Genomic DNA, 72,089 nt, shown 5'->3' on the forward strand with positions numbered 1-72,089 from the left:
ATTTTCTCCCATTCCATTGATTTACTTTTTATTTTGTTGTTGATCTTGTTTTTTTTTTCCCATGTGCAGAAGATTTTTAGTTTGATGTGATTCCACTTGCTTATTTTTTATTTTGTTGCTTGCACTTAAGGTTTTATTCCCAAGAGATCATGGCCAAGATTCATGTCAAGGAGCTTTCTTCTTTTTTTCCTAGGAGTTTTTTTGTTTACGTTCTTACAATTGTGTAACATAGAAGTCCAGTTTTATTCTTTAAATGTGAATATCCAATTTTCCCAACACCATTTATTGAAGGGATAGTCTATTCTCTATTGAGTGTTCTTGGCTTGCTTGTTGAATATTAGTTGACAGTATATACTTGGCTTCATTTCTGCGCTCTCAATTTTTTTCTTTTCTTTTCTTTTTTATTTATTTGATAGAGATCACAAGTAGGCAGAGAGGCAGCCGGGGGTGGGGGAAGCAGGCTTCCTGCCAAGCAGAGAGCCCTATGCAGGGCTCAATCCCAGGATCCTGAGATCATGACCTGAGCTAAAGGCAGAGGCTTTAACCCACTGATCCACCCAGGCACCCCTCTCTTTTCTAGTGATCTCTGTATCTGTTTTTATGCCAGTACCATGTAGTTTTGATTACTCTAGCTTTGTGATACAGCTTGAAATCAAGAAATGTGACACCTCCCAGTTTGTTCTTCTTTCTTAGGATTGCTTTGGTTATTCAGTGTCTTTTATGGTTCTATATAAATTTGAGGATTTTTCCCCATTTCTGTTAAAAATTGCCATTCAATTCTTGATAGTTTACATTGAATCTATAGATAGCTTTGGGTAGTATGAACATTTTAATAATATTAATTCTTTCCATCTATGAAACAAGATACTTTCCAATTATTTCTGTCTTCAATTTCCTAAATCAGTGTTTTGTGGTTTTCAGTGTAGTGACCTTTCACCTCCTTGGTTAAATTTATTCCTAAGTATTTTTTTGTTTTTGGTGCTAGTGTACGTGAGATTACTTCTTTTTTGTTTGTTTCAGATTTTTATTTAAATTCTTTTTTTAAAAAAATGTTATTTATTTTTTTGACAGAGAGAGAGACACAGCAAAAGAGGTTAATAGAAGCCAGGGGAGTGGGAAAGGGAGAAGCAGCCTTCCTGCTGAGCAGGGAGCCCAATGCGGGACTTGATCCCAGGACACTGCGATCATGACCTGAGCCAAAGGCAGACACTTAACGACTGAGCCACCCAGCTTCTCCTTATATAAATTCTAATGAGTGAAAATAAAGTGTAATATTGGTTTCAGAAGTAGAATTTAGTGATTCTTCACTTACTTGTAACACTGAGTGCTCAACACAAGTGGCCTCCTTAATATCCATCATTGATTTAGTCCAACTCTTGATCACCTCCATCATCTCACAGTCGTACACTATAGTTAAGAGTCTCTTACGGTTTGCTTCCCTATCCCTTTTTGCCCCCTTCCTCAATGTTCATCTGTTTTGTTTCCTAAATTCTACATATGAGTGAAATCCTATGGTATTTGTCTTTCTCTGACTGACTTCGTTCACTTAAAAAAATACACTGTAGCTCCATCCACATTGTTGCAAATGGCAAGATTTCATTTTTTTTTTTTTTTTGATGGCTGGATAATAGTATCACCTCTTCTTTTTTTAAAAAAAATTTATTTATTTGAGAGCCTGGAAGGTGGGGCAGAGGGAGAGAATCTTTAAGCAGACTCCCTGCTGAGCAAAGAGTCCCACGCAGGCCTTGATCTTAAGAGCCATGAGATCATGACCTGAGCCAAAACCACGAGTTGGACGCTTAACTAACTGAGCCACCTTGGCGCCCCTATACTACCTCTTCTTTATCCATTTATCAGTCAAGAGACACTTGGGCTCTTTTCATAATTTGACTATTGTTAATAATGCTGCTATAAATATTGGGGTGCATGTGCCCCTTTGAACCTAGTAGTGCAGTTGCTGGGTTGTAAGGTGGTTCTATTTTTAACTTTTTGAGGAACCTCCATACTGTTTTCTGCAGTGGTTGCACAAGTTTGCTTTTCCTTCAACAGTATGAGAAGTTTCCCATTTCTGCACATCTTTGCCAACATCTGTTGTTTCCTGTGTTGTTGTTTTTAGCCATTCTGACAGGTGTGACGTTATATCTCATCATGGTTTTGATTTGCATTTCCCTGATAATGAATGATGTTGAGCAACTTTTCATGTGTCTGATCACCATCTGGATGTCATCTTTGGAAAAATGTCTATTCATGTCTTCTGTCCATTTCTTAACTGGGTCATTTTTTTTTTTTAGTGTTGAGTTTGATAAGTTCACAGACTTTGGATAATAACCCCTTATCAGATATATAGTTTGCAAATATCTTCTCACATTCCATAGGCTGACTTTTAGCTCTGTTGATTGGTTCCTTCACTGTGTGGAAGTTTTTACCTTGATGAAGTATCAATAGTTCATTTATATTTTGTTGCAAATGAGATTGTTTTCTTTATGTCTTTTGCAGATAATTCACTGTTGTCAAGTAGAAATGCTACTGATTTTCGTGTATTAATTTTGTGTCCCACCACTACCGAGTTTACTGATTAGAACTAACAATTCTGGGTAAAATCTTAAGGATTATCTCATATAAAATCATGTCATCTTCAAATAGAGATAATTTCACTTTTTCCTTTCAATTATGGTTATTTATTTATTTATTTATTAGATTTCTTTTCAGCATAACAGTATTCATTGTTTTTCCACCACACCCAGTACTCCATGCAATCCGTGCCTTCTCTAATACCCACCAGCTGGTTCCCCCAACTTCCCACCCCCCGCCCTTTCAAAACCCTCAGATTGTTTTCCAGAGTCCATAGTCTCTCATGGTTCACCTCACCTTCCAATTTCCCTCACCTCCCTTCTCCTCTCCATCTCCCCTTGTCCTCCATGCTATTTGTTATGCTCCACAAATAAGTGAAACCATAGGATACTTGACTCTCTTTGCTTGACTTATTTCACTCAGCATAATGTCTTCCAGCCCCGTTCATGTTGTTACAAAAGTTGGGTATTCATCCTTTCTGATGGAGGCATAATACTCATAGTGTATATGGACCACATCTTCCTTATCCATTCATCCGTTGAAGGGCATCTTGGTTCTTTCCACAGTTTGGCAACCATGGCCATTGCTGCTATAAACATTGGGGTACAGATGGCTCTTCTTTTCACTACATATGAATCTTTGGGGGTAAATATCCAGTAGTGCAATTGCAGAGTCATAGGGAAGCACTATTTTTACTTTCTTGAGGAATCTCCACACTGTTCTCCAAAGTGGCTACACCAACTTGCATTCCCACCAACAGTGTAAGAGGGTTTTCCTTTCTCCACATCCTCTCCAACACATGTTGTTTCCTGTCTTGCTAATTTTGGTCATTCTTTGGTGTAAGGTGGTATCTCAATGTGGTTTTAATTTGAATCTCCCTGATGGCTAGTGATGATGAACATTTTTTCATGTGTCTGATAGCCATTTGTATGTATTCATTAGAGAAGTGTCTGTTCATGTCTTCTGCCCATTTTTTGATATGATTATCAGTTTTGTGTATGTTGAGTTTGAGAAGTTCTTTATAGATCCTGGATATCAACCTTTTGTCTGTATTGTCATATGCAAATATCTTCTGCCATTCTGTGGGCTGCCTCTTTGTTTTGTTGACTGTTTCCTTTGCTGTGCAGAAACGTTTGATCTTGATGACGTCCCAAAAGTTCATTTTTGCTTTTGTTTCCTTTGCCTTTGGAGACATATCTTGAAAGAAGTTGCTCTGTCTGATATCGAAGAGGTTACTGCCTATGTTCTCCTCTAGGATTCTGATGGATTCCTGTCTCACATTGAGGTCTTTTATCCATTTTGAGTTTAGTTTTGTGTATGGTATAAGAGAATGGTCGAGTTTCATTCTTCTACATATAGCTGTCCAATTTTCCCAGCACCATTTATTGAAGAGACTGTCTTTATTCCACTGTATATTTTTTCCTGCTTTGTTGAAGATTATTTGACCATAGAGTTGAGGGTCCATATCTGGGCTCTCTACTCTGTTCCACTGCTCTATGTGTCTGTTTTTATGCCAGTACCATGTTGTCTTGGTGATCGCAGCTTTGTAGTAAAGCTTGAAATCAGGTAACGTGATGCCCCCAGTTTTATTTTTGTTTTTCAACATTTCCTTACAATTAGGGGTCTCTTCTGATTCCATACAAATTTTAGGGTTATTTGCTCCAGCTCTTTGGAAAATATCGGTGGAGTTTTGATCGGAATGGCATTAGAAGTACATATTGCTCTAGGCAGTATAGATATTTCTAACAATGTTTATTCTTCTGATCCAAGAGCATGGAATGGTCTTCCATCTTTTTGTGCCTTCTTTGATTTCTTTCATGAGTGTTCTGTAATTCCTTGTGTACAGATCCTTTACCTCTTTGGTTAGGTTTATTCCCAGGTATATTATGGTTCTTGGTGCTATAGTAAATGGAATCGATTCTCTAATTTCCCTTTCTGTATTTTCATTGTTAGTGTATAAGGAAGCCACTGATTTCTGTACATCGACTTTGTATCCTGCCATGTTACTGAATTGCTGTATGAGTTCTAGTAGTTTGGGGGTGGAGTCTTTTGGGTTTTCCCTATAAAGAATCATGTCATCTGCGAGGAGAGAGAGTTTGACTTCATTGCCAGTTCGGATACCTTTTATTTTTCTTTGTTGTCTGAATGCTGTTTCTAGGACTTCTTATACTATGTTGAACAAGAATGGTGAGAGTGGGCATCCTTGTCATGTTCCTGATCTCAGCGGGAAGGCTGAGAGCTTTTTCTCATTGAGGATGATATTTGCTATGCGTCCTTCATAGATAGATTTGATGAAGTTCAGGAATGTTCCCTCTATCCCTATACTTTGAAGCATTTAAATCAGGAACGAATGCTGGATTTTGTCCAATGCTTTTTCTGCATCAATGGAGAGGACCATGTGGTTCTTCTCTCTTCTCTTATTGATTTGTTCTATCACATTGATTGATTTGTGAATGTTGAACCATCCTTGTAACCCCAGAATGAATCCCACCTGGTCATGGTGGATAATCATTTTAATGTGCTGTTGGATCCTGTTTTCTAGGATCTTGTTAAGAATCTTAGCTTCCATATTAATCAGTGGTATTGGTCCGAAATTCTCCTTTTTGGTGGGGTCTTTGCCTGGTTTGGGGATCAGGGTAATGCTGTCTTCATAGAAAGAGTCTGGAAGTTTTCCTTCTACTTCAATTTTTTGAAACAGCTTCAGGAGAATAGGTGTTATTTCTTCTTTGAATGTTTGGTAGAATTCCCCAGAAAATTCGTCAGGTCCTGGGCTCTTGTTTTTTGGAGGTTTTTGATCACTGCTTCAATCTCGTTACTAGATATTGGTCTATTCAGGTTGTCAATTTCTTCCTGGTTCAATTTTGGGAGTTTATAGTTTTCTAGGAATGCATCCATTTCATCTAGGTTGCTTAGCTTATTGGCATCCAGCTGTTGATAATAACTTCTGATGATTGTTTCTATTTCCTTGGTTTTAGTTGTGATCTCTCCCTTTTCATTCATAATTTTATTAATTTGAGCTTTCTCTCTTTTCTTTTGGATTAGTGTGGCTAATGGTTTATTGATCTTATTGATTCTTTCAAAAAACCAGTTTCTAGTTTCATTGATACATTCTACTGTATCTCTGGTTTCTACCCCATTGATCTCTGCTCTAATCTTGATGATTTCCCTTCTTATGTGTGGAGTTGGTTTGATTTGTCGTTGATTCTCCTGTTCTTTAAGGTGTAGAGACAGCTGGTGTATTCTAGATTTTTCAATTTTTTTGAGGGAGGCTTGGATGGCTATATATTCCCCCCTTAGGACCACCTTTGCTGTATCCCATAGGTTTTGGACCAAAGTGTCTTCATTCTCATTGGTTTCCATGAATTGTTTCAGTTCTTCTTTGATCTCCTGGCTGATTCAGGCATTCTTCAGCAAGGTGGTCTTTAGCTTCCAGGTGTTTGAGTTCCATTCAAACTTTTCCTTGTGATTGAGCTCCAGTTTCAAAGCATTGTGATCTGAGAATATGCAGGGAATCATCTCAGTCTTTTGGTATGGGTTGAGTCCTGATTTGTGACCCAGTATTTGGTCTATTCTGGAGAAGGTTACATGTGCACTTGAGAAGAATGAGTATTCTGATCTATGAAGTCCATCTGGTCCAACGTGTCATTCAATGCTCTTGTTTCTTTCTTTCTTTTTTTTTTTTTTAAAGGTTGGTTCTTTTTTTTTTTTTTTTTAAAGATTTTATTTATTTATCGGGGTGGGGGGAGAGAGCCAGCACAGGCAGACAGAATGGCAGGCAGAGGCAGAGGGAGAAGCAGGCTCCCTGCCAAGCAAGGAGCCCGATGTGGGACTCGATCCCAGGACGCTGGGCTCATGACCTGAGCCGAAGACAGCCGCTTAACCAACTGAGCCACACAGGCGTCCCAATGCTCTTGTTTCTTTATTGATTTTCTGCTTCAGTAATCTATTACTGAGAGTGGTGTGTTAAGATCTCCTACTATTAATGTATTCATATCAATATGACTCTTTGTTTTGATTAGTAGTTTTCTTATGTAATTGGCTGCTCCCATATTGGGGGCATAGATATTTACAATTGTTAGATTATCTTGGTGGATAATCCTTTTAAGAATTATGTAATGTTGTTGGGAGAAGGGGGGTGGGGTTATGGACATTGGGGAGTGTATCTGCTTTGCTGAGTGCTGTGAAGTGTGTAAACCTGGCGATTCACAGACCTGTACCCCTGGGGATAAAAATATATGTTTATAAAAAAAAATTAAAAAAAATCCAATTATGTCCATAACCCTACCCACCTCTCCCAATCCCCCTTCCCCCCAGCAACGCTCAGGTTGTTTTGTGAGATTAAGAGTCACTTATGGTTTGTCTCCCTCCTGATCCCATCTTGTTTCATTTATTCTTCTCCTACCCCCTTAACCCCCCATGTTGCATCTCCACTTCCTCATATCAGGGAGATCATATGACAGTTGTCTTTCTTCGATTGACTTATTTCTCTAAGCATGATACGCTCTAGTTCCATCCACGTCATCACAAATGGCAAGGTTTTATTTCTTTTTATGGCTGCATAGTATTCCATTGTGTATATATACCACATCTTCTTTATCCATTCATCTGTGGATGGACATCTAGGTTCTTTCCATAGTTTGGTTATTGTAGACATTGCTGCTATAAACATTCAGGTGCACATGCCCCTTAGGATCACTACGTTTGTATCTTTATGGTAAATACCCAGTAGCGCAAATGCTGGGTCATAGGGTAGTTCTATTTTCAGCATTTTGAGGAACCTCCATGCTGTTTTCCAGAGTGGTTACACCAGCTTGCATTCCCACCAACAGTGTAGAAGGTTCCCCTTCTCCGCATCCTCGCCAGCATCTGTCATTTCCTGACTTGTTAATTTTAGCCATTCTGACTGGTGTGAGGTGATTCTCATTGTGGTTTTGATTCGTATTTCCCTGATGCCGAGTGATGTGGAGCACTTTTTCATGTGTCTGTTGGCCATCTGGATGTCTTCTTTGCAGAAATGTCTGTTCATGTCTTCTGCTCATTTCTTGATTGGATTATTTGTTCTTTGAGTGTTGAGTTTGCTAAGTTCTTTATAGATTTTGGACACTAGCCCTTTATCTGATATGTCGTTTGCAAATATCTTCTCCCATTCTGTCGGTTTTCTTTTGGTTTTGTTAACTGTTTCCTTCACTGCGCAAAAGCTTTTGATCTTGATGAAATCCCAATAGTTCATTTTTGTCCTTGCTTACCTTGCCTTTGGCGATGTTTCTAGGAAGATGTTGCTGCGGCTGAGGTTGAAGAGGTTGCTGCCTGTGTTCTCCTCAAGGTTTTTGATGCATTCCTTTCTCACATTGAGGTCCTTTATCCATTTTGAGTCTATTTTCGTGTGTGGTGTAAGGAAATGGTCCAATTTCATTTTTCTGCATGGGGCTGTCCAATTTTCCCAACACCATTTATTGAAGAGGCTGTCTTTTTTTTCCATTGGACATTCTTTCCTGCTTTGTCAAGGATTAGGTGACCATAGAGTTGAGGGTCTATTTCTGGGCTCTCTATTCTGTTCCATTGATCTATGTGTCTGTTATTGTGCCAGTACCATGCTGTCTTGATGATGACAGCTTTGTAATAGAGCTTGAAGTCCAGAATTGTGATGCCACCAACTTTGGCTTTCTTTCTCAATATTCCTTTGGCTATTTGAGGTCTTTTCTGGTTCCATATAAATTTTAGGATTATTTGTTCCATTTCTTTGAAAAAAAAAAAAAAGGATGGTATTTTGATAGGAATTGCATTAAAAGTGTAGATTGATCTAGGTAGCTTAGACATTTTCACAATATTTGTTCTTTCAATCCAGGAGCATGCAACATTTCTCCATTTCTTTGTTACTTCCTCAATTTCTTCCAGGAGTACTTTGTAGTTTTCTGAGTATAGATTCTTAGCCTCTTTGGTTAGGTTTATTCCTAGGTATCTTACAGTTTTGGGTGCAATTGTAAATGGGATTGACTCCTTAATTTCTCTTTCTTCTGCCTTGTTGTTGGTGTAGAGAAATGCAACTGATTTCTGTGCGTTGATTTTATATCCTGGCACTTTACTGAATTCCTGAACAAGTTCTAGCAGTTTTGGAGTGGAGTCTTTTGGGTTTTCCACATATAGTATCATGTCATCTGCAAAGAGTGATAGTTTGACTTCTTCTTTGCTGATTTGGATGCCTTTAATTTCCTTTTGTTGTCTGATTGCTGAGACTAGGGCTTCTAGTACTATGTTGAATAGCAGTGGTGATAATGGACATCCCTGCCGTGTTCCTGACCTTAGCGGAAAAGCTTTCAGTTTTTCTCCATTGAGAATGATATTTGCGGTGGGTTTTTCATAGATGGCTTTGATGATATTGAGGTATGTGCCCTCTATCCCTACACTTTGAAGAGTTTTGATCAGGAAGGGATGCTTTACTTTGTTAAATACTTTTTCAGCATCTATTGAGAGTATCATATGGTTCTTGTTCTTTCTTTTATTCATGTGCTGTATCACATCGATTGATTTGCGGATGTTGAACCAACCTTGCAGCCCTGGAATAAATCCCACTTGGTCGTGGTGAATAATCCTTTTAATGTACTGTTGAATCCTATTGACTAGTATTTTGGTGAGAATTTTCACATCTGTGTTCATCAAGGATATTGATCTGTAGTTCTCTTTTTTGATGGGATCCTTGTTTGGTTTTGGGATCAAGGTGATGCTGTCCTCATAAAATGAGTTTGGAAATTTTCCTTCCATTTCTATTTTTTGGAACAGTTTCAGGAGAATAGGAATTAATTATTCTTTAAATGTTTGGTAGAATTCCCCTAGGAAGCCGTCTGGCCCTGGACTTCTGTTTGTTTGGAGATTTTTGATGACTGTTTCAATCTCCTTCCTGGTTATGGGTCTGTTTAGGTTTTCTATTTATTTTTGGTTCAGTTTTGGTAGTTTCTATGTCTCTAGGAATGCATCCATTTCTTCCAGATTGTCAAATTTTTTGGTGTAGAGTTGCTCATAGTATGTTCTTATAATTGTTTGTATTTCTTTGGTGTTAGTTGTGATATCTCCTCTTTCATTCATGATTTTATTTATTTAGGTCCTTTCTTTTTTCTTTTTGATAAGTCTAGCCAGGGGGTTATCAATCTTATTAATTCTTTCAAAGAACCAGCTCCTAGTTTCATTGATTGGCTCTTTTGTTTTTTGCTTTCTATTTCATTGATTTCTGCTCTGATCTTTATGATTTCTCTTCTTCTGCTGGGTTTACAGTTTCTTGCTTGTTGTTTCTCCAGCTCCTTTAGGTGTAGGGTTAGGTTATGTACCTGAGACCTTTCTTGTTTTGAGAAAGGCTTGTACCACTATATATTTTCCCCTCAGGACTGCCTTTGCTGTGTCCCACAGAATTTGAACCATTGTGTTTTCATTATCATTTGTTTCCATGAATTTTTTCAATTCTTCTTTAATTTCCCAGTTGACCCATTCATTCTTTAGAAGGATGCTGTTTAGTCTCCATGTATTTGGGTTCTTTCCAGACTTCCTCTTGTGGTTGAGTTCCAGCTTCAGAGCATTGTGGTCTGAAAATATGCAGGGGATGATCCCAATCTTTTGATACTGGTTGAGTCCTGATTTAGGGCCAAGGATGTGATCTATTCTTGAGAATGTTCCATGTGCACTAGAGAAGAATGTGTATTCTGTTGCTTTGGGATGAAATGTTCTGAATATATCTGTGATGTCCATCTGGTCCAGTGTGTCATATAAGGTTTTTATTTCCCTGTTGATCTTTTTGCTTGGATGATCTGTCCATTTCAGTGAGGGGAGTGTTAAAGTCCCCTGCTATTGTTGTATTATTGTTGATGTGTTTCTTTCATTTTGTTATGAATTGGTTTATATAGTTGGCTGCTCCCACGTTAGGGGAATAGATATTTAATATTGTTAGATCTTCTTGTTGGACAGATCCTTTGAGTATAATATAGTGTCCTTCCTCATCTCTTATTATAGTCTTTGGCCTAAAATCTAATTGATCTGATATAAGGATTGCCACTCCTGCTTTCTTCTGATGTCCATTAGCATGGTAAATTGTTCTCCACCCACTCACTTTAAATCTGGAGGTGTTTTTGGGTCTAAAATGAGTTTCTTGTAGGCAACATATAGATGGGTTTTGCTTTTTAATCCATGCTGATACCCTGTGTCTTTTGACAGGGGCATTTAGCCCATTAGCATTTAGGGTAACTATTGAGAGATATGAATTTAGTGCCATTGTATTGCATGTAAGGTGACTGTTACTGTATATTGTCTCTGTTCCTTTCTGATCTACTCCTTTTAGGCTCTCTCTTTGCTTAGAGCACCCCTTTCAAGATTTCCTGTAGAGCTGGTTCGGTGTTTGCAAATTATTTCAGTTTTTGTTTGTCCTGGAAGCTTTTAATCTCTCCTATTTTCAATGATAGCCTAGCTGGATATAGTATTCTTGGCTGCATGTTCTTCTCGTTTAGTGCTCTGAATATATCATGCCAGCTCTTTCTGGCCTGCCAGGTCTCTGTGGATAAGTCAGCTGCCAATCTAATACTTTTACCATTGTATGTTACAGACTTCTTTTCCCAGGCTGCTTTCAGGATTTTCTCTTCGTCACTGAGACTTGTAAATTTTATTATTAGGTGACGGGGTGTGGACCTATTCTTGTTGATTTTGAGGGGGGTTCTCTGCACCTCCTGGGTTTTGATGCTTGTTCCCTTTGCCATATTAGGGAACTTCTCTCCAATAATTTTCCCCAATATACCTTCTGCTCCCCTCTCTCTTTCTTCTTCTTCTGGAATCCCAATTATTCTAATGTTGTTTCGTCTTATGGTGTCACTAATCTCTCAAATTCTCCCCTCGTGGTCCAGTAGCTGTTTGTCCCTCTTTTGCTCAGCTTCTTTATTCTCTGTCATTTGGTCTTCTATATTGCTAATTATTTCTTCTGCCTCATTTATCCTAGCAGTGAGAGCCTCCATTTTTGATTGCACCTCATTAATAGCTTTTTTGATTTCAACTTGGTTAGATTTTAGTTCTTTTTTTTTCTCCAGAAAGGGCTTTTGTATCTCCTGAGAGGGTTTTTCTAATATCTTCCATGCCTTTTTCGAGCCCTGCTAGAACCTTGAGAATTGTCATTCTGAACTCTAGATCTGACATATTACCAATGTCTGTATTGATTAGGTCCCTAGCCTTCAGTACTGCCTCCTGTTCCTTTTTTTTTTGTGGTGAATTTTTCTGCCTTGTCATTTTGTCCAGATAAGAGTATATGAAGGAGCAAGTAAAATGCTAAAAGGGTGGCAAATATCCTAGGAAAATACATTTTAACCAAATCAGAAGAGTTCCCAAATCGTGGGGGCGAGAAAGGGAATAAAAAGAGGTTCAGAAAGAGAAAAAGAAAGAAAGAATTAAAAAAAGTAAACGAATAGAGAAAAAATATAAAAAAGAAAAGTATATATATATAGATAGATAGATATAGATATTAGATAAACTAGTGAAAAATGTTAAAAACGAAAAGGGTTAAAGTTTAAAACATTTAGCAGAAGAAGAAAGAAAAAAATTTAAAAAAATTAAATTAACTGCAAGACTAAAGAATCATTGGGGGAAAGCCATCACTTCCATGCTTTGCTTTCTCCTCCTCTTGACTTCTGCTGCTCTCCTTGTCATTGAACCTGCACTCCTTGGTAGGTGAACTTGGTCCTGGCTGGATTTCTTGTTGATCTTCTGGGGGAGTGGCCTGTTGTAGTGATTCTCAAGTGTCTTTGCCCCAGGCGGAATTGCACCGCTCTTACTAGGGGCTGGGCTGAGTAATCCGCTCAGGTTTGCTTTCGGGAGCTTTTGTTCCCTGAACACTTTCCGTAGAGTCCCGGAGGATGGAAATGAAAATGGCGGCATCCCAGTCTTCAGCCCCGATGAGTGGAGAGCTCAGGGGCCTCACTCCTCAGTGCGCCCTCAGAGAATAGTGCCCAATTGCTCCTGTCCCCGTGGCCTCTGGCCGTGCTCCGAGCTCACTGAGCCTGCAACTGTTTCAAGGTAACCCCAAGCTGAGAACTCACTCCTCAGCTCTGTCTCTATAGCCGGCTTCCCTGTTCTAATACCTGCAAGCTCTGCGACACTCAGACACTCCCGATCCTTCTGTGACTATGCGGGACCTGGGTTCACGCTGAGCCCGCGTGGGTTTCACCCTGGTTTAGCCTCTGGAGCAATGTCCCTCAGTGGAACAGACCATTAAAAGTCCTGATTTTGTGCTCTGTTGCTCCACCGCTTGCCGGGAGCCGGCCCCTCTTCCTGTCATTTTGGATTCACTTCTCCTCCAGTCCTACCTTTCAGAAAGTGGTTGATTTTCTGTTTCTAGAATTGCTGTTCTTTTCAATCTCCTGTTGGATTTGTAGGTGTTTGCAATGTTTAGATAAGCTATCTAGCTGATCTCCTGCTGCCTGATGTAGTCTCAGCCTGCTACTTTTCCACCATCTTGACTCCTCCAACCCTGTGTCGTTTTATGGGCGCATTTAGGCCATTCATATTGAAAGTGATTATTGATATACGTTTTTATTGACATCGTGTTACCTTTTAAGTCTTTCCTTCTGTAGATTGTCTCTATATTTCGGTTCAATACTATTCTTAGGATTTTTGCTCTTTTATAGAAACACCTTAATATTTCCTGCAGTCACAGCTTGGTAGTCGCATATTCTTTTAGGCCTTGCTGGTCTTGGAAACTTTTTATCTCTCCATCTATTTTGAATGTCAGTCTTGCTGGGTAAAGCATTCTTGGCTGCATGCTCTTCTCATTTAGTGCCCTGAATATATCTTGCCAGCCCTTTCTGGCTTGCCAGGTTTCTGTGGACAGGTCTGACGTTATTCCGATGGGCTTTCCTTTGTAAGTAAGGAGCCTCTTTGTCCTAGCGGCTTTCAAGAGATTGTATGTACAGTTATGATTTCTCAATTTGACTATCAGGTGCTTTGATGTAGTTTTAGAATCTTTAATCTTGGGGGGAGACCGTTCTTCCTCTAGTACATGAACGCTGGTTCCATTCGCATGATTGGGAAAATTTTCATGGAGAACTTGTTCCACTATATCCTCTAGACTTCTTTCTTTCTCCTTTCCTTCAGGGATTCCGATAATTCTGATGTTGGAACAGTTCATGGCATCATTTATTTCCCTGATTCTGTTTTCTTGGCTTCTAAGCTGTTTGTTCCAGGCTTCCTCCTGATCCTTTCTCTCTATCTGTTTGTCCTCCAGATCACTAATTCTATCTTCTGTCTCAGTTACCCTAGCTTTGAGAGAATTTAGATTAGACTGGAACTCATTGAGAGCATTGTGAACCTCATCCCTGGTGGCTTTCAGTTCTGCACTAACATTGTGAACATCATCCCTGGTGGCTTTCAGTTCTGCCCTAATCAATTCTGTTTGGTCATCCATGGCTTTCTCCAACCTAGCTATTGTCTGGATAATTGTTAGCCTGAATTCCCTTTCTGACATATTGTCTATGTCAATAGCCATTAGCTCTGTTGCAGAAGGCCCATCTTCTGTATTTTTCTTCTGTTGGGCATTCCTCCTCCTAGTCATTTTGGTGAGAGATGGCTGAATGGATATTGCTGGATGTATCTACCGTGGTGCAGTCAAGGTGCACCCTGGAACGCTTCTGAGCAATCAGGATTCCCCACCCAAATGAGAGAAAAAAGAAAATAAAAAGAAAAAAAGAGATGGAGAGAGAGACAGGAAAAAAAAGGGAAGATAAAAGAGAAGGCTCAGTCCAAATGGGTCCCAAGGTAAGATTTATGAAGTATACAAACAAAAAGACTGATAAAAGTATATGACAGGAGATATATATATATATATATATATATATATATGCAAAAAAAAAGAAGAACCTCATCAAAAAGAACCCCAAGTATAAGATTTGTATACTATCAGGACAAACACAAATACACAGAAACACTGGCTGAAGAAAAAGATGAGAGAGTGGTTATAAATTCTCAGTGTGGGAGAGGAAGGTTATTTTGATTTTTCCTGGATGTATCTTGATATCTTTTTTAAAGGACTCAACTTTCCTAAGATAAAGGGGGATTAAAAATTGGTTTACCTATAGGGGTAGCATTGATTGGGGAAAGGGGACTACCTTGAAGTTTAACTCTATATGAATATTTAAAAAATAAAGATAAAAAGGAATAAACTAAACTAAAAACTAAAATTAAAAAAAAATAAAAAATAGAAAAGCAAAAGAAAAACACGGACATATGTATCAAAATGTTCAAGTTAAAAGGTTATTATGGAATTTGATATACTGGATATCTCACTGTGATGGTAAGTAGGTTAAAAAAAATTATCTGTATATAAAAAAATGAACCAGAATAGTGGAAACGAATCAAAAACAAAAGTTGTATCTATGAAGTAGTGGTGGCTGTTCCCTTTTCATCTTTTTTGTTTTTTCCTTTTTTTTTTCCTGGTTGGTTTTCTGGGGGAGGGGCCTGCAGCGTGGGTTTTCAGACAAAGTTCCCTGAGTTAAGTCCTTCCGCCCCCCCCCCTCAAGGGGGTGGGCTCTGAAGAAACCGGTTTTTCAGGTTTTTGTTTTCTGGAAGTTTTTATGTTTGTTCGTTTTTTTTCTCTTGCCTTGACAGCTTATGATGGTTTTTGGAGGTTTAGAGGAAAGCAAACTGCACCCTGACCTCCTCTCAGAGAGAAGCCTCAGTCTGTTCCCCTCTGCGTCTCCAGAGTACATTAAGATTCCCCTGGCTGCTGGCAGAGCAGGTTCTGAGTCGCTGTCCCTGGGGACACAGGAACTCCCATTTATATCCAAAACCACGACAGTGGCGACTGTCTGGGCAGCTCCAGACCACCAGAGAGGTTCCAAGCAGCTATCGCATGCTGAGATTTTCCTGCTGGCCTGGGCTGGGAGTGCCTGGTCTTTCCAGGTCCAAGAGCAACAAGCTGGCTCCTGCGTGCATCTCTCTCAGGGAAGGGTGTGGGGTGTGTGCATCTCAGGCTCTGATAGCATGGCCCAGCGTTCTGCCAGCTGGCGTGGGTCCCAGCCCCTCATGGGAGCCAAACCCCAGGCATTTTCAGGTGCGCTGGTGGCTCAGGGACCAAGACCTGGTTTCTCTGCCACACTGTCTCTGGCTCAGCGCCAGGGGAGGCTGCCTTGGGTCCGGGGACTTAAGTCCCTGTCCCTAACCACCCCGATTCCCACAATTTCCCCCCACGATCCTTTGATCTTTTTGAGTGCTTTCAACCAGACTCCAAGTTAATGCTGGTCCCCAGATGCAGGGCACTCTCATATTGGGGTATTACTTTCCAATGGGTTGCCTCTGGTGGCTTCCTCCCCCTTTTGTTTATCTTCCGATATCAGTCCGATGTTCCCACTCCACTTTACCTGCCCACTGGCGTCTTCTTTCCCTGTAGAGATCCAGACGTGTATAATTCTGATCTCAGGCTGATTTCATGGGTGATTGGAGTTCTTTAGTAGGTAATCAGCTCACTTTAGGGTACAGGTTGAAACAGTGTCTCCTCCTACTTCCCCGCCATCTTGTCTACCTGATCATTTATTTCTTTTTAATATCTAATTTCTTTGGTAAGGACTTCTGGTACTATATTGAAAAGAAGATGTCAAAGTGGGCAACTTTGTCTTATTCCTGACCTTTGCGAAAAAGCTTTTAACTTCTTACCATTGAAAATGATGTTACTGGTGGGCTTGTCATATATGGCCTTTTTTCCTTCTATAACTAATCTGTTAAGAGGTTTTTATCATGAACAGTTGTTGGAATTTGTCAAAGGCTTTTTCTGCATCTATTGAATGATCATGCAATTTTTTCTTTCATTCTATAAATATGATGTATCACACTTACTGATTTGCATGTATTGAACCATCCTTGTATCCCAGGGATAAATCCCATTTGGTGAATTATCCTTCAGTGTGCTGCTGGAATTAGTTTGCAAGTATTTTATTGATATTTTTTTGCATCTATATTGATTAAGGATATTGGCCCATAGATTTTTTTAGTAGTGTCCTTTTCTAGTTTTGATATAAAGGTAATGCTGGCCTCATAAAATGAATTTGGCAGTGTTCTTTCCTCTTCAATTTTTTTGGAAGAGTTTGAGAAGGGTTGACATGAATTTTTCTATAAATGTTGGTAAGATTCACCAGTGATACCATCTGGTCCTGAAGTTTTGTTCATTGGGAGTTTTTTTGTTTGTTTGTTTTTGTTTCTATGATCATCCAATCTTCTTACAAGTAATTGGTCTATTCAGATTTTTAAAAAATTTCTTCCTGTTTCCATCTTAGTAGGTTGTATTGTTTCCAAGAATTTTTCCATTTATTCTGGTTTGTATGGTTCTTTCTTTTTTTCCCCTTGATTGAGGGGTTAGCTCCTGCTATTGTGGAACCTGACAAGCCCCAAATATTCAGGATAGGCTGGTAGGTTGGAGACCTAGGGAAGAGCTGTAATTCAATTTTGTAGGTGGTTTACTGGCAGAATTCTCTCCTCCTTCAGGGAGGTCAGTCTTTTCTCTATTCAGGTCTTCAACTGCCTGGATGTGACCCATCCACATAATGAAAAGTAATCCGTTATGCTCTAAGCCTATTGATTTAAATATTAATCGAATCCCAAACAATCCATGTAGAAATATCCATAATAATGTTTGACCAAGTATCTGGGTACCACAGTCTCCGTAAATTGACACATAAAATTAACCGTCACAACTGGGATCCTGTTACAACTGCAAAATTTCAGACCCTGCCACAGACAACTGTCCTCCTTAACACACAGAAATCATGCCATCCTACCATTACATTACTATCTTTCTTTGATGCAAGTTAAGGTGCTAAGAACAACCAGACACCATTTCTCTCTGCTTTATTTGATTTCAGCAGGGATGTGAGACAGTGTCCAACCTTGTATGATCAAGGGCCAAGCCCTTGGTTATGTTCACTGAAGGGGTGATGTGTTCACATCCAATGGCTGATTTTCTCCAGCACAATGGTTACAGGGTGGTAGAATCATAAGGAGCAGTGCTTGAAGAGAAATTCTCTGGTCATTAAAGAAATGCTACCATTAAAGACTTATGATCAGGCAAATAGGGTAAATAGAATCCATATGTAGAAAGATAAGCAGAATAGACACATGGAAAAAATATCCATCATCATTAGCTATCAGGGAAACTCAAATCAAAACCACATCGAGATTTCACCTTACACCAGTTAGAATGGCCAAAATTAACAACACAGGAAACAACAAGTGTTGGAGAGGATGTAGAGAAAGGAGAACCTGCTTACAGTGTTGGTGGGAATGCAAGTTGGTGCAGGCACTTTGGAAAACAGTGTGGAGATTCCTCAAAAAATTAAAAATAGAGAAACATTATGACCCTGCAATTGCACTACTGGGTATTTACCCCAAAGATACAGATGTAGTGAAAAGAATGGCCATCTGTACCCCGATGTTCATAGCAGCAGTGGCCACAGTCACCAAACTGTGGAAAGAGCAAAGATTCCCTTCAGCAGACAAATGGATAAAAAGGTATGGTCCATATATACAATGGGAATATTATGCCTCCATCAGAAAGGATGAATATCCAACTTTTGTATCAACATGGATGGGACTGGAGAATATTATGCTGAGAGAAATAAGTCAAGCAGAGAAAGTCAATTATCATATGGTTTCACTTACTTGTGGAGCATAAGGAATAACATGGAGGATATTAGGAGAAGGAAATGAAAAGTAAATTGGGGTAAATCAGAGGGGGAGATGAACCATGAGAGACTGTGGACTCTGAGAAACAAACAGAGGGTTTTGGAGGGGAGTGGGTGAGGGGATGAGTGAGCCTGGTGGTGGGTATTAAGGAGGACACGTATTCCATGGAGAACTAGGTGTGGTGCATAAACAAGAAATCTTGGAACACTGAAAAAAATTAAATTAAAATGTTAAAAAAAAGAAAGATAAGCATCAGTTATACACTAGAGCTGGGAGTAGAGTATCTGGGCAGGAATCCTAGGGATAAGTGTATCAGTTCAGAGCAAGCTCTGGGACAAAGTGTTGGGAGCAGGTGACACACTAGAGTCAGAGGGATTTTTAGTAAAGGCACAGAAGTTAGTGGGAGATAGGAAGAGTCATCAATTGCATCATCATGCAATTGCATCAAGGTCACTCTTCCTAGAGTTCCTGCAGCTGCCTCTGGGGTTCCTTCCCCACAGAGGTTCCTGGCCTGAGGGTGTGTGGGAAGAGGTCCACCACCCATCCCCAGTAGTAGCCTTTGTGAGAAGGGCATCTCATTGGAGGTGTCCATAAACTTGATGCCTTTGTACCATGGGACCAATGGAATTGGGAGAATTGGCCAAAGAATGAGTGACTGGAAGACCATGGCATCTGAGCTACCTAGGGAAGGAGGCAAAGTATGTGGAAACCTAATCATGTAGAGAAAAGCAGTAAAGGTGCCATGTAATGGGTTCTGTAGTCCTAGCCCATGAGGGAACTCAGCTCAGAGAGCTTAATTTGAGCCAGACACAGCAGTTGCTTGCTAACATGTGAGACTGCCTCTATTCCTCACAATGCAGACTCTTCTCTGCGTAAGGGGGCAGAGATTTGTCTTTGACCCCTGAGGTACTGCTTGGAATAGCATGGAATTATTCCTTATGTAATGCAATTATTCTCTTAGTTAATATATCTAAGAAATTCACAAACCTCTATATTCCTTCTGTAAATGTACATAAAGAGTTGAAAAGGAGCTAGTGGTAGGAAATGACACGTGAGACCTGCCAATAGAGGCATAATTTGTACACTGGTGATACCTCACCTATGCCATCATTTATAGGATGGTAATGTGAAACTTGGTACTGCTATTACTTTAATTTCAAGAATTATGACTGCTTGTGGTCTAAAGTCCAAATGTTACAGAAGTGTGGAAAATAAATTGCACAAGTGTCCTTTTCAACTCCTACCTGTGATTCTGAACTGCCAATTGCTGATCATTGAGAAATTACCCACAGAGCCAACCATAATGTGAGGTTCCATGCTACTGTTGTTTGGATGTGCAACTAAATGTCTGATCCCCCTTAAGCACACGGACATGGAGCACCTTTGTCGCCTCTCTAACAAATGCACTGGGCAAACAGGCTGACTTTCTCTCACTCTCAGGAGCTAAAGTAAGAACTCTCCCACAGTGCACCTTCAGAGAAGGGGAAGGGGCAGTACAGTGGATAGATGAGAAGGCAAATGCAAGCGTGGTGAGAGGTGTGAAAAGGCTCATTTCCCATTCACCAGTGTACAAGTCATAAAGTTGTTGATGGTATGCCTTTGAATGCACCCAAGTGATTAGGAATAAGAAGTAAATACATGTGAGTCCTCATCTTCCTTCCACTGAACTCACTAGCTGGTAGGCAGCCCTTGCAAAGCCCCTATTGTTCCAGGCCACATGCCTGCTTCTGCAGGCCTCCAGGTAGAGCATCTGAGTCACACTGTTTCCAAAGGCCAATCCCTGGAATTGTGTGTGTACCTTCTCACCAGAATTTACCGACATATTACCTGTGGAGTCAAGCCTGTGTACCTGCTGTGCCAGGGTGAACAATGTCAGGAAGAGGACAGGGCCTTTCAGTCCTGGACTCACTGGCTCATGGTTGGGGCAGGAAAAGAGTGATCTAGGACACACAACACACAATGTGCAACATAACTCTTTATTATGAAAATAAACAGCGATCATGTGTGAGGAAAGTACATGGAACAACTGATCCTTCAGGTGCTTATGTTACCTGGCCTGTAAGGTAATTTTGATTTCGTGGTCAGCCAGGCCTCCATCCCCAGTCATGGGTATAGCCTTAGGCTGCAGAAAAGAGAAACAGTGATGACGTGGACATCTAAGGCTTCTTTTAGGTGGTTTGCTTGAAAGCCTCCTCTGGGATCTTGCCCTCATTCTGGAGGGAAAGAGTTGGGACATCAGAAGAGCCAGATCCGGAGTTTCATTCCCAGGCCACCCAGCCTCCATTTTCTTGGCCTTACTGAAGGCCTAGAAATGCCCATCGGTAGCCCGCTTAATGATTCCCAGACCTCACCTTGAGCATAGTGAAGACCTGACCAGCTCTGGCATAGTTCCACTCATTGTCCTGAAGGCACCTGGAGTGGAAGAACAGGTGATCTCCATTAGTACCACAGTACAGACATGCTGACCGTGAGATGCTAAATCAGTGCCAGTTCTTTGCTGGGATGCATGTACCGGAATGATCACTATGTGCAATGATGAAGAAAGACCTAGTGAAAATGTCTATCACTGGCATTCATGCCCACTAGAATTCAAAACAGAAAAATAGACCTTTCCAAAAGAACAAGGGAACTTAATATATATTGATAAAAAAAGATATTCAAGAAAACAAATGGGAAATTTAAAAGTACAAGTTTCCAGTCATTTTTATTGAGATATAATGCACATACCATTTTATTATTTTTGTATGCACATACCATTTTAAAGGGTACAATTCAGTGTTTCCTTAGTATAGCTACAAGATTACACAATCATCACCATTATCTAATTTCCAAATAATTGTATCTAAAAAAAAACCTCATTAAACATTTATTGATCAAAGCCATACCAGTGCTGTGTAAAGTAGTAAGTCATTGTGGTTTTAATCCACATTTCCTTAATGACTAATTGTTGAGAAGTTTTTCATGGGCTCCTTGGCCCCTTGTGTATCTTCTTTGGAGAATTGTCTATTCAGACCATTCTACCACTTTTTAAATTGGGTCGTTTGTCCTTTTATTGTTGACCTGCAAGCATTCTTCATACATTCTTGTCAGATATGTGATTTGCAAATATTTTCTCCCATTCCTTTGGTGGGATTTATAGTCTTTTGATAGTGCTCACTGGTGCACAACACCTTTTAATTTTGATGAAGCCCTGTTTATCTATTTTTTCCTTGGTTGCTTGTGCTTTTGGTGTCATATATAAGAAACACTTGCCTAATTAATGAAGGCTTACATGTATGTTTTCTTCCAATTTTTTAATGGTATTAGCTCTTACCTTTAGAATTTTGATCCACTTACAGTCTGTTTGTACATGATGTGAATCCAGGGTCAAAATTCCTTGTTTTGCATGTGGATATCCAGTTGTCCCAGCACCATTTGCTGAAAAGACTATTTTTTTTCTCATCACATTTTTTCAGCACTCTCACTGACAATCAATTGACCGTAAATGTGAGAGTTTATTTGTGCACTCTCAATTCTACTCCGTTGATTCATGCACTGTCCATATGCCAGCACTGCATAGTTCTGATTACTGTACCTTTTTAGCGAGTTTTGAAATTAGGAAGTGTGAGTCCTTTAACTTTGTTCTTATCTCTCAAGATTGTTTTGGTGCAACTTATATGTGAAATTTAGGATAACCCTGTCAATTTTTACAAAGAAGGATTTTGACGGGGATTGTGTTGAATCTGTAGATTGCTCTAGGTATTACTGCCATCTTAACAATATTAAGCTATTTAGAAATATTCCAACCAAAGGAAAGGGATTATCTTTCCCATTTTTAAAATTTTTTAACAAAGTTTTATGGATTTCAGAGTGTAAGATTTGTGCTTCTTTTGTTACATTTGTTTCCAAATATTTTACTACTCTGATGCTATTGTAAATGGGTTTATTTTCTTAATTTCATTTTTGGACTGCTCATTGCAAGTACATAGAAATAAAAACGAGTTTTGTATATTGGTCTTTTATCCTACAGCTGAATTTATTAGTTTTATTAGCTTTTTGGTGGATTCTTTCAGATTTTCTATATATAAAACAATGTCATTGAGCATTATAATATTTTTTAATCCTTCACATATATAATAGTATGACACCTTCTCCATGTACTCACTCTCTTTCTTTTTGGAAGCAAACTATCCAAAATGTTATTTTTCCAAATTTCCTGTGAGTTTCTTTGATTCACACTCCTCCACCCAAGTCGCTGTCCCAACTTGCCCTTTCCCATGTACACCCACCACTCACTTCTGAGACCACTCGAGTTTCATTCCAGACTGAGTGGAGAAAGCATGAACCATTTCCTGCTGCTCCTGGGAGACGGTGGGCATGGAGCTGGAAGTTGGTGTAGGATCTCGGTAGGAGAACGCATTCCAAGTCTCACTGGGGGTAGCATCTCTCACAAACAGCTCATCATTCACGATGCATAGACTGGAGAGAAAATGGGCCCTCAGACAAGTAGATGAATGTACAACTCCACATCCAGATCAATGATCCTGTTTCCACTGCCACTCAGCAACTAGATTCCTTCCTTACCCCTACTGTATGCCTGCCATCCTCCCCAGATTCCGTGGCTTGTGCCTCCACCCCTTCACAGAACCCACCTTTTCAGGGACTATCTACCAACCTCACTAGATGTGTACTTAACCTGCAACCCAGGGATGATTTTACACGCACATTTATCCCTTACAATAGCCTAAGGGAAGGGGCAGCTAATCCCCATTTTCCAATGAAGACGATGTGTCACAGAGAGGTCATGTGATGCCAGTGAGTGCTGGGGTCAAGAAGGAAACCCAGTGCTCTAACCCCAGAACCCATACTCTTAACCACCACACTAGACTGCTTCTTGGATCTACTTGTTGGCTTTCCACAATAGTGAGAAAACCAAGATGTCTTCACCACCACGCTCCCACAACCCTGAGCCCAGGCTGGGATGAACATTCCCACCTTCAACGTAGTGCTCACCTGGAATTGCTGGCAGGGATGGTGATGAAAGTCCTGGTGAAGGCGCGAACAGAACCCTGAGACTTTCCCTCCACTTCAACAACAAACAACAATACCCTCTTAGAGTCACACATACGTCACATGCCCACACGGTGTTCCCCAGTCAGGGTCTGTCCTGATATTCATGCTGAAGGGAACTATTGTTAACTGGGAGTTGGGGTGTCTGGTATGGGGATGCCAACAGTACTGACAGTCTATGCCCAGTGACAGGGCCTCTACTAGGTGGCAGGTGCTGTGACAACCATTCCACAAGTTCAATTGATTCATTTTTCACTCTGAGAGGTGGGCATTATTAGCTCCATTTTGCAAATGAGGAAACTTAGAGGTTAAGTAAACACCTCAAGTAGTTCTTGGAATAAGGATTTGGGATGACAGCCATGAAACTCCATAGACTGTGTCCTTAATGCCCAAGTTGTGTAGGGCAGACCAGCATAGATCCAGTTCAGACCAGGATGGTTTGGGGACAGAGTGGAGGCAGAACACAGTGGGAATAGGAAGAGAAGGAAAGGGATCAGGGAAGCTGGGGCAGTTCTGAGAGGGATTCCGGCCTGCGGGGAGGGAGCAGTGGGGCATCTGGGGAGGGACTCTATGCACACTCACCTTCCTTGAACACCCCATGGACAGTGAAACAGAGCATCCTTTCCTGAAAGGGAAGAGTCCAGGTGCTAAGTCACCTAAACTTCCTACCCACCCATGGCTTTCTGGGGCTGCCCTTGGGAGGAAGAATGTGCTCACCGTCTGGAACCACATGTCCACCAAGAAGGAGCTGAGATCGTGCTGTGTTTTGGGCAGCACACAGAGGGAGCCCACGATGTCATATTTTGTGTGATTTAGTGGCTGAACACACAGGGCTAGGGGGAGAGGAGAAGCAAGCGAAGTTCATGGGTCACCAAACCCTGGGCCATAATAGTTAATCCCTGCACACCCTGTTTCCCTGCCCAATCTTCCTCATCACACACGCACAGGGGTCCTTGGGCTTCTTCATATTCCTGCTTTCCTTGAAGTACTCCCACAAACTGCTTCTAACAGAGAAAGAACAGAAAGTGGTAGTGTGCCCAGTGTGGGTGATTCCAGGAGCTGCCCTGTGTCTTCTGGGGAGCCACAGAGCCCAGGAATAGAGACTGGGCTTTGCTACTTACGGGCCTGGGTCCTTGGGGTTTAATGGAATGACCAGGGAGAAGCAGGCCTCATCATGGTAGGCACCGAGGAGACCCTGACGGTCTCCAAAATCATAGATGAAATAGTACCTGTGGGAGAGTAATGAGGACAGTCTATCTCTGTGGTCTGGATCCCAAATGAGATTTCCAGACCCAGTCAGCAGTTCTGAGCTTGGGTGGCCTCACCCATCCTAGCCATCCCCTTCTCCAGATTCCCAGGAGTACTTACTGCTGCAGGAACTGCAGGACTAGACTCTTCAGGGCATCAGATCCTTTGTAGCTTTCCTGGAATCAAAATACATTTGAGACTATGTGGCTGATAAAACCTCCCTTGTAATAGCCCAAATGTTGTTTGATCAATTTTCCCTCACCTTGCAGGGCTTTAACAAGCAGGGTGTGTCAGTATCAGTGATAACTGGTGGTGATAACTCCTGGCCATCCTGGAGAAGGGAAGAAGAAGTCAGCAGTGGAGACCAGGGAGGTGGCCCTGGATGATCAGGGGGAAAGATGAGCCCAAGAGAGGGTGAGGGTCAGAGGTTAGGTATGAAAGCGTACTGGAAATTACATGGACAAGATTAGAGTGTGTGTCTTCAACATGACATCTGGAAAGTATTTACTATTATATGCAACTTTTTTCTGGTGTGTGTGTGTGTGTGCGCACGCGTGCGCATGCACATATTTTTCCAGAGAGCATATTCATGTCATTTTCAGGAGTCCTGGTACCCTAAAATGGAAAAGGGTCTGACACAAACATGTAATCTAGAGAAGACCCAAAGAGCTTGAGAGCAGGTGTGGTAGTGATCAATGTTAGTAAGAGACAATGATGAGTGTAGTCACTTACCAGGCGTAACAACTTAGGAAAACAGTCCTTGATGGCACTGTCCAAAATCCAAAATAGAAAGAAGTGACTGATAGGTCAGGGTTCCGAAGCCTCCCTCCTATCCTTTCCCTCCCTTCCCTCCCTCTCCTTTCCACTGGGTAGCTTCCACCTAGACTGCTCTGACTCCCTTCTTCAGTGCCACCAGAAGCAACATTTGGAGCTCCAGGGATGACTTCCCCTCCCTGTATCCCTTACTTCCTCCAAATCCTCACTGAAGACTCCCGAGAGAAGAGCGAAAGGAATGGGAGCCCAGAGCTCTGCTACATCACTAGGGGTCTAGCATCCTGAAAGACCCTGATATCCCCCAGGGATGTCCCAGGATGTTGGGGCAGGGAGGGGTTTGAGGCAAGGCCCAGGAGGCAGGGAGGGAGGAGGGGATGAAGACAGAAGAGCGAATGAATGTAGGAGGGCAGAGGTAGGAGATACATAATGGAATCAGTGACTAAGGAGTAAGAGAAAGCAAAGCAAAGGGAGGGGAAAGAAGCTCTACCATGGTGGCAGGGATCAGGAAGAAGAGAGAAGAATGGGGAAATGGCTCCCTGGTTGCAGTCCTATCCTTCATCTTCCCTGGCAAGCCCTGGCACCCAAGGTAGGAATGGAAAACATGCAGGTGTTGGGTTGGGGGCCCACTGCATGCTGGATGAAACTTTGTCACCTATGTGAGCCCAGTCTGAGCTGGGGAACGAGACAACCACAGGGGCAGGAGATTTTCCCCAGAGGGAGTATAGGGTCAACCCCCAGGTCAGCGTGGGGCTGAGGGTCTGTCGTCCCCTCTCATGATCAGTGCCTTCCCTCCTGATGGACCCTGTGCACGTGCACCTGTCTTAGTTGATTCCTAGCCTGAGGAATCATATCTGTGCGGGACTACCCAGGGCTTCTCTGAAGGATCAGTTGCGGAGATGTGATGTGCGGAGGGAAAGGAGGGGGCAGTGCCTCTGAGAGGCTTTCCTTCTGTCTCCTCAAGCACCTCTGCCCTCTGCCTTCCATTCCTGCCTCAGAAAGGCCTCTGCTCACTGGTAGTCACCCATCTCTGGCCCATTGACTCAGGAACCCTGGTTTCTCCCAAGCAGGGCCTTACTACTGGCATTGGGTCAGAGGAACGGATATCGTGATGGTAGGACTCCAGGACCTTGGCCTCAGCATGGGGCAGGAAAGCCACCATGGTAGCCTGAAATTAGAGTGGGCAACCCTTTTGGAGTAAGAGAAGGAGGTCCCCTTTCAGAACAAGGGAGAGAAACTCAATCTCAGTAGGGAGTAGGAAAACCTGTCTCAGCACTGAGGCCCTGAACTGGAGGACCCTTCTCAGTTCAAAGCACTAACATCTGGCTCAAGTCTGGTCCCTCCTGGTCCTGGTGAGGAGGAGGAGACTTGCTTCCAGGAGCACACTCTTGGAGGGCATTCTAAAGAACACTGAAAGCATAAGGAGGGCACTTGATGTAATGAGCACTGGGTGTTATATGTAACTGATGAATCACTAAATTCTTCCCCTGAAAATAATAATGCATTAAATGTTAGCTAAATTGAATTTAAATAAGAAAAATTTAAAAAGATGTTTTTTTTTTAAAAAAAAAAAAAAGAAAAGAAAAATAATTCTGACTGCAGTGAGGTGGAAACAGACTCCAGACCAGGAGAGCAGGTGAGCAGGTCAGAGGAAGGAAACTCCTTACAGCTGAAGGACACAGAGAGAGGAGTAGATGGGACCTATGGTCCTTCTAGAGGACTAGGGTTGTAGCTTCCTGCATACATGCATTCTCAGGGACAGTTCAGGTTCCCAGGACTGAGGGTTCCCAGGAAGTGTGAGAGGTGTTCACACTGACCTTATGTAGGTGGACTCGTCTGGAAAGGTGTCACACAAGGGGTTTCCTTCTAGCCAAAGCTCTTCAAGCTCCAGTCCTTTAATCTTGTTTAACTCCCACAGCAAGTTCAGCTGAGAAATATGGGGAAGAAACTGGAAAAGATTCCCAGGGAAAGAGACACAAGGGCCCTGCACCCGATCTCCCACCTTTCCACCCAGGTACCTTCTGTTGCCTCCTGTCATTACTCTGATGAGCACTACCACCCACTGTCAACCCCCAACTTTGATTTGGCTCCCTCTTCCCACCTCATTTTTGGAGAGGTTCAGGTTCTTGACTGTGGGGGCCATCTCTATAATGTCAGACAGACCATCTAGCCCATACAGTTTGTTGTTGCTCAAGTTCAAGGACAATAGCTGTTGATGAAGAAGAGTTAGAGTGACAACTACTACCAGGGACTCAGAGACAACTCTGTCCTCCACCCCATGTGTCCCACCCCTACCATTAATAACAGCACTGGGCCCAAGGTCTCACCTCAGGGTAATTCTCTTCAATGATCTGCAGGGTGGCTGCCATGCAGTTTCTTCGGTTCAGGATTATATCTATATCATGGCCTACCAAGTCTTCAGGAAGTCGAGAGGAGGCAATCAGAAGGCTGAGAGTGGGGTCTAGGGCCAGCACCAACCCCTTCTCACATCACCATCCCTCAGTCTCCATCCCAGAAAGATCCCTGTGCCGTCACCTGCCCTAGAATTTTTGCTGTTGTGTACCTGGGTCAAAGCGGAGACACTGGAGGTCAAGAGCTTGCTGGGAGACGTCATAGCGTTTGTTCATGGTCAGCTGCAGAGAGAGACACAGAGAGCCACTGGGAGGCTCCAGTGGGGATAGGGAAATCAGGGGCTGAAGGAAGAAGAGGTGGGTGTGGGTGTGGGCATGCAATGGGCCTTGAGTCTGCATTACCTTTAGCTGCTCCATTTCTTCTGGCTCCAACTTATACCTCACAGAGTAGGGTACAGAGGAGGGATTGACAAAGATAGATATCTGCAGGAAGGAGAGGTGGGGCAAAGACCAAGAACTTTAATTCCAACCAGCCCTGCCCTTTCTTCCTGCCCCAGGACTAGGGAGAGGTAGTGCCCTCAACACATACCTTTCGGTTCTCCTCATCATAAATCTTGCAGCTGACATCCTTCAGTGCAGAGGCAGTGCCAACATCCTGGACAAAGAACCGAGCCTGGTTTTTCACGTAGTGAAACTGCAGGAGAGGGAGGCAACATTAATTTTGGAGGATAGAGTCTTCTGGCTCAGTTGGCTTCCCCCACTCACACTTCCCTATGCCCACTCATCTGGCTTCACCATCCTCTCTTACATCGACTGGAGTGAAGGGGACACTGCAATGGCTCTGGATTGAATTCATTAGCCATGTCTTGTCATACTTTTTCCCATAGGGAATCTAAAGGTGAAAAGAAGAGATGGGAGTGAGGAGAGACAACATAGAATTAAAGCTGGAAACAGACCCAACAGTGTTCTTATCTGACCTTCTTTTGAGCTACATAGAACTTCAAAAGAAGGGACCACTGGCATTCTTTCTTATTTTCGTGCCAAATATGGATTTTCTAGACCCTCTGATGAAGAAAAATCTCCATTGAAAAGCTCTCCTCCAAATAATTGACGTAAGGTTGTGTAATGTGGTCTTCCTTTTTTTTTTATAAGGTTCCAGGATAGTCTATCTAATGCAGACCTTGCCAAGACACTCACATTGATCTTGAACCATTTCCCTGGGTTTCCATTTTGTGCGTTCACCCCCATTTCTCTCTTCAGAGTTTTTCTGTCTCTCCACACAGTAATATGGATATGGCCTTCATTTTGCCATTTCACTCTCCTCTTGTTGTGCCGGGTGCTATAGGGAGTGCTGTGGAGGAGAAGTGGAAAGACAAAGGTAGGGCCATAAATGCTAAGAAAGTCTTCTTCTATACACCCTCACCTCTCTGTCACCAGGAATACAATTAGGATCTCTTAACCATTATTCCACTTTTGGCATCCTTCAGTTTTCCAGTGAGAGAAGAAAAAGAAGACCAGGGAGAGTGAAAGAGTCACCTAGTCCCAGGGGCTGCTACATGCAAACCAGTCTGCCTGATCACTTACTGTCTTATTTTGGGGTCCTCTTGGACATTTCTCATCAACACATTTCCATCATTCTCCTGGAGGTATGAAAGATGAGGCTCATATCCACCACATTCATAATGAGGGTTCCTCTTGAAAAAGTCACCGTGGAATGAACTCCAAATTTTCTTTCTTCCTTGAGGTGAGCTATCACCATCATTGTATTCTCAAAAGGGGAAAAAATACAAGATTGAAGACATGTCAGTGGTCCCCTTACCATGTATACATCTTAGGCTAACACCATGGTAGGACAAGCAAAGTGTCAATCTTCCCTAAGGGTCCAATCCCCCAAACCCCAGAAAAGAAACTCCTCTGCTTGTCCAGATAGGAGAGCCTTATTTGACAGATGGGACTATCAGGGGAGGATCCTGGGAGAGGAGGAGGAGGAGGTTATGTATTGAACCTTTTAAAGAATGAAGCAGGATTTATAAAAAAACAGAGGTCTATGCATCCATGGGTTAGACTGGAAACCAGCCATACACTAGGAAGACATCTGAATTGTGCCTTCTTTCAGGCTTGTCTAAGTACCACACCAATACCAGGGAAGCATTCTTTCTCATGCTCCCCAAATTTAGTCAGCCACCAAACTGATCCCACTAACACTCAGAAAGCTGTACTTCCTTTGCTGGCGTAGTTCAAGCTTTAATGTCAGGTGGGACTGATGTAACAGCCTCCTAAGCTGTTCCACTCCCTCCAGCCTTGTTGTCAACAATACTCAGTTTGAGATACCCAGAGTGAGTTTTCTTTTTTCCCAGCCTGAAATGCCTTTCAGGTGAGGGGACAACCCTTCCTAACCTCGGCTCCTCTATAACAAGGATCTGAATTACAAACTGGGATGATATGTCAACTATCATTTCCAAGTGTGCACTGATTCTTCTTTTTTCATTATATTATTGATTTCTAACATGGGTCCATTATGATTAGAGAACACGCCCTGTGTGATTTCAATTCTCTTAAAATTTGTTGAGGTTTGTTTGATGGTCCAGGAGATGCTCTAGCTTGATGAATATTAGATAGACATTGGGGGGGACGTGCCTTGCTGTCATCGGTTGGATTACTATATTTATGTTGCATAGATCCTGCTTATTGTGTTATTCAGATCTCCTATATTCTTGCTGGTTTTGTCTCTAGTAATTTTATCCCTTGTTAAATGGGAGGGGGCTGTTGAAGGCCCCAACTATAATTATGGATGTGGTTATTTCTTCTTTCAGCTCTCTTAGTTTTTTTGTTTCATGTACTTTGAGTCTCTGTTGTTTGGCCCATACACATTTAGGATCATTATGACTCCCCAATGTACTGATCGCTTTATTATTATGTAGTGCCTCTTTCTTTCTCTTATCAATTTCCTTTAATCTGACTTCTACTTTCTTGGATATTGTAACCACAAGTACACTTAGTGTCTTGGTGCTATTTCATCCTGTATTCACTCCTAGGAGTTGTATTGATATTCGCCATTCCCCCTGCAAATACTCCCTGCCAACATATATAATTTACATATGGAAAGATTTGGAAAATTTTCTGGTATCTACAGAAATAAGAGGCCATTTCTCTCTCCCACAGTGGATTCACTAAGGGTATTTTATTTTTACCACATTCAACTGAAACAGTGAAACAGCAGATAATAATGCTAGTGGTTTGGGTAGGCAGTGAGGGGAGAATTAAGGTACCTAGACTGGTAGAAAACAGCTTCCTTTTGGATTCTAATATTTAAGGCTCTCTCAGTTTGTGTGTTGTACATTTTGTACCTTAATTACTCCATGCTGTCTTAGGGCACACTTATGAGTAAAAGTCTGTTCACTGGTGATTGCTCCATGATATACTGATTACAGCCATGTTTCAGATTAATTCCTCTGGGGAGTCACTGCTTTCAGTGTGTGGCCTTGCTGTCATGACAGCCCTGCTACTCACAACCTTTGGGATGTTCCCTGTGTGGCGCCAGAAGTGGAATTAAACATGGGCAGAGCATATGATGCTGAAATGCCAATGGCTCAGTGTCAAAACTTGGAAGTGGCCTGGAGTGCTCTCTCTCTCTCTCACTCCACATCCAACTGTTCAGGAAATTCTCTTGCCTACTCTTTCCAGTACATCCATAATCTAGCCATTTCTCACCACCACTATTATTACCACCCTGGTCAAGACCCCAAAATCTATCTCCTGGATTATAATGTCTTCCAACTGGTCCTTCTATTTTCATCCTTGCTCCTTTACCGTCTGTTTTCAGCCCAAGAGTAGAACATAAATCATTTTACTCTTCTGCTCAAAACAATGGTTTGAAGCCCATCGACATGATAAAAAGCCATGAGTTCATAATGATACTAAACAACAATAACAACAACAAAGAGAAACCTTATTAGTGACCTTTAGAGAATCCCAGGAAAACAACATGTTTTCATAAAAATCCACCGATGAAAGGGAACGATCAAATATTAGAAAGAAGAATAATGGTCCATAGTCAACATACAGTCTACAGAGCATCAGAATCATCTTTGAGAACTGACATTACTTCAGAAATAATGTTGTCAAGGGGGAAGTGTTAAAAATGAGCTATCAAACAGCTATAGCAATCCCCAGACTGACCAGCTAAGTCTAAACAGGACCAGAGGCCTCCCTAAAGAAGGTGATTTGACAGAAGCAATCACAATCACAGCCTTGTTTTGGGAATCTCATAGGAGAGTGGGCAAGTGATTAAAAATTCAGAGAGATCACACACACACATACTTTCGTGCACGTGCATATCCACTTACTGAAGGTTTGCATCTCAGCACAATCCCTGTCTCACTGTCGTTGTGCCAAAATCAAAGATAACAACAGGAGCATCAGAAATCAGTTGGTGCCCTTCACCCAGGCTGCCTGGGTTTCCCCTCAGTCTCTACTACAGTATTAATTGATCCTCACACAAAGAAACGGTTGTGAGTATCCTTTATGACATGATGTGTGTTCACATGGTACTTCTTGTGTTGATTTGGAATTCTGCCTACATCACTGCTATGCCATTGAGCACATGACAATGGCGTCCCTGCTGTGGTAAGGAAAGAACAGGGTGGAGAAGTAAACCAACACTTGCCTAGTAGGAACCAATACTTGATCAGAGTTGAGCAGACTCAATAGAGTTTTTTTGAACCTCCTCACAGAAGTCTAAAAATGATTGTATCCACAGTCCCTTTCTAGATCATGAATATTAGGCTCCCAGGATTTCTCAACCAAGTCAGTGGTGGAGCAGAAATTGTGTCCTCATCGATTGGTCTGCCTCCACATCGTAAGTGTTCCTCCAGCTACTGGGCTGCGTCTCCTTTATTAGTGGACTTTTAGATCTCAAGGACCAATTTCTGTGAGCAGACAAAGGATGATGTTTTGTGAGCAGGAGTTAGTCACTCCTGCTTGGGCGGATCCAGGGGCCTTGGACCAAGTGGAGATATAGGTCTTGAACTAGATGGATAAATCTGTTTGGATCGCAGAGTTTGCCAATTAAGAGTCACTTTGAGGTGGCATTGTCTGGCATATAAAAGGGCTTAATCAGTATTTGTTAAATGAATGTAGGCAATGTAGATTTGTGATAAACAAAACCACTTTTGAGAATCCATACATCTCAACCACTTCCACCCACATCTACTTATTCTAGAAAAAAAATGGACTGCAGAACTATTTCATAAACTGCTTGTAAAACTACCATGTGTTGAATTTGTCTTTTGTAAAATTAGTATTTTTCACTAGTGTACAGTTATATCTAGAGCTGATTACTCCCCTCTTGATTAATGCTGAAACTACTGCTTTTCTGATCTGAGGAAAGGAGGATTTTGCAAACTGGTGGCAGAAATGAACAGAGGCTTTCCTTAAATCTAGCAGATATAGCTGGTGCTGGTATGTATACGAAGAATGTTCTGGACCTACATGCATGTCTGTGGGTGCTCAGCTTTGTGACAGCCAGTACTGTACTTGTCTCAGAGGAAAGCAAGAGTATGTGCATGAGCATGTGTGTGTGCATGGGCATGTGTTAATATTATCTGTTTTACATTTGTATAATTAGAGTACATTTGTATACATTTATATAGTTAGATTACAGATACATGTATTTCAAATCATGTTGGAAAGTTCATTGCCACACAAAACAGGACCTAATGTACATTTTCTTTTCATTTATTAAATACTATATATATCCAATTTTTGCTTCTTGTTTTTAATATGCCCTTTAATTTTTTACATCTTTGCATTTTAATATTTGAATTGATTTTCAAATTTAAAGTATTAGGATTCTCTATACAAGGTATTTCTAATGAGGGAAACCAAATTACCCAGTGGAGCATGGCTTGGGATTTAGGACAGTTCCAAGTCTGTACTCTACAGCTTCCCAGAAGAAGCACATCATATTTTAAATTATAAGAGATAATTTCCTAAGAATATTTACACCAATATATTGTGCAAGAGAGTCTAATTTCCTACAGTATGCTTAACCATTTTTACACTTTGACCAAGACATTTCACCTCAAAATGTCCTATGCTGAAATATATACTTATAATTATATGGCTGTGCTTTATAGGCTCTTTGACACAGAAAAACAATGGGATCTGGGAGTGGCTGATACTGATAGAAGAGAGGTAGAAATGATTGTCCCTTGAATCAAGGATAGGAAAGAAGGGGCATGGTACCTGACATACAGAACAAAAAGGCCAAGGGATGGACGTGCCACAGAAAGATGAGGGTGATCACTGGGAAGAGAATGAAACACTTAATGGGAAAGGTCTAGGAGGAACTGAATTCATCCTGGCAATATGCACCTCTCTGGAAGTCTTTCTTTCTTTCCATGTATAACTTGTCTGTCTTTGTTACTTCATCTTCAAGCTGAACACCAAAGAAAGAGTTCCTATGGTCTAAGAAGGGAGAGATCATACAGGGGAAGAGCATGCAGTGATGAGTTTCTTGGACGAAGGGCTAGAGTTCAGATCGTGTTGGTCCCAGAGACCATAGCCAATATTGTTCATTGGACTTTGGGTACCATCCCCGTGTTCATTTCAGCCCTAAAACAGAGTCATACATCATTTGTTATGGGCACAGGACTAGAGGGCAGATCAATGAGGGTTTGAATCCTAGTGCTAAATTCTATGTTCCAGGGAAAGTAACTTTGACTTCATGGTGACTCACCTTATTTTTTTTCCCTTAAATTGAAAATAGTAACAGTTTTGCCTCATAATTGTGAAAATAAAGTTAATATATGGAAATACATGGAAAACACCTGGTGAAATGCCTGTGACCAAATAAACACTGTAAGTAAGTTAGCTATTATTAGGCCAGTACTTAGTACAACATCTGGTGTTTAGTAAAGGATGGATGGGTGTTATTCATTCATTGTTAGTCCTCTGGGAAATTAGAAGGAAAACAGATTAATGTATGGGAGAAGATCATGGTGTCAACTATTAATGTATTTATAAAGTAGCGGCAGAAAAAGCAGGACAGGCTTGGTGGGAAATGATCTGACATTGATCTAATTAAGAGAACCAAAATAAAATGCTTACACTCTGATACAGGCATACAGACCGGTTTGAAAGGGGGCTTACATTCTGAGTTCCAGTATTTTTGCTAAAAATGTATTATTATTTAAAAAATGGTGAGACACCTGGGTAGCTCAGTTGGTTAAGTGTTTGACTTTTGATTTTGGCTCAGGTCATGATCTCAGAGCTGTGAGATCAAGCTCAATGTCAGGCTCCATGCTGCTTAAGATTGTCTCTCTCCCTCTCCCTCTGCCCTTCCCTCCCACTCATGCTCTTTTTCTAAAAAAAAAACGATTCAAGTTCAAGTGGCAGGCTCAAAAAGCAAGACAGAATACTCCTGATACCTTATGCTACTACGTGAAAGAAAAGAGAGTCAGGATACAAAACTGTATATTACAGAGTGATGTCAGCAACAAGATTGACTAGGAAGCTACAAGGCTTCCTTCTCCCACAGAGACACTGAGTTAACAACAATATATGAGCAAGAATATCTCTGTAAGGACTCTGGAGGTGAACAGAAAAAAATACAGCATTAAAGCCCTTATAAAACCAGGGATTTTAGCTAAAGAGGTAGTGAAATTCATGTTGTTTTGTGGGATTGTTCATGTCCCTTTGCCTTTGTGACATACCACAGAACAACTGGGAGGAAGCCGCCTATATTCCTTCTCCTCCCTTGGGATGGAAATAAGAGTGGACCATGTATCCAACATTCTGGCTTGTTAGGGGGCTGATTCGGGATGAATTTCTGTCTTGTGTAAATTAGAAAACTTACTGGGCTTGCATCAAAGTTTAGAAAGTGCTGAAAACAGAAGCAAGCAGTAAATGAGAGCTTCAGTTTCACAGGCAGATGCCAGGGAGAGCAAGAGACCAGAAAGGTATGAAACGTCCTAGAACTTCCAGCAAGGTTGACCTTAGTGAAGGTCATCCCCTGAATGAAACCTGTACACAACAACTGGCAGAGCTGGTTGCTTTTTCAAATCCCCAACTCTCAGCAAAAAATTACAAGGCCTATAAAGAAACAGTGAAATATGATCCAATTAAAAGAATAAAATAAAACTAAATAAATAATATAAATAATAAATAAATATTAAATATTAATAAGTATATATTAATATAAACATCCATACTCACATAAATATATTTATATATCACAATATTAATAAATATTTAATAAATATTAATAAGTAAATATAAATACATTAATAAAATAAATAAATAGTATAAATAAAATAATAAATAAAATAAAACTCCAGAAATTGACTGTAAAATAAAAAGATCTATGAGCAGTCTGACAAAGAATTTTTTTAAAAAAATTTATTTATTTATTTGCAAAAGAATGAGAGAAAGCATGAAAGGGGAGAAGGTCAGAGGGAGAAGCGGACACATTGCAGAGCTGGGAGCCACGATCCCAGGATTCCAGGATCATGACCTGAGCCAAAGGCAGTGGCTTAACCAACTGAACCACTCAGGTGTCCCCAGTCTGACAAAGAATTTAAAATAAATATCCTAAAGATGCTCAAAAAGCTAAAAGTGAAAACTGACAGATAACTGGATGAAACAAGAAAACAATGTCTGAACAAAATGAGTACACCAAGATGATAGAAACGACAAAAAAAAAAAAAAAGTAAAAATTTTGGAGCTGCAAAATACAAGAACTGAAAATATATAAGGTAGAATTGGTAAGGCAGGAGATATAATTAGTGAACACGAAGACAGGTCATCTGAAATCACTGAGTCAGAGGAGCAAAAAGATAAACGAATAAAGAAAAGTAAGGAGACCTATGGGACTTATGAGGCATTATAAAAAAGAACAATATATGCAGTAGGGGAATCCCAGAAGAAAAGAGAAAGGGGCAGAGAGCTTTTTTTGCAAAAATAATGGTTCCATATTTCCTACATCTGAGGAAAGACATGAACATGATGATTTAAGATGCTGAAGAAACTCCAATTAGGATGACTTCAAAGAGAATCCCACTAAACTACATTATCAAATTGCTCAAAGTCAAAGACAATGAGAGAATCTTGTAAGCATCAAGAGAAAAGAAATTTATCATGTACAAGGGAACTTTTTATAAGATTACCAGTTGATTTGCCAGCCAAAACATTGCAGGCTAGAAGGGAGTGAGATAATATATTCTAAGTACTGAAGTAAAAAAAAAAAATAACTGTCAACCAAGAATACTGTATCTGGCAAATTGCCTTTAACAAATGAAGGAGAAATTAAAACTTTTCCAGATAAACAAAAGCTGAGGGAGTTCATTATCACTAGAATTCTTCTATACGAAATATTAAAGGGAGTCCAAGTTAAAATAAAAGGATAGTAGACAGACACACTATGCTGTGTGAAAATATTAGATTCTGAAATAAAGGTAAATACATGGGCCAATAGAGTAACCTGTACTATTGTAATTTTGGTGCATTAAATGACAATGAGAATTTAAATGACAAATATTTTTAAAAACTTATAAATCTATGTTAAGGAATATACAATATATAAAGATGTAATGTGCAACTTCAATAGCAAAATGTAGGGCAGATGGAGGTGTAAAGCAGTTAAGTTTTTGCATGCAATTTAAGTTAAACTCTTATCAATTTAAAAAAATGCTATAATTTTAAGATGTTTTATGTAACTACAATGATAACCACAAATAAAAAAATCTATAGAATATATGAGAAGGGAATCAAACCATATCACGACAAAACATCAGTTAAATACAGGGGGAGACAGTGAGATAGGAAAGTAGGGGAAAAGAGCTACAAGACATACAGAAAATAATGAACAACAGGGCAATAGTAAGTCCTTCCCCATCAGTTATTGCTTTAAATGTAAATGGATTCATCTCCTCAGTCAAAAGACACAGATTGGCCAAATACTACACTTGATCTTAGCCAAAAGGCCGAGAAGCGATGGCCAAATAGATTTTAAAAAACTTGATCCAAATATATGCTGTCTACAAGAGATTCACTTTAAATCTAAGGACATAGAGAAGCTGGAACTGAAAGCATGGAAAAAGATATTCTATGCAAATAATAACCAAAAGAGAGCAGCAGTGGCTATACTAATACCAGACAAAATATACCTTAAGTAAAAAACTTCCAGAAAAGACAAAGAAGGACATTATATAATAGTAAAAGGATCAATTCACCAAGATGATATGACAATTATGTATGTATGTATGGACTAAACTACAGAGTTCCTAAATATATGAAGCAATCTTTGATAAAATTGAAGGGGGAAATAGATAGCAACACAATAATAGTAAGAGATATAATGCCTAACTTTCAATAATAGATAGAACAACCAGACAAAAAGAATATCAATAAGGGAATAGAGGACCTGAGCAACGGTATAGATTAATTGGGCCAAACAAATATATATGAAACACTCCCCCAAGAACAGCATATATTCTTCTCAAGTGCACTGGGACATTATCCAGATTAGACTGCATGCAAGGCCACAAAGTAAGTCTTTTTTTTTTTTTTTAAAGATTTTATTTATTTATTTGAGAGAGAGAGCATGAGAGGAGAGAGGTCAGCAGGAGAAGCACACTCCCCGCTGAGCAGGGAGCCCGATGCAGGACTCCAGGATCATGACCTAAGCCGAAGGCAGTCACTTAACCAACTGAGCCACCCAGGAGCCCAGAGCCTAAGTCTTAACAAACTCAAGAAGAGTGAAATAATATGAAGTATCTTTTCCAATCACAATAGAATGAAACTAGAAATCAGCAGTATAAGGAAAACTGGAAAATCTATGAATGTACTGAAATTAAACAGCACACTCATAAACAACCAATGGGTCAAAGAAGTAGTCACAAAGGAAATTATAAACTACTCTGAGACAAATTAAAATGAAAATACAACATACCAAAACATATGGGATGCAGCACAAGCAACACTAACAAGGAAGTTTATAGTTTCAAATGTGTACATTGAAAAGATGAAAGATCCCAAATCAACAATGTACTTTTTTACCTCAAGAAATTAGAAAAAGGACAAGCAAAACCCAAAACTAGCAGAAGGAAGAAAGTAATTAAATAAGAGCAAAGATAAATGGCATAGAGAAAGGAAAAACAATAGAAAAAAATCAACAAAACTTTAGAGTCGGTCTTTTGAAAAGGTAAACAAAATTGACAACCCTCTAGTTAGATTCACTAAGAAAAAAATAAAAAGATCCAAATAACAAAAGTCAGAAATTAAAAAGGGACATTACAACTGATACCACTGAAATGAAAAGTATTGTAGGAGTATATTATAAACAATTGTATGCCAACAAATTGGAAAACCTAGAAGAAATAAATTCCTAGAAAAACAGCAACTACCAGGACTGAATCACATCTGAAATAGAAAATCTGAACAGGTCAATTGTGAGTAAGGAGAGTGAATCAATTACCAAAAACCTCCCAACAAAGTAAAGCCCAGGACCAGATGCCTTTCACTGGCAAATTCTATCAAATATTTAAAGAAGAATGAATGCCAAATGAAACCCGTCCAAAAAATTGAAGAAGGAACACTTCCAAACTAATTCTATGACATCAGCATTTCCCTTATACCAAAGCCAGACAGACACTACAAGAAAACTATAGGCCAATATCCTTGGTAAATGCTCTTTCAAAACCCTCTAGAAATATGAGCAAACCAAATGCAACACCACATTAAAAGGTTTACACACCATGACCAAGTGAAAGTTATCCTTAGGATGCAAGGATAGTTCAACATGTGATAATCAATCATTGTAATACACTACATTAACAGAATGAAAGGCAAAAACAAACTCATCATCAAAATTATGTAGGAAAAAATTTACATAATGTAAGACACTTCCATAATTAAAAAAAACACGTGACAAATTAGGGATAGAAGGAAACATCACTAATCAGCAGAGGGATGCAAATAAAAACCACCATGAGATACCACCTACCTATTAGGATGGTACAAAAAACCAAACAGAGTAAGTGTTTGTGAGTATGTGAAGAAACTGGAAGCCTCATGCACCTTTGGTGGAAAGGCAAAACAATAAAGCCTTTATAGAAAATAGTATGAAGAATCCTCAAAAAAAATTAAAAGTAGAACTACCATATGACCCAGAAATCACAATTCTGGTTATATATTCACAGGAATTGAAAGTGGAGTCTCAAAGAGATATTTGAACATACATGTTCATAACATTATTCATAAACAGCCAAGAGGTAGATGGTAAAATGTTCACTGATGGATGAATGGATAAACAAATATTGGTATATGTATACTACAGAATATAATTCAACCTTAAAATGGAAGAATATCCTGTCACATGCTACAAGATGGATGAACCTTGAAAACATTATGCTTAATGAAATAAGCTGGTCACAATAAGAGAAATACTGTATGATTCCACTCTTATGGTGTATCTTAGGTAGTCAAACTCATAGAAACAGATAGTAGAATGGTAGTTATTAGGGTCTGGTGGAAAAGGGCGAGAGAAGCTGCTGTTTCAGATAGTTTCAGTTTTGCAAGATGAAAAAGTTCTGGAGATTGGTTTCACAAATACGTGAGTATACTTAACAGTACTGAACTATATACTTAGAAATGGTTATGATGATAAATTTTATGTTCTGTGCTTTTTGCCACAATTTAAAAAAATGTACATTATAATACATTACTGAGAAGTAAATATTAGTGCAAGTTTATGCTTTGTAGTATAGAGGTGTCTCAAAAAGTTGAAGACAGAGCTACCCTATGATCCAGCAATTGCACTACTAGGTATTTACCCCAAAGATTCAAATGTAGTGATCCGAAGGGGCACATGCACCCGAATTTTTATAGCAGCAATGTTCACAACAGCCAAACTATGAAAAGAGCCTGGATGTCCATCAACAGATGACTGGATAAAGAAGATGTCTGTATATACTATGCAGCCATCAAAAACCCTGAAATCTTGTCATTTGCAACGACATGGATGAACTAGAAGGTATTATGCTAAGTGAAATAAGTCAATCAGAGAAAGACAATTATCATAAAATCTCACTGATATGAGGAGTTTGAACAAGGCAGAGGACCATAGGGGAAGGGAGGGAAAAATGAAACAAGACAAAACTTGAGAGGGAGACAAACCATAAGAGACTCTTAATTTCAGAGAACAAACTGAGGGTTACTGGAGGGGAGGAGAGTGAGAAGGATGGGGTGACTGGGTGATGAACACTGGGGAGGGTATGTGCTATGGTGAGTACTGTGAAATGTGTAAGACTGGTGATTCACAGACCTGTACCCCTAAAACAAATAATACACTATATGTTACTAAAAAAATAAATAAAGTTTATGTTTTGATTTACAAATACAAACATGAAGTCAAGGTAAAAGAACATAAGAATGTCAACTGTGTTTAAAAATGGTTGGCTGATGTGATTTGGTGAGTGCTGTGAAGTGTGTAAACCTGGTGATTCACAGACCTGGGGATAAAAATATATGTATATAAAAAATATATGTTTATAAAAAATAAAAAAAAAATGGTTGGCTGAAATGCAGATATTTATACTTTCATATCCACAATTCACTTGTATACAAGGCTGGGTTGAGGTTTTGTCAGGTGTTTGAGGGGGAAGCACTACTCTTATTGACTCATTATGCAGCACAATAGAAACAATTTATTATTGATAATCAGATCCCCCCATCTTTTCTCTGATTAATAAGCTACAACAATTTGGAAAGTTCACCCAATTTATCCTGATCTCAAATTACTTACATGTAAAAATCTGGGATTAAAGCTAACTACCACCTTAATCAAGGTATAAAGTATACACCACACCACCTTGATCAAGATATATTGCATAAACCACATGGGTATATACATACCAAATTAGTCTTTTTTTCTCTCATGTAAACCTGTATCTACATTCTGTCACTACATATTCATTTTGTCTGCTCTAGAATCTCATTTTTTTAAATGGAATCATATATCCTGTATGCCTTTGTGTCTGGCTTCTTTAAGTCAGCACAATGTTTTTGAGATCCACCCATGTTTTTGTCTTTTTTTTTATTGCTGAGTAATATCCTATCATATGTATCTGTATACCTTCGATATTATTTTAATGAGACTTCAGGAATAAGTGAAAGTAGATCTTTATGTTAAATCAGCCATATTTCTTGATCAGTTTTCTATTCTTTTATAATATATATATTTCTTCCTTTATCATACTTCTATCTCTCTAGAAAATATTATCTTAAGGTCCTATTCTACTTTTTCTATTTTTTTATATTCCTTCATTACAAATCATTTGATTTGTTGAGTTCTTTCTGTCTCTTCCATCCTTACCCTGGGTCATGATTGTCTCCTGCAAAGAAAGCTTCACTGCCAGGTCAGTACTGTGCTCATGGGTATTTAGCTTTCATCTACACCTTGTTTGTTACTATTGGCATATTATATGTATTTATTAATGTAATATTATTATTCCAAAACCACAAGTATAAAATTTTGAATGAAATATTGTTAAATATTTGCACTGTCATTATTTAAATCATTCAGGTAGTTCTAGACATTGTTCACATACTAGAGCCATTTGGGGAGACTGAAAAAAGAGGAAGGAGTTAAGATGACAGAGTAGTAGAGGGACCTTAAGCTTGCCTCATGCCTCGAATTAAGTGGAGGGAGCCTTAACGACAGAGAGGAGAGAGAAAGCAGCAGGTAAATTACACAAGAAAAATTCTTCCCTAAAACCACTGCATGGGAAAAGGAAGGGGGACTGAATACCACAAGTTACTATAAGCATCAGAATGCAAAGTCTGAAATTTAGAAGTCCATGCCATCACCAGGGTCATGCCTGGTGGGCTTAGCGGTGCTCCTGTGGGGAAGGAGGGCAGAGATCCGAGAGTGGGCAGTGTGGTCTGAAGTCGCATGGGGAGAAACAATTCACCTTCTTAGCGTGCATGTGGGAATGGTGGCATAGCCTCTCTGGGCACAAAAGAATTGGCAGTGGCAATGTGCTGCCCTGTTCCCCAGCATAAGAACAAAGACACCAGCAGAGGGCAGCAGACCTTGGTGTCGACGTTTTGCTGCACTTTACTATAATGTCTGAATCACATTGCAGTTGTGCCACCCACAAACGAGAAAAGTGTGGTTAGACCCTCCGCCAGAGGACCAGTGTAGGTCCAGACCATGTGGGTTCCTAAAATTTGGAGTTTTGAAACCCAGCTACAGGTCTGGGATAAAACACAGGCCTACTGTGCAACCTGGCAGGCAGATAGCTCAGACACAGACAGAGGGAAGGCATGGATATGACAGAAACCAGGGGCACAAGATGGGTGATTGTTTTTCTGTGAACAGTGAGAGGTGTAAACTCCCTGCTTCAGGGACAAGAGTGGGATGAGGCCATTCCCTATCCCTGCCATCAGCCCTGAAAGAGTTCATTGAGCAACATAGTGCCGCCAGTGGAGGCTGAAGCTGCTTACAGCAATCCCCATCCCGCAGCACCCTGCAGGAGCATCTTTCCTCAGCAGTTCTCCTGGAATCAGTGCAGCAGGCCCCACCGCTAGAAGACCAGAACAACCCCTCATAGGCACCAAATTTACTGATCATAGAGTGCTGCAAAGCTTCAGCTCTGAGGGAAATAGGATCTAGCCGTTGCTGCTTCTTCTTCTTTTTAACCTAGCTTCTTTTAACAAGCAGACCAAAAGACACCTAGTTAAAACTTGCCATACAGTGGACAAGGTCAAAACAACCCCTACTGCAAGCAAAAAGAAATTCTGCAGAGGACTGACCTGAGGTAGGAGTAGCCAAAACACAGAGGCAGAGTGCATATAGGACTTTTTTTGTGGGGGGACTTTTTGGGGACCTCTTCTTAATATAGCCATTACTCTCAGGAGCAGGAATATATCAGGCTTTTCTAACAAACATTCAAAAAAGAACAGTGACCTAGACAAAATAACAGGACAGAGGAATTCACCCCGAAAGAAAGAACAGGAAGAAGTTAAAGTCCAGGGATTTAATCAATACAGATATAAGATGTTTGAACCAAAATTTAAAAACAACAATTATAAGGATATTATCTGGGCTTGAAATAAACATAGAAAACATTAGGGGATCACTTACTGCAGAGATAAAAGAACCAAAAACTATTCAGGCTGAAATTAAAAATGCTATAACTGAGATGCGAAGCTGACTAAATGCCATGACAATGACGATGGATGAAGCAGTGGAATAAATCAGTAATACAGAAGATAAAATTCTAGAAAATAATGAAGCTGAAAAGAAGAGGGAAAGAGAGGTATTGGATCACAAATGTAGATGTAGGGAACTCAGCAACTCCTTAAAGGTTAATAATATTTATATCATAGGAATCCCAGAAGGAGAGAGGAAAAAAAGGAGCAAATTACACCTGAAAACTCCTAATCTAAGTAGGGCCATAGACATTGAAATCCGAGAAACAGAGGGAACTCCCATTAAATTCAACAAAAGCTGGCCATCACTAAGACATATCATAGTCAAACTCACAAAATACACAAAAAAGGAAAGAATCCTGAAAGCAGCAAGAGAAAAAAGTCCTTAACCTAGAAGGGAAGATAGATGAAGTTGCAGCAGAGGTGTCCACAGAAACCTTGGCAGGCCAGAAGTGAGTGGCATGATATATCCAACATGCTGAGTGGAAAAAACATGCAACCAAGTATACTTTATCTGGCAAGGCTGTCATTCAGAATAGAAGGAGACATAAAGACTTTCTCAGATAAACAAAAACTGAAGGAACTCATGACTACTAAACTGGCCCTGCAAAAAATATTAAAGGGGTCTCGCTGAGTGGGGACAAAAAGACCAAAAGCAACAAAGACCAGAAAGGAACAGAGAACATCACCAGAAACATTAACTTTATAGGTAATACAATGGTGCTAATTTAATATCTTTCAATAATCATTCTGAATGTAAATGTACTAAATGGTTCAATCAAAAGACATAGGGTTTCAGAATGGATATACATAAAAAAAGACCCATCTATATGCTGCCTATAAGAGGCTCATTTTAGACCTAAAGACATCTGCAGATTGTAAGTGAGGGGATGGAGAACTACCTTTATGCTTACAGACATTAAAATAAAGCTCGGGTAGCCATACTTATACCATAAAATCTATATTTTAAACAAAAGACTGTAAATAGAGTTGAAGAAAGGCTTTGTATCATAATTAAAGGGTCATCCATCAAGCAGATCTAACAAGTGTAAATATTTATGCTCCAAACTCAGGAGCAGCCAAATATATGAATCAGTTAACAACAGACATAAAGAATCTCATTGATAATAATACAATACTTTAACACCCGACTTAAAGCAATGGACAGATCATCTAAGAAGAAAATCAACAAGGAAACAATGGTTTTGAATGACACACTGGACTGGATTGAGTTAACAGATGTATTGAGAACGTTTCATCCTAAAGCAGCAGAATACTCATTATTTTCGAGTCTAAATGAAACATTCTCCAGAACAGATCACACACCATGCATATTTTCAGACCACAATGCTATGAAACTTGAAATCAACCTCAAGAAAAGAATTTAGAAAGACTATAAATACATGGAGGTTAAAGAACATCTTAATAAAGAATAAATGGGCTAACCAGGAAATTAAAGAAGAAATAAAAAATATACATGGACGCAAATGAAAATGAAAACACAATAGTCCAAAACCTTTGTGATGCAGCAAAGGCAGTCTTAAGAGGGAAGTATATTGAAATACAAGCCATCATCAAGAAGCAAAAAAAGCCTCAGATATACAACCTAAACTTACACCAAAAGAAGCTAGAAAAGGAAGAGCAAACGAAGACTAAAGGCAGCAGAAAGGAAGTAATAGAGTGGAGCAGAAATAAATGATATAAACAAAACAAAAAACCCACAGTAGAGCACATCAACAAAACTAAGAGCTGGTTCTTTGAAATATTTGACAAAATAAATAAACTCCTAGCCAGACTTAACAAAAAGAAAAAAAGAAAACACCCAAATAAATAAAATCATGAGAGAAGGAGGGAGATCACAACCAACACCACAGAAATGCAAATAATTATAAGAGAATATTATAAAAAATGATATGCCAACATAATGTGCAGTGAAGAAGTGGACAAATTCCTAGAAACATACAAACCACCAAAACTGAAACAGGAAGAAATAGAAAATTTGAACAGGAACCATAACCAGCAAAGAAACTGAAAAACTTTCCATGGTCATAGACTGAAAAAACAAATATTGTTAAAAATTCTATACTACCCAAAGAAATCTACACATAACGAACAACATTTTTCAAAAAGCTAGAACAAACAACCTTAACATTTGTATGGAACAACAAAAGACCCCAAATAGCCAAAGGAATGTTGAAAAAGAAAACCAAAGCTGGTGGCCTCATAATTCTGGACTTTAACCTGTATTACAAAGCTGTATCCATCCAGCATAATCTCCTTCAGTCCCATCCATGTTGATACAAAAGTTGGGTATTCATTCTTTCCTTTCTGATGGAGGCACAATATTCCATTGTATATATGGACCATATCTTCTTTATCCATTTGTCTGTTGAAGGGCATCTTGGCTCTTTCCACAGTTTGGTGACTGTGGCCATTGCTTCTATGAACATTGGGGTACAAATTTCACTACATCTGTATCTTTGGGGTAAATACCCAGTAGTGCAATTGCAGGGTCACAGGGTAGTTCTATGTTTAATTTCTTTTTTTTTTAAGATTTTATTTATCTGACAGAGAGAGATCACAGGCAGTCAGAAAGGCAGGCAGAGGGAGATGGGGAAGCAGGTTCCCTGCTGAGCAGAGAGCCTGATGCGGGGCTCAATCCTAGGACCCTGAGGTCATAACCTTAGCCAAAGGCAGCAGCTTAACTCACTGAGCCACCCAGGTACTCCTGTGTTTAATTTCTTAAGGAAGTCAGTTATCATATGGTAATACTTGTGGAGCATAAGGAATAACATGGAGGATATTGGGAGAAGGGAGTTGGGGGAAATCAGAGAGGGAGACAAACCATGAGAGACTGTGTACTCTGAGAAACAAACTGAGGGTTTTGGAGGAGAGAGGAGTGGGGGTTGAGTGAGCCTGGTGGTGGGTATAAAGGAGGGCACGTACTGCATGGAGCACTGGGTGTGATGCATAAACAATGAATCTTGGAACACTGAAAAAAAAAGTTTAAAACAGAAACAAAAACAAAAACAAAAACAAAAAAGCAAAGCTGCAAACATCAAGATGGTATGATGTTGGCACAAAACCAGACACAGAGATCAATGGAAATGAATAGAAAACCCAGAAATGGACCTATAACTATATGATCAACTAGTGTTTGACAAAGTAGAAAAGAATATCCAACGGAAAAAGACAGTTTCTTCAAATAATGATGGGAAAACTGGACAGCAGCTTGCAGAAGCATGAAACTGGAACACTTTCTTATACTATACACAAAAACAAATTTCAAACAGATGAAAGGCCTAAATGTGAGACAGGAATCCATCAAAATCCTAGAGGAACACACAAACAGCGATCTCTTTTAACTCGGCCATAGCAACTTGTTACTAGACATGACTCTACTAGTTGACTCTAGAACTAGAAGCAAGAGAAACAACAAAAAATGAACTAATGGGACTTCATCATGATAAAAATTTTCTACACAATGAAGGAAACAATAAAACTAAAAGGCAACCTAAGGAATGGTAAAAGATATTTATGACACATCTGACAAAGGATTAGTATCTAAAATCTATAAAGAACTTCTTAAACTCAATGCCCAAAAAAGAAATAATCCAGTTTAGAAACAGGCAGACGACATAGATAGACATTTTTCCAAAGATGACATCCATATGGCCATCAGACATGAAAATACGCTCAATATCACTCATCATCAAGGAACTACAAATTAAAACCATGATGTGATACTACCTCACACCTGTCAGAATAGTTAAAATTAATAGCACAGGAAACAACAGATATTGGTGAGTATGTGGAGAAAGGGGAACCCTCTTACACTGTTGGTGGGAATACAAACAGAGCTGCAGCCACTGTGGAAAACAGTATGGAGGTTTCTCAGAAAGTTAAAATAGAACTACCCTAAGATACAGCAATTGCACCACTAGGTATTTACCCAACGGATACAAAAGTACTGATCTGAATAAGCACATGAACCCCTATGTTTATAGCAACATTATCTACAATAGTCAAACTATGGAGAGCCCAAATGTCCATCAACTGATGAATGGATAAGGAAGAAGTGGTATATACATACAGTGAAGTATTTCTTAGCCATCAAAAAAAAGAAATCTTGCCATTTCCAATGATGTGGATAGAGCTAGAGTACATTATGCTAAGTGAAATAAGTCAGAGAAAGAAAAATGTGATATATTACTCCCACGTGGAATTTAAGATATAAAACAGATGATCATAGGGGAAAAATCGAAGGGAAAACAAATCATAAGAGAGTTATATGTAAGTCATGAATCATAAATTATACTCCTGAAACCAGTATTACACTATATGTTAACTAACTAGAATTTAAATAAAATTTTGAGAAAAAGAAATTTTAAAAAGTGAAAAAATGCTGGCACCAAGGTAAACCTACAACAATTAAAGCAGAATTGGAATCAGACTAGACAACTACATTTTTTAAACTCTCCACATGACTGCAGTGTGCAACCAAGACTGAAAATTACTATGTTAAACTGTCAGTTTTTGGTTATGTTTGCCAGAAGAAGATCCTAGGAATGATTTCCATCTCATTTGCTGACCTTCCACTTACGGCTATTTTGGAGACCTAGTGATTCCATTAGCATAGAGCAGGGAATTGGCAAACTATGGCCCAGGGACCAAACCTTTTCTGTGGCCTGTTTTTGTGGGCCCTGCAAGCTAAGAACGGCTTTTACATATTTGAATGGTTGAAAAATCAATTCCCACACCTGAGCCATAATACCACAAGCAAATGGACTACTGAGGAAAAAAATCCTAGAATGAAGTCACAATTGACTACAGTAAATCTTCCTGTGCTTAGCCAAAGGGACTTCCAGCCATTTACCAGTTACTGTGCACTTGTTTTAAGGACAACTGCTCTAAGCCAGAGTTCAACAATTATTTCTGGAAAGGGTCAAATCATAAATAGAGACTTTGCAGGCTTTTCAGTTTTTGATGGAGCTGTTCAAATCTATTTTTTCAGCCAAAGGTTGCCATGCATATAGCATGGGCTCTGTTCCAGTAAAACTTTTTATATATGGCTACATTTATTCTTCTCCTACCCACTTAAGCCCCCATGTTGCATCACCACTTCCTCATATCAGGGCTACAGACATGAGAATTTCAAATAATTTTCATGTGTCATAAAATAATACTGTTTTGAATTGAAGAAATAGAAAATAATATAAAGAGTTCTCTTTCTTTTCTTTTCTTTTTTTAAATAAATATTTTATTTATTTATTTGACAGAGAGAGATCACAAGTAGGCAGAGGCAGGTAGAGAGAGAAGGGGAAGCAGGCTCCCACTGAGCAGAGAGCCTGATGTGGGGCTCGATCCCAGGACCCTGGGATCATGACCCGAGCCGAAGGTAGAGACTTTAACCCACTGAGCCACCCAGGCACCCCAAGAGTTCTCTTTCTTAATTTAAAAAGGATTCCTGACAAATAATGCATGAAAAGGCAAAATTACTGTTCAGTCTTAATTAGTTATAGAAATGCAAAAAATTGGAAATATTAGCAAACCAAATCCAGCAATGGGTAAAACAGATAACACAACATAACAAAGTTGTGTTTATCCCAAACTTGCAGTGTGACTTAACATTAAGAGATCCATAATATAATCCATCACATTAATAAGATAAAGCAGGAAAAGGATAATCAACACAAAGATTTCAGAAAAAGGGGTACAAATAAAATTTAGTAACCAATCAAGATTAAACAACAGCTCTCAGCTGACCAAGAATAGAGAGCTATTTCTTTAAATTGATAACATATATTTTTTAAAAAAGACTACAACAAACACCATATATAATTGTGAAACATTGAAAGCATTCCATATTAAATCAGGTAATCAGTTCTTTTTTTAAAAAAATTATTTATTTAAGAGAGAGAGAACACGAATGGGGGACAGGGGAAGAAGGAGAAAATATCAAGCAGACTTTGCACTGAGCACAAAGCCCAACGTAGGGCTCAGTCTCACAACCCTTAGATCATGATCTGAGCGAAAATCAAGAGTCTGATGCTCAACCAACTGAGCCACCCAGTCACCCTCATATGATCAGTTCTCTTCAACATCTGAGTCTCTTAGGCAGTGAGTTAACCAAAATAAATAAATGCATACATATATACATAAATTCATAACTGTAAAAGTGAAGAAACAAAACTCTTCTTAAAAAATTCCAGAGAATCTACAGAAAATTATAAGACTAGAGATTGACCAGTTTACTGGATGTAATACTATATATACAAAAGAATTGTAACAAATAGAAAATAATATATCATTGTGAATATGTCATTTACAATAGCAAAAAGATTTGGTTCTGTGAAATATTCTGTGAACTGCCTCTCTTGGTAACTCTCACTTATAAACTTCATGATGTTCTGTTAAAGCAGCCTGAAAGGACTAAGACACTACCTCTCTCTTTGATATTCAAATTGCATATTAGCATAGTTATCTTAAAAATATGACAATATAAAAATCCTTTTACCTTCATTTCTATATGTCTCATATTTATCTGATGGAAGAACATATTTTTGTTGTTGCTGCCTTTTGGACATAGTATTTTGTGTATCAAATCTGGAAGTGCTGAAATGAGAGAAAAGGTAAAGTGGATATGAGAAATAAAAATATTACACATGACAATATTCTTTAAGTGCCTATCAAATGATATTTCAAAACCTCACAAATGTAAACACAGTCCTTTATTTGCTGAATTTTACTCATCTGCTACCACCTGTGTGATTTTTATATATCACCCGTAATTTTACTTAATATGTTTTTCTTAAATAAATTTACTATTTTTTCCACATGAAGAACAGGAGGAAGGAAAAGAGTTTTCAAGGATTCTACGAAGCAATGGTTAGAAAATCAGGAGAAAAATCAGAAGCTAATAGTGTCTGGTTGGATTAGTTTAAGCTACTTAAAGATCCCTAGTACAAAAATATATGCACCCAATGTGCACTTTGAAAACCTGTTGGACTACAAAGTAAATCTAATTAAAACATTCTAAAACTTGAGATAATGGCTACTGTGACACTTAAAAATATTTTTGAATACACTTGAACTTTCACACTTTCATTGAAAAAATATCTGATTTTTTTAAATTAAAGATTTTTATTTATTTATTTGACAGAGAGAGATCACAAGTAGGCAGAGAGGCAGGCAGAGAGAAAGGGATACAGGATCCCCGCTGAGCAGAGAGCCCGATGCGGGGCTCGATCCCAGGACCTCGAGATCATGACCTGAGGCAGAGGCTTAACCCACTTAGCCACCCAGGCGCCCCCAAAATATCTGATTCTTTGAAAGTCTCTTCTTCCCTCTCTCCACAGAATCAAATAAGAAAGAAATTAAAATCATATTTGGAGTCATTTATACAAATTGGCATCTAGAAGGTCTCTGGTATCTTTGATAACAGACAATGGCAGGGGAGTCCAAAACAGACAAGCTAATACGGCAGGGTGATAATCAAGAGCAGGGTTTAGGGGCACCTTGGAGGCTCAATTAGGTGGCAGCCTTCGACTGAGACATGATCCCAGGGTCCTCGGATTGAGCCCCACATGGGGCTCCCTCCCAGGGAGCCTGCTTCTCCCTCTGCCTCTGCCTGCCCGCCGCTCCCCCTGCTCGTGTGCTCTTTCTCTGTGTCAAATATATAAAATCTTAAAAAAAAAAAAAAAAAAAAAAAAAGGTAGGGCTTCAGTGTGGCGCTGGGGAAGAGGAATGGCAACAGGGTCCCACCGCATTTCTAGAGATTGGCCATTGAGAGAAGTACATGACCCCCAGGGGCATCTTCTCAAGCCAACTCTGAGTAAAGATCAAGTATTTACTGGTGCCCCGCCCACCCAAGTGCCGCTTGCCACGCCAGTATATAAAAGTTGGTGGAAAGGAAAAAATCTGAACCAGAGTCTCAGGAAAATTCTCCCTTTGCCAGAGTGCAGACCACAGGGTCTTCTTTATGTATAGGTCTGACTCCTCAGAAAGCTAAGTTGAGCCACACTTCTCACTCTTCAGGAGACTCCACACACTTAAAAACACAGACACTCGCACACGACTATAGCGGAATCACGGGACTGCAGGATCCCCATAACCCACAGCTATCGGGGGTCTACCTGACTTCCAGAGACTTGACCGGCAGGGTCCACATGACAGAAAGATCTAAGTGACTTCAGGGTTCAGGAGCCTTCGATTTTCACGTGACTGAGAAATCTGAGCCTCGCGTGACCGGAGGATATAGGTAACCAAAAGCGATTGGGTAGCTGCTGTGCTCACGTGACTGCTACGTAATGATAGGCGCCACATGGTTGCTGACGCCTAGATTTACAGTTTGGTAGTCCACAATCTTTAGTGATAGAGACAACAGAGCCTGATATATGACCATCATCCTTATGACCTCGGAAACAGGACACCCATGTGATTTTGAGAGCTGAAGTTTCCACATGCCACATGACAGGGAAAAAATCACCTGATGGGCAGGATTTAAGAGTCCGTGATTCTGTAGTGACTTGATGCTGAATCTACCATATGATCATAGTGGCAACCGGTTCAGAGAGACCAGGTGACCTTAGGGTTTAGAAGCCCATGGTATTGACATGACCCCTATGTGTGGGCCTGCCACATAATTGTAGTGTTCACATGATGACAGTATTTATGTGACAACAGCCTTAGGATCCCACAGTGCTTAAATGCTGGGTCAGCTTGGTAATAGTTGGGTACAACAACAGCAGGATTCTCCCAATCTGCATGTTTTAGGAGAGCATTCTCTTCATGAGATCTGGAGATCTGAGATTGCCCACATTCCTGGGCTCCCTAGTGATGGTGGTGGCTCCAAGTGACTTTCCTCAGCACACAAAGTTGGGCTTTGCCTGCCCCACCCCTTTTTTAATGTGCTAATTCTGTTATTTTTCTAATAATACATGAAATTTAAGACACAAATTAATACACAGCAATGAAATGGGTCCTCCCTAAAACCATAACAATTGCCATATTGTGGTGATTACTTCAAAAGCCTAAGGAGTGGTTACAGAGAAGCATTGTTGATTTAATTTTGTGGAAGTCTAAAGGAAACTAAAGTGAACCAAGTAAGTGAATTTTAGCTGTTAATCTAAAAAAGAAGCACAATAATTACTATGCGTCAAGGGCTTAAAAATATTAACTCATTTAATAGGGGTGATTCTATGGAGTATGTACTATCTTTATTTTTTCAGTTTTCACAGATGAGGAAGTTGAAACACATATGTGTTAAGTCACTTGCCTAAGAAGATAGAATTTATAGATGTCAAGCCAGGGATTGCTTCCAGACACTCTGGATCCAAACTTTGTGTTTTGATCACCCACTAGATTCTCAAAAAAAATTAATATTAATTCAGTCTTCCTTATTCAGACTAAATGGACAGCCATCTTCAGTTTCTGAAAAGTTGAGATAATGGAGGACCTCTTTGAAATGCCATTTAAATAATTTCAGGTACTACCAGTAATTAAAACTAATAAAACAAAATTGAAACTAATTAAGACCCTTAGATTTATTTTAATGTATAAATATAATTGTAATAATATATGTAATATTCATTTATATAATATGTGGTATATAATGTTAAATGATAGTTGAAAACATCTCCTTTTAGATAAATACCAAAAAAAGAAATATTGCAGAATTTAAACATAATACCTGGCTCTTGCTGGAATTACAAAGATTAAAAATAAGTAGAATCTGAATTAGGTATTATTGTGTATATAAGATATACTATGAACTTTCCTAGAAAGAACAAAGAAGAATATACAATGCAGTTTTTTTTTTTTTAAACTGCAGTTTTATGAACACCTCTTCCGCTGATTTGTGTGGAAAACTGAAGCTTTTGTATGTATATCCATAATAAATTTGATGTGGCCTTACTGGTTTGCTGACTTGGGAAAAAAGTGTTGTAAAAGCAATGGTATTATTTTGCCAAGTACCTGCAGTATAACATAGTTACATAAATAAGCTGAAGAAAATTCAACAGAGTAAATTTTGTACCATGGTTAAATTTGAATATTTTAGTAAGGACGACAACAGACTGTGTGTTTGTAGTTCTAAGACTACTGAAGGAAGTTGTGATTTTTTTTCAAGTGACTATAATTTGTGAAAATTGGTGTTCTATAGATAATTTTGGAAGAATCATTTATGGAACACATGTAAATGCAGGTTATGAAAATGGAGCCATGTATTTACAATAAAACCTATTATGAAACTTCAAACTGGATTTAGGAAGCCTCTATGTACAGTAACAGGAGTCTGACATCAAGATCTGATGCCTGGCCCAACTCTAGTCTCTGTAAGTACTTACAGATGGACAGATCACAGTGTAAGACATAGCAGAATTGCACCTATCCCACTTATGCTCAAGCCATACTTAGACATTTTTTAAAATTAATTAATTAATTAATTAATTAATTTAATAAACATGTATTTTTATCCCCAGGGGTACAGGTCTGTGAATCACCAGGTTTACACACTTCACAGCACTCACCAAAGCACATACCCTCCCCAGTGTCCATAATCCCACCCCCTTCTCCCAAACCCCCTCCCCCCAGCAACCCTCAGTTTGTTTTGTGAGATTAAGAGTCACTTATGGTTTGTCTCCCTCCCAATCCCATCTTGTTTCATTGATTCTTCTCCTACCCACTTAAGCCCCCATGTTGCATCACCACTTCCTCATATCAGGGAGATCATATGATAGTTGTCTTTCTCTGCTTGACTTCTTTCGCTAAGCAAGAAGATGTGGTATATATACACAATGGAATACTATGCAGCCATCAAAAGAAATGAAATCTTGCCATTTGCGACAACATGGATGGAACTAGAGCATACTTAGACATTTTGATGGTGATCGAGATCAGCTTCTTTCATCAGAACACTGAAATTCTAATTATAACTTTTCTTGAGAAAAGTCAGATTTTCTCCTGTCAGACCTGATAGTCATATCATATATTTTTTCCTCTGAGATGATTACCAGGAATTTTTTAGGATTAAGAAAATGTTTAGTTACATCAATGAGTGCCTGTCAGCACACTCTAATACACATGGGGGGGGTGCCTGACACTAATATAAATAAAACATCTTTCTCTTAGTTTTACTGGTCATTGATCATCACTTTATTTTCATCTTTTCTGTGTCAGGCTATTATACCTGCTTTATAACCTGCAAAACTCTGCAACATGTTCATAATGCTTGTATTAGACTATTTAGGCTGCCATAACAAAAATACTTCAGACTAGGTAGTTTAACAACAGAAATTTGTTTCTTATGGTTCTGGAGGTTAGATGTCCAAAATCAGGTATTGTTATGTTTGGTTTCTTCTGAGGCTTTTCTCCCTGGTTTGCAGATGGGTGCCCTCTTGCTGTCTTTTCACATGATGGTCTCTATGCACACATGATCCTGGCGTCTGTGTGTCTTAAGCGCCTTTAAAAAAGAACCAAAATGAGGACAAGGGGAGTTAGAGAGGAGAAGGGAGTTGGGGAAATTGGAAGGGGATGTGAACCATGAGAGACTATGGACTCTGAAAAACAATCTGAGGGGTTTGAAGCAGCGGGGGGTGGGAGGTCGGGGTACCAGATGGTGGGCATTAGAGAGGGCACGGATTGCATAGAGCACTGGGTGTGGTGCAAAAACAAGGAATACTGTTATGCTGAAAATTAAAAAAAAAAAAAAAGAGAGAGAACCAAAATGGGGGCGCCTGGGTGGTGGCTCAGTGGGTTAAGCCTCTGCCTTCGGCTCAGGTCATGATCTCAGGGTTCTGGGATTGAGTCCCGCATTGGGCTCTCTGCTCAGCAGGGAGCCTGCTTCCTCCTCTCTCTCTGCTTGCCTCTCTGCCAACTTGTGATCTCTCTTTAAAAAAATGGATTTACTTATTTAAAATTTTTTATATTTGAGTATAGTTGACACACAATTTTATGTTAGTTTCAGGTGTACAACATAGTGGTTCAACTTCTGTATAGGTTGTGCTATGTGCACAAGTGTCATCATACAGTGCTATTATAATATCACTGACTATATTCCCTATGCTGTGCCTTTTATTCCTGTGACATTCTATCCATAACTGAAAGTCTGTATCTTCCACTCCTCTTCACTCATTTTGCCCATTTCCCGTTTCCCTTCCCCTCTGGCAACAATTGTTTGTTCTCTGTATTTATGGGTCTGATTCTGCATTTTTAAGCTCCTCTTAGTATGAAGACACCAGTCAGAATGGATTAAGGCATATAACAGCCTCACTTTAACTTAATCATGTCTTTAAACATCCCATTTCCAGATGTAGTCATATTCTGAGGCACTGGGAATTAGGACTTCAACATATGACTTTTGGGAGAAATAATCCAGTCAAAATAAAGCCCAGTGTTAAGATGTCATTATTATGAGACAACAGAACAGAGACAGGAACAATTACACAGATCAGGCAGGAGGATGGCATGTTAGGCTTTCAATATACTATAGCTTCTCCAGTTCATATGACTCTCTAAGGGCCAGTAACTTCCAAGCTTTGGACTGAGAAATTTGCTTTGCCACTACCTTGACCTGGACCTAAAGGATGGGAGCCAGTATATTGTATTAGTTAAGATTTCATAGCTTAAAGTTTAACACTTTCTTATTATCAATATGCCTCCTATTTTCTTTTAAGACACTCAATCTTCTTTAACCTTAACTTTCTAATTAGATATAGAGATAAAATAATTAGTTACACTCCTCAGATTGTTTAAAGAATTAAATGAAATTTAAGTGTTTTATAATAAGGACTAAGGGTTTTATTGGGTGGAATTTTGAGAAATCTAGTTCCTCAACCTTTTATTTACACAATGGACAGGCTCCTGGTGAACAGCTTTCTGTTCTAGTTCATGTCCCAGCTTTGTCTATGCAGAAGGGGAAGAGTTGACTTTATAAACTGGGGTTAGACACTACAGGGACCCAAACACTTCCCTTACCCCAGAACCTCTTTCTTTCTCTGTATAGACTCTGAAGCTTCAGGAAGACAAGGGCATTGCCTGATTTTTTTTATTTTTTATTTATTTATTTATTTTTAAAAGCTTTTTTTTTTAAGATTTTATTTATTTATTTGATAGAGAGAGATCACAAGTAGATGGAGAGGCAGGCAGAGAGAGAGAGAGAGAGAGAGAGATGGAAGCAGGCTCCCTGCTGAGCAGAGAGCCCGACTCGGGACTCGATCCCAGGACCCTGAGATCATGACCTGAGCCGAAGGCAGCGGCTTAACCCACTGAGCCACCCAGGTGCCCTGCCTGATTTTTTTAATGGTCCTATTTTCCCTTCTTATCATTATGCTTGACATACTTGGATGAATGAATGAATAAATGAATGAATGAATGAATTATAGTTATATTCCAGGCATGTATCTTTCTTCCCTTTAACAGTTAATAGCCCCTGGCAGACCAGGACCCCAGGTATGCAGCCAGTGCTCCCAAGTGATTCAGCATAAATTTATGGAAGGGAAACCTATGCTTGGCTCTAACTTGATGAGTTTCAGAGAGGCATTCTGGAGATCTTGGCCTGTGTATCTTCAGAAAAACTTCTACCTACACTCCTTGAGCATCTTACATAGGTGGCCTGAGGGATAATTAAAGATTAAGTGAAGCTTCTGAAAGTGATCTAGCTTACTCAATAGGAAGAAGTAGTCAAAAGGGAAAGCCTGGGGGCTGTAGGTCCTCAAGAGATTGCTCTGGTTACTCATTTCCACTATCTAAATAACTGGACGTGAAACACTGTCCAATGATGTAGGCTTACCTCTTGGAAGAATTCCAGCTCCAGCACTCAACCAATTAGGTGCCTACCCACACTGAAGAGGGAAATCTGCTTTACTCAGTTTATCAACTCAAATGCTAACCTCATCCAGAAACATCCTCATAGGCACACCCAGAAACACCATTTTACCAAAATATCTGGGCACCCTGTGGCCTTGTCAAGTTGACACATAAAATTAACCACCATGATTCTCACCTGAATCTAAATGCCTAGTATGAAGGCAGTGCATTTTAAGGGATAACATATGCAGAGGAATAATTGTAGTAGATATCAAGTCAGGGTGGAAGGAAAGATAAAGGAGAATGTTGGGACTCTCTCCTGGGTCTGCCACTGTGAAGAGTTGTTCTGGCCTGACCTGGGAGGAAAGCTGAGCACTGTGAAGATCTACTCAGGGCTTTACTTTTATTTTACAATAGCACCATGGAAGTGAATGGGCAAGACTCTATTCACTTATAATTTATTGTTTTCCTGAGTGACTGTGCCAGTTTGCATTCCCACCAACAGTGCAAGAGCGTTCCCTTTTCTCCACATTCTAACCAATACTTGTTTCTTGTGTTGTTAATTTTAGCCATTCTGAATCACTATATTGTACACTTGAAACTAATATTACACTGTATGTTAACTAACTGGAATTTAGATAAAAACTTAAAAAACACTGATACCTAATAAAAAAACATAATTTATTGGCTTTTCCTCAAGATATACATTATAATAACAAAGCCAGTTTAATGAAGTCCCCTGAACAAAGCAACATTTTATCCCAGTTTCATTGGTAATAGTCCATGTACTGAGGAGGGTTTTTTTTTTTTTTGCCTCTTTTCATAGAGCAGTGCTTTTGAAATAGTAATGGTCCCTTTCCACATGTTAAGACTATTCTTTTTATTTATTCAGATATATTTATATCCACCAATTAGTCCAGATGAGAAAACATTTATCATTAAAGTCAATAAGATTTAAAAATCTTCTCTTGTAATTCTAGTAAAATTGGACACTAAACGTTAGAAAAAGACAGTATAAGCAAAGGAAATTATAGTACATGTATAATTATATATGTAAAAATTCTAAGTAAAATAATACCAAACTGAACTAACCAATATCTTACAAAGAAATAAGATCACAAAGGATTTATTCCAGAAATGAAAGCACAGTGAACTATTAGAAAAAAATCTATTCATGAACTTCTGCTTATTCACGGAAAATGGAATACAAATGCTTTTTTGATCTCAGTAGAAAACCTCTTCAAATGAAGAAAAGTTGGGGGAAAAGGACAGAAGACAAAAAAATCTGAGCAAAATTTTGGAAATTGGAAAACAGACACTGAGCAGACCACAGAAACTAAATACCAACCGCCTAAGAAACAAATTGCAGAATCCTAAAAGACTAAAAAACTGGGAGTCATAGGTACCTTTCAAGGCAGAGACCAGAGTATGGATCTGATTACTGGGGGATTTGGTAAAAGCATCTAAACTAGAGCCTTTATTTTTTTTTTAAGATTTTATTTATTTAATTGAGAGATAGAGAAAGTATGAGAGGGGAGAGGGTCAGAGGGAGAAGCAGACTCCCCACTGAGCAGGGACCCCCCCCCCCCAATATGGGACTAGATCCTGGGACTCCAGGATCATTACCTGAGCTGAAGGCAGTTGTTTAACCAACTGAGCCACCCAGGTGCCCCTAAAGCAGAGCCTTTAATCACCCTTATGTTTTGTGCTACTTGAAACAGTTAGGATTCCTACCTCAGATCAACATTAACCCCAATTTTCTTGCATCCTCACTCTATTTTACTGGTTCCTGTAATAGCCATTGCATCTCATTCTACAACGTAATTTGTCATTCTTTAGGCACTGGAGTGGGGTAAAGTTGGTAAATGTTCATTTTAAAAAACAAGCTGCCAGGGGTGCCTGGGTGGCTCAGTGGGTTAAAGCCTCTGCTTTCGGCTCAGGTCATGGTCCCAGGGTCCTGGGATCGAGCCCCACATCGGGCTCTCTGCTCAGCAGGGAGCCTGCTTCCTCCTCTCTCTCTGCCTGCCTCTGTGCCTGCTTGTGATCTCTGTCTATCAAATAAATAAATAAAATCTTAAAAAAATAAAAAAATAAATAAAAACCAAGCTGCCAAAAAAAGACCAGAGCAATTTAGATCTTTTCTTCTTAGGACTGGCAGGCAGCCAACTAAACAGGCACAGCGTAGAACAAGCACAGGGTAGGAGTGGGAAGCAGCAGGCACCTGTCTAAATCCATTCCATGTTTTTAAAACCTCTCTGAAGAAGACTGGAGCATCTGCCACAGCTGTGCTTGCAGCAAGTTTGAAACTTCTCTCCACGTTTCTTCAGAATTATTCCATTTCTCTGAAGGCCTGTATTTAACCCCTCAACTTTGGTTGAAATATTTTGCAATACAGGGTGACAACTTTATTGAAGCACAATATTATTGGGACACTTAGGGCCATTTTTGGCAGCAGGTGCTGAAATCTATCTCTCACTTCTCTACTAATGATAAGTTTAATTACAAAAATTATTCAAGGTGCCTTTTATATTATCCTCAGGTATACAATGGAAGAGGTTACCTGGCGCAGTGCACATTAAAACATCACCAGACTCTTCATTAGGCAGTCTTGCCTCTCTTCCCTGAAGATTTATGAGATGGAAGAGTATCAGTCCCTGTCCTTCATGAACCATCTCTTCTCGCCAAAACTCTGTCCTAGGTGGAACCATTTCCTTCTCTCAGCTTCCTATCACTGAATCCTCATATACATTACCTTGTTCTAGCACATAGAGGATCCTTTTTTATATCTCCCCTCTTTAAAGTATGGGAGAATTGCATGTTTTTTTCATTGTCACATTGATTCTCTCATTTCCTTCTCATAACTTCAAAGATAGTTCTTCTTCACCACAGGGATTTTTCAGCCCATGGTCCACAGTGTCTTTTCTCAACAGATGGTGTAAGTTGGAGCTATGGTTTTCCTGCCTACTGCCAACAATTTCAGAAAGTTCATTTTTGCCCATGAAATATCAACTGTCTTCACTCCTGCCTAGTCTTGGCCAGATCTTTCATACCAGGTTTTTTTTTTTTTTTTTTTTTTTTTTTATCCAAGGTTTGGGGTGGGGCTGTGCTTGTTGAGTCTTCCATATAAAAGGTTAAGGATAGAAGGGTCAATTATGTTTCTAAAGTCCATTCCTAAGATTCCCAGAGACTGAAAATTTAGGGGTCTGGTTATTCAATTGTGAAATATAAAACAGAGAATATACATTTGAGGTAGGTTTCTGGGAAACAACTGTCCTAGGTTATGAGTTCATTCTTTTATCCATCAATAACTATTTTAACAGACTTTTTGATGTATAATTGATATGCAATTAACACTATATATTTAAAGTGTATGACTTGTTAAGTTTTGACAGATGAATGCAGTCATAACTGCTGTAAAGATAATGAACATATTAATTAATCCTCCTAAATTTCTCATGCTCTTTTCTAATTCTTCCTCACTCCCTCTACAAACCTTCTACCACCCTCAGACAAGCCCTGATTTGCTTTCTGTTACTGTAAGTCAGTTTGCATGTTCTATTTTGAGATTCATTCATATCATTAAGTGTATAAATAGTTTCTTCCTTTTATTGCTGAGCAGTACTTCACAATTTGTTTTTGCATTCACCAAGTGGTAGATGTTTCACTTGTTTCTAGTTTTGAGCTATATGAGTAAAGCTGTTATGAAACTTATGCACAAGTACTTGGGTGGATATAACCTTTCATTTCTCTTGAATAATTATCTAGGAGTAGAATAGATATATTATATGGTAGGTAGAGTGTAAGTTTAACTTTTTAAGAACTTCCAAACTATTCTTCAAAGTGGTTGTGCCATTTTATATGTCCATTCAACCAATAATTATTGAGGTTCTACTATGTTACAGACACTCTTCTAGATGCTAGAAATATAACATTAAACAAAACAGACAAATATGCAAGTTCTCTGGGAGGGGTCCTAAGGTGAGCTCAGGAAATAATGTTTAAGATTGAATTTAATATGCTTGATATTTATTATAGAGTTCCATTGGGATAAAAAAAAAAAACTATAGATTGGGGGAGGAAGAAGTAGGATTAGGCCAAGGGAAAAGTCAGTCTATGATGCAAGTCTGATATCTTTTGCCCTCTCCATGTTGAGTTGAGGAGCTAAAACTTTCCACTAGATTTGTCAGGCATTGGGCCTAAATGGCTGGGCCTTTATACCCTACCTTCATCCATGAGGAACACCATAGGAAGGGCATGACTACGGGCAAGACAGCTTTCTGCAGCAGATGTTATCCCAGAAACCGCTGATAGCTGAAGGCTATCTGTTGATATTAATTGCCACAGGGTGGGCAACAAGTCATTCTCTGAAAGGGATATCAAGGCAACATTATTCTGAGTTCCTATTTCTCTACCATTTGCTCTAATTGGATCTACTACTCCACATATGCTCAGAAAACCCAGTGGTTCTGTATTACTGAAGGAAACTTAGAAGATAATAATTACCAGCCCATATTTGCATCTGGTCATGTGGCCACAACTAATATTCATCTCTTTCGTCCACTACCCATTTAGACCCTCATTCCTGGTCATTTTATTCTTCTATGGCTGTGGGTTTCTCCATTATCCTTTTATTGTCAAAACTGGGCAGGGGACTACTAAGAAGCACTCAATGGATTGCTTCGTAGCCAAACATATTTCTTCCTGCTCTCAGTGTGTAATAATGTTCATACCTCTCCTGATAATAGTCAATTACCTCTGCCAGGATGGTGACTCTTCTTTTACAGGATGGTTGATGAGCACAAGGAAGACGAAGTATATGAGTAGAATTTGTAGCTTATAGTTCAATAACCCAGAGTTATAGAAACCAGGCACCCAAATTTCTCCAACCTGGTCAGTTGGAATGATGACAAATGGTATGTCCTTCTTATACTCCCTTGTTTTCCAGATCCATGTATTATCTTTTTTGAGGATTAGAACCCCATAAAAGTCTTTTACTCATGGTGTACATTAGAGTCCTAGATGATGACTCCCAATTCTACTAAAATGTCACCTTTAAACAGAACTTCATTTGGTCTTTCAGCAATCCATTTTAATCCTTTATTAGGCAGGAGTTTCTGGGTAGTGCAATATATCATATGATCAGTGAATCCCATGTCTATGGGTCCATTTCCATACATGTTGCTATAAAGTGGGTCTCTTTGTTTGATATGATGTATTCTGAGAATTCCATGACAGTGGATCAAACACTATGCTCTCAGATAAAGGTGATGGCCAAGACCTGACAAGAAAACCATTACCTTCAATACGTGTATTTTCCTCTCGAAAGAGTCATTGGCCTTTCACTTTCAGAGTGAAAAGACCCAGTCTATTCAACCAGTCCCATTTTGGTGATCAACATTGGTTTCTGTTGCTGGAAGATTGAACATTCAACAGTAGCAAAGCTATATCCACCCACCTAGATAAATCAGGACTCACACTGTTAGGCTTCGACATAACCTCCATCTCTCTCACCATGACCACTTTTTACATGTTACTATCAGTAAGAATAAACATAGATACTGAAAATTTATAGCCCATGGACTTTGTTTATACCTCCTCCTGACACACACACACACACACACACACACACACACACACACACACATCATTTTCTAGGGCTTCCCCCAATCCCTAGATGAACTCATGCTCCCAATAAAATCCTCCTTTTCTTTGGACTAAAATGAATGTCACATGCTTCCTTATGAGGCTTGCCACCACAAAATGATACAGGCTATCCCAAAGGAAGGAAGTTTTTCTATTGTCAGGTTAAAAGAAAACAGAGGAGTTAAGAGGATAATTGAGTACTTGCTGTGCTAATCCCTCATTTGTCCTGAAGTTCCCTATCCTCTAATGAGGCGGTTGCCAGAAAATCTACCTATGACACCATAAGCATATGTTAGTGGAGTGCTGGCTTTCTATGTATCCCACAGACATCACTCTTGAAATATTTATGTGCATTTTATAACTTGTAGTATAAAGATAATTCCAAATATTTTAAGCCAAAGTGGTGAATAATTATGGGCATTTCAGATTGGTGAGATATTTGAGGAGATGAAAATCTTGTGGCCTGGCCTGACTTCTCCCTTGACCTTTTATGTTGATGGCAAGCTTCCTGCCCCAAATGTATTTGCGTTATAGTCAGGCATTTCCAGTGGATACCCTCACCAAAGTGACATCCTTCAAGAATTGTTACAGTCATTGAAACTTACCCTTTACTTCCTTATATCTTTCTTTCACTTACATGTCTGCATTTCTTTCCCTCTAACAGCATGATGAGCTTCATGAAGAAAGTGATAGGGATCTTTTTATTTTTAAAGATTTTATTTATTTGACAGAGATCACAAGTAGGCAGAGAAGCAGGCAGAGAGAGGGGGGGAAGTAGGCTCCCTGCTGAGCAGAGAGCTTGATTCGGGGCTCGATCCCAGGACCCTGGGACCATGACCTGAGCTGAAGGCAGAGGCTTTAACCCACTGAGCCACCCAGGTGCCCCAGAAAGGGATAGGGATCTTAAAAGCCTTCATATCAATGTTCTTTATGTCCACTGTGGTAGTTACATGTATGAATGGATAAATTTATCCAAATTTATTGAATTATACACCTAAAATGGATGCATTATATTGAACACAAGTTATAGCTCAGTAAAGTTGATTTAAAATGTCTTCATATCCCTTCTAAAATCTAGAGCTGGGTCCTGCTCATATGTAGAATCAAGTATTTTCTGATTGAATTACTCTGTTAAATTATATAGTTGTTCTCTCTTGTTTTTGCTGTAGCCAAAAATATTATCAGGAGCTCCAGACTTATATATCCAACAGTGTGGCCCCACCCAGATTTTTTCATAAGCTCCACAAACAACATGATCAAAACAGAACTGTCAATTTCTTGGAATTGCACTAAACCTGACCCTCGACTCAGTTCTTCATCTAAGAAAACCACCCTAACCCAGTTGCAAAGATCCACATTCCAAAAGACACACTAGGTTCCTTTCTATCCCTCACTTCAAACATGGACTTCATCAGCAAGTTCAGTATTTCTGGAATAAATCTCACTTTAAACTCCTTCTCACCTCTTCCATTGCTGAGACTTTGGTCCATGCCACTGTAACTTCTCACTCTCATGTCTGTAGAAGTCTCCTACCTCATTCCCTTGCTCCTATATTTCAGTCTGTTCCACAAAAGACATTCAGACTGACCTTTAATAAAGTATATTGTAATAATATTCCTTTCTTTCTTAAAGTGCCCCAGTGGCTCCATCTTAGTAAGAACAAAATCTGGAATGCTTATCATGGCCCATAGGGCTTTCTGTGACCTGGCCTCTTCTGCTACTCTAACTTCATTTCCCAACACTGTTCTAAGACACACTGGAATCCAAACTATTTCCTACATGTGCCAAGCGTCTTCATATTTTAGGGCCTTTCTTCTTGCTGCACCCTCTCCTGTTCCCTAAGGTCCCATATCTCCCCACAGCTGACTGCTTCTTGCTGAGTATCAGATAAAAGTCATTTCTTCAGAAAATTCTTCCCTGCCTTCCCCACCCTACTGGCTCTCTATCATGTTTCCCCATATTATTTTCTTAATAACATTTCATCCCTGAAGGTATCATCCCTTCTAAAATGTAAGCTCAATGGGAAACAGGACCATGTCTGTCAGGTTCTCTACTTTATCTCTAGTATCTATCACAGTGCCTCTCATGTCTTTGTTAACCACTAAATATTTGTTGAATGGATAAATGACAGTGATTAAATATATGTATGTTAAGTTGTGAAGAGCCAAGCAGTCTGGGACAGGGGATTTGGGAGGACAGAAGAGTGAGCTTAGGTGTCTCTAAAACAGAAGTTTTATTTGAACCCATGAAAATTGTGGTTGGAAAATTGGGTAGAAAGAGCCCAATAATTGATGCTTCTAGCTGTCTTGGATATAAAAGTATAACATATATTCTATACCAATTACACTTCTCCCTTAAAAATAGAATCCCAGGGCACCTGGGTGGGTCAGTAGGTGAAGCGTTTGCCTTCCCCATTGGGTGGTGGTCCCAGGGTCTTGAGATTGAAACCCATATTGGCTCCTTGCACAGCAGGAAGCCTGCTTCTCTTTCTGCCTCTTCCTCTGCCCCTCTCCCCTGTTTATGCTTGCTCTCTCCCCTCTCCCCATGTCAAATAAATCATTAAAATCTTTAAGAAATAATAGAATCTGAAATTTATTTTGGATAGTAGTGTTGGCAGTAAAAGACCACACTGGTGGTCTCCTTTGCAGCTATGTGTGGCCACATGACCAACTTCTGCCCAACAAAGTGATTGTAAAATTGTTGTGTGGTAGTCACAGGAAGGCTGCTAAAAGGCACCTGAACTTCTCAGACCAAGATATTACTTATACCATCTGTACCAACTGAACTGTGTCCCACCCAAACTCATATGTTGAAGCTTTAACTCTCTGTACCTCAGCATATGACTGGATTTGAAGATAAGGCCTTTAAAGAGGTAATTAAGTTAAAAAGAAACCATCAGGGTAGGCCATAAGCCAGTCTGATTAGATTATCTACCTATGAGAGGAGTTTAGGAAATATGGAGAGATAACAAGAGTGTGTGTGCACAGAAGGATGACCATGTGAAAAAGGAGTAAGAGGGTGACCACTTGCAAGGCAAGAAGAGAGGCCTCAGAAGAAACTAATGGTATAAGTACTTGGACCTTGGCTTTCTAGTTTTCAGAACTGTGAGAAATAAATTTCTATTGCTTAAGCCACTCAGTCTGTGATGACTTTGCCTTAGAAAACTAATATACTATTAGATAAGGCTTTTGATTTTGACAGCTCATGAGAATCAGTTGGGGAGCCTTAAAAACACTGATGACTGGATCTACCCCTAGATATTCTGATGAAATTTATTTCTTTTTTTTCAATTCAATTTCTTGAGTCTGGACATTGGAGAGGATTTTTCTGTATATCCAGAGTTGAAAACCACAGGTATAAGAGAATAATGTTTTGCATTCTATAGAGGAGTATTGGACCCAGCATCATGTAGAAGGCATTTCCCCCTAACCCATATTTTTCTTCTTCCACTGTTTTTCTCCACCCCACAGCTCCCTTTTTACCCTGTTCTATTCAGATCCCATAAATGGACCCAGAAATTCTCCCACCTCTTCATCCTATTACAGATCCAAGAGCCATCTTAACTTGAGGCACATTAGGCAGCTTCAGCTCCACTTCCGGCCCTTCTTGCCAAGAAAAGTAAGTCTCAGTGAACCTCCCTCTCTGTCTGTTGGCCTGAGCCAGGGCTCAGAAGCTATACTCTAGCCTCTTAATCCAAATAGGAGATGTTTCAGCACAGGTGAGGGACACAAAGAGGAGAGCATAGGGATTCTGGTCTCCTGCAAAGGAACAGAGCTGCTGGCTCCTCCAAATAGGTACCGTTAGGCATAGTTTAGAGTCCCATGGGGTGACACAGTGTACAACTGACTTTATGTTGGTTGGTTTATCAGGGAAGGCAGTGCACAGGGGGCTTCTGTCGGCACTCATCTCTTCTGGCTGCAGACTTTTGCCCTTGTCCAGCTCCTCTGAAGACATCACCTCTAATTATGGGAAGGAAACACATGGAGCAGAGAAAGATGGCCAGGATGACCCTGCACACCTAGCTCTTCTTTTTTCCAAAAAATCCACTTCCCTGACTTGTCACCATCCCATGAGCACTCCCACCTTCCTTTCAAAGAAGGATCTGGGTATCACACCTCACCTCACTGTTGGAGAGGTTCAAGTACTTAATGCCGGCGACATTCTGCACAGTGTCAGACAGGCCATCCAGCTGAAAGGGTGTCTTGTTGCTCAGGTTCGAGGGCAAAAGCTATGGTGAGGAAAAATTTAGAGTGAGGATCCCAACAGGGGATATCTGAGACCAACCTGTCTCTTCTACCTAATCTTTCCCACCTTCACCATCAGTCTCAGCACTGGCCCTGAGTCCTCACCTCAGGCAAGTTCTTTTCATAGGTCTGCAGGGAGGCAGCCATGCTGTTTCTAGGCTTTGGTACCATTTCAATATCATGGGTGATCAAGTCTCCGAGAAGCCAAGAGGAGGGAATCAGAGGGCTGAGAGATGCCCAGCTGGTACAGCTCCAGCACCAGCCCCTTCCCACGTTACCATCCCTAAGTCTCCTTTTCATACAGGCTCATCTGCCCTCACTTGCCCTAGAATCACTGCTGTAGACATACCAGGGCAAAGCAGACTCTCTGTATGTTTTTTTTAATTAAATTTATTTATTTTCAGCATAACAGTATTCATTATTTTTTTCACCACACCCAGTGCTCCATGCAATCTGTGCCCTCTATAATACCCACCACCTGGTACCCCAACCTCCCCCCCCCCCGCCACTTCAAACCCCTAAGATTGTTTTTCAGAGTCCATAGTCTCTCAGGATTCACCTCCCCTTCCAATTTCCCCCAACTCCCTTCTCCTCTCTAACTCCCCATGTCCTCCATGCTATTTGTTATGCTCCACAAATAAGTGAAACCCTATGATAATTAGACTCTCTCTGCTTGACTTATTTCACTCAGCATAATCTCTTCCAGTCCCGTCCATGTTGCTACAAAAGTTGGGTATTCGTCCTTTCTGATGGAGGCATAATACTCCATAATGTATATGGACCACATCTTCCTTATCCATTCATCCGTTGAAGGGCATCTTGGTTCTTTCCACAGTTTGGCAACCATGGCCATTGCTGCTATAAACATTGGGGTACAGATGGCCCTTCTTTTCACTCCATCTGTATCTTTGGGGTAAATACCCAGTAGTGCAGTTGCAGTGTCATAGGGAAGCTCTATTTTTAATTTCTTAAGGAATCTCCACACTGGCAATCCACGGAATGGGAGAAGATATTTGCAAATGACAGTACAGACAAAAGGTTGATATCCAGGATCTATAAAGTTAAACTCCTGAAACCACCCCCAGGTGTAACAAGGTAATAGAACATTCCCCACACACAAAACAGACAATCATATAAAAAAATAGGAAGAACATATGAACAGACACTTCTCCAATGAAGACATACAAATGGCTATCAGACACATGAAAAAATGTTCATCATCACTAGCCATCAGGGAGATTCAAATTAAAACCACATTGAGATATCACCTTACACCAGTAAGAATGGCCAAAATTAGCAAGACAGGAAACAACATGTGTGCGAGGGGATGTGGAGAAAGGGGAACCCTCTTACACTGTTGGTGGGAATGCAAGTTGGTGCAGCCACTTTGGAGAACAGTGTGGAGATTCCTCAAGAAATTAAAAATAAAACTTCCCTATGACCCTGCAATTGCACTCCTGGGTATTTACCCCAAAGATACAGATGGAGTGAAAAGAAAGGCCATCTGTACCCCAATGTTTATAGCAGCAATGGCCACGGTTGCCAAACTGTGGAAAGAACCAAGATGCCCTTCAACGGATGAATGGATAAGGAAGATGTGGTCCATATACATTATGGAGTATTATGCCTCCATCAGAAAGGACGAATACCCAACTTTTGTAGCAACATGGACGGGACTGGAAGAGATTATGCTGAGTGAAATAAGTCAAGCAGAGAGAGTCTAATTATCATAGGGTTTCACTTATTTGTGGAGCATAACAAATAGCATGGAGGACATGGGGAGTTAGGAGAAGGGAGTTGGGGGAAATTGAAAGGGGAGGTGAATCCTGAGAGACTATGGACTCTGAAAAACAATCTGAGGGGTTTGAAGTGGCGGGGGGGGGTGGGAGGTTGGGGTACCAGGTGGTGGGTATTATAGAGGGCACAGATTGCATGGAGCACTGGGTGTGGTGAAAAAATAATGAATACTGTTATGCTGAAAATAAATAAATTCAATTAAAAAAATTAAAAATAGAACTTCCCTATGTTTAGTTTTTTAAAAAAATTATTTAAATTCAATTAGCCAACATATAATGCATCATTAGTTTCAGAGGTAGAGTTTAGTAAATCATCGGTTACATATAACACCCAGTGCTCATCAAAACCCATGCCCTTCTTAATACATTGATTTTCTTTTTTTTAAAAAAAATGTTGATTTTCTAATGTTGAACCATCTTTGCATAAATCCCACTTGGTCATGATGTAGAGTCTTCCTAATATGCTGTTGGATTCAGTTTGTTAGTACTTTGTTGAGGATTTCTGTATCTGTATTTATAAGAAATATTCGTCCGTAGTTTTCTTTTAGTGTCTGTCTGGCATTGGTATCTGGGTAATGCTAACTCCATAGGATGAGTTAGGAAATATTCCCTGCTTTTCTACTTTTTGGAAGTGATTGAGAAGGATTGGTACTAGTTCTTTAAATATTTGATAGAATTCAACAGTAAAGACATCTGGACCCGGGCTTTATTGGGATATTTTTAAATACTGATTCATTAGAAATAAAACCGGAACCTAATAATGGTAGTGCTGTTTCAGACCTGTTAAATGATCATGTATGTAAACACTACAATATTTATGGCAGTTTACTTGATATCAATGTGAAGTTTGCTTGTATAAGTGGGTGTCTAAAGGGTTACAATTTGTCAGTTTCCTTGAAGTGGTGGAAAACAAGTGATCTGAATTAGAACATTCTAACACCTGATGTGGATCAGCATGGCTCATAGCAAGCACTGTGAACTGAGGGAGCTGGTCGATGTTTGGGGTATGTGTGTACCCTTTTGTGTGTCCTTAGGTGTTCAGCTGGGTGCAGTCTCTTTATTTCACCTAGTGTTTCTCAAAAATAAACTGAATTTCAGTGAAATAGATTTATGTTTTTAAAACAAGCTTGTTTATAAAACAATTTGAATTTAACACCCTCACTGATAAAATTAGTATGATAATTTTTTTCGCAGGAATTTTTAAATTCAGGGCAAAGTTATTGGCTGGATGGTAAGATTAGGCATGGAATATATATTTAATTATAATACATGTTTAATTATAATGGATGTTTAATTTTATTTAATTTGTTTCAAAAATTGAATAGATTTGTATGATGAAAAAATTATACTGTTCTGCATAAAAACATTTGACTAATATACTAGGGGAAAAGAACACCACCCCCAGGTGTAACAAGGTAATAGAACATTCCCCATCTCTGCAGCTACATGGCTCTGGGGATCATACACATCCTGGGCTTTGGAGGAGAGCTTCAGGATTTGAACCTCTACCCCACTGTTCTCCAAAAGCTGCTGACCCTCTGACTTTTCCTTTCTTCCTCAGTGGACCAGTGAACTAATATCCACCTCCAGTGGATTTTGTAGGGATTTGACATAACATGAAGTGCCCTTCTTTATTATCAAAATTATCAGGGATACTGGGACAAAAACAGAGAAAAACCAGTCATTTGCGTGAACGGGTGTCACCCTTACCACGTAACCTTTGGCTCTTTGGGTGAGCTGAGCCTCTCACCTCAATTGCAGGCCAGAGAAGAAAGATTAGGGTTAGGAAGGTGACAAGACCAATGTCTCCTTTCAGAATTTTAGGTTTCAGGATCACAAACAGTTTCATGAAAGCCTTTTCTTAACCTTGATCACAACATGGAAGAAGTGAAGGGAGGGAGTTGGGAGATCAACAAAGCCTGGAGCCCTGAGTCTCATCCCTCTCATATGGCCTAAATTCCCAAAGCTTATCTTGGGCACAGCAAGAACTTATAAGGCCCTGGTACAGTCCAAGTGGTTGTCATGAAGACATCTGGGATGGAGGAAGAAGAAGTAACACCCATTAGGATCAAAGTAGAGATACTCTGACTGCAAAGTGCCGTATCCTGATCTACATGACAGAAACATGTCTCCACATTTACTGCATCGTATGCAGTGGAATGAGCTTTGTGGCAGTATGCCACAGGAGAAAAATTCTGGTACCCAAGTGTCTGTCAGGAAATGAACAGGTTCATGAAAGTCATAAAAGTATTGCATGACTGTTCAAAAACAACTAGCTGGCTTATATGTGCTGAGACGGAAGTGCTATGTGATAATGACTGAAATAAGCAAAACAAATAACCTGCAAATACCCATTATTCACTCCCTTAATCTTCCCAATTCACACCTATCCCTGCACACTTCAGCCACTTACTATCTTATCCAGGGACCCTCACTGGCATCATCCATTTTTGCATCTCTATCTTGCTCCTACAGGGGTGAAGAACGAATCCCAGAACTGCTTTGTTCAGACCATGTATCATACCTCCCTTGGGAAGCACTCCAGCGTATTGTTCTTTGAAAGAAGCTAATTTGGTATCATGCTCTGAAATTGTAAAAAAAAAAAAACACATAAAAATCAATAAAAGAAAAAAAGACAACACAAAATAAAACACAAAGTAGAAAACACTAAAAACCAAGAAAAAGATCATGGGATGCTGTCATGGCTA

The 72,089-nt window shown here is 39.7% G+C and overlaps 1 protein-coding gene and 1 pseudogene across 1 annotated transcript; both read right to left on the minus strand.

Moving 5' to 3' along the window:
- Positions 1 to 20,232: 20,232 nt before the first annotated feature.
- On the minus strand, positions 20,233 to 52,110 carry LOC131821988 (nuclear RNA export factor 2-like). The gene is made up of 22 exons (XM_059158373.1): positions 52,028 to 52,110; positions 50,410 to 50,507; positions 29,262 to 29,445; positions 28,875 to 29,028; positions 28,486 to 28,569; positions 28,267 to 28,371; positions 28,080 to 28,160; positions 27,890 to 27,959; positions 27,654 to 27,742; positions 27,428 to 27,535; positions 27,144 to 27,253; positions 25,288 to 25,324; positions 24,818 to 24,886; positions 24,676 to 24,731; positions 24,429 to 24,536; positions 24,253 to 24,311; positions 24,025 to 24,140; positions 23,890 to 23,932; positions 23,251 to 23,323; positions 22,534 to 22,716; positions 20,610 to 20,670; positions 20,233 to 20,471 (listed from the first exon to the last, which is right to left on the minus strand). The coding sequence occupies exons 1-22, from the start codon at positions 52,060 to 52,062 to the stop codon at positions 20,427 to 20,429; spliced, it is 1,968 nt and encodes a 655-aa protein (XP_059014356.1). The 5' UTR covers positions 52,063 to 52,110; the 3' UTR covers positions 20,233 to 20,426.
- Positions 37,556 to 37,672, minus strand: LOC131822426 (U2 spliceosomal RNA; annotated as a pseudogene).
- Positions 52,111 to 72,089: the final 19,979 nt, after the last annotated feature.

The sequence above is a fragment of the Mustela lutreola genome, chromosome X (assembly GCF_030435805.1).
Source record: "Mustela lutreola isolate mMusLut2 chromosome X, mMusLut2.pri, whole genome shotgun sequence".
NCBI classification, from domain to species: Eukaryota; Metazoa; Chordata; class Mammalia; order Carnivora; family Mustelidae; genus Mustela; species Mustela lutreola.

Excerpts from the sequence above, each read along its gene's own strand:
- LOC131821988 (XM_059158373.1), bottom strand. The coding sequence starts at position 52,062 with ATGTGGACCCTGCCGGTCAAGTCTCTGGAAGTCAG. Across the intron at positions 29,446-50,409 it reads TGAGACATATAGAAATGAAG|AATACAATGATGGTGATAGC; the intron begins GTAAAAGGATTT and ends TCCCCTTTTGAG. Across the intron at positions 24,887-25,287 it reads TTCCTAAGTTGTTACGCCTG|GATGGCCAGGAGTTATCACC; the intron begins GTAAGTGACTAC and ends TCCCTTCTCCAG.